Source organism: Choloepus didactylus, chromosome 16 (genome assembly GCF_015220235.1).
Source record: "Choloepus didactylus isolate mChoDid1 chromosome 16, mChoDid1.pri, whole genome shotgun sequence".
Taxonomy (NCBI): Eukaryota; Metazoa; Chordata; class Mammalia; order Pilosa; family Megalonychidae; genus Choloepus; species Choloepus didactylus.
Window position 1 is genome coordinate 10,021,220 of NC_051322.1, and position 60,948 is coordinate 10,082,167.

Below are 60,948 nucleotides of genomic sequence, written 5' to 3' on the forward strand. Positions count from 1 at the left end.
CATGAAGAAAAATGCTGAGGAAGGACTTGAAATTACCTGAAAGTTTCTGGAAGGAAGATCAGGAGTCCACTGTGGACATGACTAGATTTACTTACACATCAGACATCCAAACAGAGATTCAAGTAGGCAGTTGGATAAGCAAGTCTGAAAATTGGGAGATAGGCCTGGATAAAAAATATAAATTTTGGAGTCATTTCCATATAGATGGTATTTAAAGCCATGAGACAGTATAACAGCACTAAGGAGAGTGGAGAAAGGGGGATGAGATCCAAAGGTTGAGGCCAGGGTACTGAAGTACTTTGAGGTCAGAGAGCTGAAGGAAAGTTGTAGGAAAATCATAAAGGGCTTCAAGAAGGAAGGAGTGATCAATGGCATTAAATGATGCTTATAAATCAAGCTGGGTGGGGAGAGTTGTCTGACGGATTCATACACGTGGAAGTCGCTGCCAAGAGCACTATTCAAGTGGGAAAACTGTGATTACTCATTACGTCCATATATCTAGGTATGGAAGTGCATCAAAAAAAATTGCTATTTTAACCCCCTTTTTTTCTTCATTACAACTCAGTAGCATTAATGATATTCATAATGTCCTCTCCCACTCTTTCGCTCACTCTAGGAGAAGTCAGCCACCATATCGTGAGCTGCCCAGCACAGGGGCTCATGTGGCAAGGAACTGATGACCCCGCTAACACCCACACATGTGAGCCTACAGGGGGACCCTCCCTCACTGGCTGAGCCTTCAGATGAGACCACAGTCCAGACTTAGGACCCATCTAAACTCTGCTGGCTGTCTGGCCCACAGAAATCATGAGATAATAAGTATATGTTGTTTTTAGCTGCTAACTTTTGAAGTAATGTGTTACACAGCAATATAACTGATACGGGTGACAAATTGCAGAGTCAGAATTAGAATCAGGCCTTCTGCTGCCAGAGCCTATTTAAAAAGAGAAAAGGTTATGGGGAAGATGGGTGTTGGAACCTATATATGATTACAGAGTTCCACCATTCTCAATTGGTCCTTTTGATGCCTTTACAACGTCCCAAATTCAAGACAAGACAATTGAGAGTGAAATGACTCCAAATTACAAATGCCCATCAATATTCTGATCCCCATAGTGATCAGATTAAGTTGTAGCTCCCCAATAATTCACAAATGCATATGGATAGACAGAGACACTTTTTCTGACACCTTTTTCTTCTAAGTAGTTAAAAATACCTAAATTCATCTTTATCAATCTCTTCCAAAAAACAGAGAAGGAGGGAACACTTCCTGAGGCCAGCATTATCCTGATACCAAAGCCAGACAAAGACACCATAAGAAAAGGAAACTTAAGACAAATGTAACTTATGAATATAGATGCAAAAATCCTCAGCATGACACTAGTGAACCCAAATCAGAAGCACCTTAAAAGGATTGCACACCATGACCAAGTGGGATTTAACCAGTAATGCAAGGGTGGCTCGACATGAAAATCAATCAAAGAAATGCACCACCTCAGTAGAATGAAGGGGGAAAACACCTGAACATCTCAATTGATGCAGAAAAGACATTTGACAAAATCCAACATCCTTTCATAAGTAAAAAAAACAACAAACTAGCAATAAAAGGGAATTTCATCAACTTCATAAATGGTACTTATGCAAAACCCACAGCTGACATCCTACTCAATGGTGAAAGACTGAAAGCTTTCCTCCTAAGATCAGGAACAAGGATGCCCACTTTCACTACTTTTATTCAAAATTGTATGGAAAGTTCAAGTCAGAGCAATTGGTCAAGAAAAAGAAATATATGACATCAAAAGCATAAGCTACAAAAGAAAAACGTTAAGTAAATCAGACCTCATAAAAATTAAAAACATTTATATGTCAAAGGACAATATTAAGAAAGTGTTCCGGTTTGCTAATGCTGCTTTTTTGCAAAACACCAGAAATGGACTGGCTTTTATAAAGGGGGGTTATTTGGTTACAAAGTTATAGTCTTAAGCCCATTAAGTGTCCAAGGTGAGGCATCAACAATAGGGAACCTTCACTGGAGAAAGGCCATTGGCATCCAGAAAACCTCTGTTAGCTGAGAAGGCACATGGCTGGAGTCTGCTTGCTCCCAGGTTGCATTTCAAAATGCGTTCTCCAAAATGTCAATGTCAGCTTTCAATGGCCATCTTCAAAATGTCTGTCTCAGCTGCAGTTTCTCTGAAGTCCTTCTGTTTCTGAGCTTTTATAGTTCTCCAATAATTAAATCAAGACCCAAGCTGAATTGGCAGGGCCACACCTCCATGGAAACAATCCCATCAACAGGTCACACCCTAATCAAAGGTGTTACTAGTCACATCTCCATGGAAACAATCAAAAGGTTCCAACCTAATCAACACTAATACATCTGTCCCCACAAGACTGCATTAAAGAACATGCTGTTTTGGGGGACATAATACATCCAAACTGGCACAGAAAGTGAAAAGACAAATATCCAGAATACATAAAGGACTCTTGACACTCAACAACAAAGTCAGCATAATTTAAAAATGGTCAAAGGACTTGAATAGATAGATGTTCCTTCAAAACAGATATACAAATGTCTGATAAGCACATAAAAAGATGCTCAACATCATTAGTCATTAAGGAAATGCAAATCAAAGCCACAATGAGATACCACTTCTTATCTACTAGGGTGGCTATAATAAAAAAAAAAAAAAAAAAAAAACATAAAATAACAAGTGTTGGTGAAGATATAGAGAAAATGGAAACCCAAGTGCATTGCTGGTGAGAATGTTAAATGGCACAGCCACTGTGGAAAACATTTTGGCAGTTACTCAAAAAGTTAAACATAGAATTTCCATATGACCCAGAATTGCACACCTAGCTAAAGACCCCAAAGGATTGAAAACAGGGACTCAAACAAGTCCTTGTGCACACAAGTTCATAGCTCACTAACCACAAGAAAGGTGGAAGCAACCCAAACGTCCATCAGCAAATAAATAGATAAACAATTGTGCTCTATCCAAACAATGAAATATTATTCCACTGTTAAAAGGGATGAAGGACTGATACATGCTACAGCATGGATGAACCTTTAAAGCGTTATGCTAAGTGAAAGAATCCAGACATAAAAGTCACATATTGTGTGACTCCATTTATATAAACTATCCAGAATACGTAAATCCACGGGGAGATAAAGCAAATGAGCGTTAAACAGGGGCTCAAGGAGAGTGGAATGGAAAATGGCTGCTTAGTACATTGTGAGTGCACTAAAGGACAGTGGATTGTACCCTTTAAACTGGTTAATTTTATGTTACCTGAATATAATACATATTAAAAATACCTATCCTACAGGAAAAAAATTACCTAAATTCATTTCATCAGGCCCCAGGATTTAATAATTCTATATTTTTCCAAACACTTCTTAGAAAGGCCTTTAAATAATTGGATTTAAAGTAAAAAAATGTATGTATCAATGCTCTCTAGCACAATCACATTGAGAATTCATTCCCCATATAGGAAATTGGATTTTAAAACAACAAAACTGGCCTTGAAGGAAAAGATTAAGATTAATTTACTTTGCATGCAGAACAGTTGGGTGCAAGCGGCTGATAATAATGTAAATTAGTTTTTTTAGCACCACCTGACTACCTTTTTTGCACCCAGCAGCTCCTCACTGAGTCACTGCCCTACTCCAGCATCACTGGTCCCCACAGTAATTGAGGTCCGTAAACAATAAGGTTCTCTAAACCAATTGCCCTGGATCTGGTTATATCAACAGCTAAGCATTCATTTAGTCCCCTCCAAATGTTACATGTAATAAGGCCTGGGCAAAATCCTGTTTTAACTGATCTTTGAACGACCTCTTAATCTAAGTTATTCAAACAAGGCAAAAACCTGAGGGACAAGTGAAAAAGTGGTTACAGCAATAGGAAACTAAGAGAACCACAGAGTAAGATGTTGTCAAGAAGCATTTTTAACAGTTTCGTTAGCATACCAAAATATCTGGAGTTAGAGCCAAGAACAAGACCAGATATTCAGTTTAGGTAAATGCATTCATTCTGAGTTTTAATTTTCTGATTTGAAACATGGGTTGTTGCTTTTTTTTTGTTTTTTTGTGGGTTTTGGTTTTTTTTTTTGGGGGGGGGGGTTCTTTTTTGTTTTTTTTAGAAATTTAATGCCTGTAATGACCCTAATTTGCTCTGAGGAGCCTACATCTCTCACATTCAAGATTTTCATTCAAACAACTTAATTTCCAAATAATTTCAAACAGAATTTAGTATGAACTTGTAAGGGGTTGCGCATGGTATACATTTTAGTGCTGTAGTAGTCGGGGTTCTTTGGAGATTTATGATACAATCTGGCTCATGCACTGCAGGGATTGGCAAATCTGAATTTCGTAGGACTGGTTACATGCTGAGAATTCCGATGAAGGTTTCAATGAATTCCCTCAGGAGAAGCTGGCTAGCTGAAATAGAAACAAAAATTCTTCTATCTGACTGCTGAAGTCCTCAGTTCTCCCTTTTATGGCCTTCAACTGACTGGATTTCATGAGCTCTCCCTCACTGCTGAAGGCAGTCTCCTTTGTTGATTGTAGATGCACTCAGCCATAGATGCAATCAACTGACTAATGATTTAAAGCCATGAAATACCCTCATGGTAACAATTAGGCCAGTGCTTGCTTGACCAAACAACTGGACACTAAAACCTTTAAGCGGAGGCATGAACTTATCACAGTGGCTAAAGAGAAAGTCTTGAGACTTTATATCCTGAAATCAAATAAATATAGAAGCAATTCTGTGCCATTAAATAGCAATAATAACAATTAAAATACTTTGCTCTTGAGACAAGTGCGGGATTTGGCAGAGTTTGGGCAATGACTTATTGTTTAGTGATTTTAAAAGAATGTCTTCAGCCTTCAGACAAACGGATCTTAGGCTGGAGACCATTCCAAGCACAGGCTACACCCATACATTTAATCACGGTAGACTACTTCTCCATGCCTTGCGAATGATACAGCAAGAGGGAAGAGTAATTAAATTAACAACTTGTAAAACAAAATTAAGTATCATTTATAAATCAAGTTCAGTCTGTCCTTGAAAATGGGAAGTTTAGAATGATGAAATGCACAGAAGTGCCACAAGGGGGTGCTGCAAGTAAATCAACCACAGCCTCTCACGGCCATGCTGGAAGCACACAGCTAAATAACGCTCCAATTTCTAACCTATTGGAAGGAAAAGATAAACTCGGACAAGGCTCGCAATCACTATATGAGGGAAAAGATTTTAAAATTGTGACGTATTCAAGGGCATATGTCCAGGAATGGATCGTTAAACAGAAAAACAGGCAGCAAAAGGCAGAAGGGAATAGGGCCTTCACTTTTCCTCATTTTCACATGACAGATTTAGTCATTTTATACAGCTGCCTTCGCATCCTTTCAACAGAGCATTTGACTTGATATATATTTACTCCTCATTTCCCTTTGAGGAATAATCCACTTAAAAAGCAACTCAAATGCTGAGTATCCTGAGGCGGTTTTCAGTGTGGACCCCTCACCATTTACAAGCTTCCAATGACACGCCCCATCATTTTAGTTAAAGGTGTCGTCTTTCAATGTCACATTCTCAAGGGCTAAGTAAAAAACAAAAGCGAACAAACAAAAGCCCTAACTGCTGAATGTCTAAAATGCAAATAGTGTCTTGAAATTCTGAGTCAAGCTTTGTTGTGCCCAGAATTAATTCCACTATTTTCAGCTTCCTTCAAGTCACCAAATAAAGAATCATTAAAACATTAGGACTAAAAGTAATTAGCAGTTTTAATATACATCTTAAAAGCATTCCCTTGTAAGTGACAATAAACAAAGCTTCTCTCACAATCCCAGATTTTGGCCTTTTTAATAAAATCATTTATTTGCTAATAAGATGTGTCATGCCTTGAGGTTCATTTATTTTTCAAGAATTATTTTCAAAATTAATTGCAAAAGTTGTTTTCATCAACCTTGTTAGCCTAACCAACTATTCCCAAATCAAGTGCAATTTAGCTATTTCAGGTATTTCATTTTTTCTCTGCTGCTCTGAACTTTAATGGACAAAGCATTAATTAACTAAGAATAAAATGAAATGGGTGGCAGGACCCAGCCTGTAGTAGAAGATAAATAATTCCTAGTTCCCTCCCCATCCTCGCAATTGGCTTCCTTTTTTCAAGTGTAGGAACCTTCCCTTTGCTTACACACAAGGATGGCTTTATCCATAGAAGATGTCAGATAATTTCCTAAAAGCTGTGATGCAGCAGCCGGGGAAGGTTCTCCCGTCCAGGGATATCTCATCCTGTCGACACTGGATGTTCCGTCTGGAGCAGATCCTTTCACTGCTGCCCTGTGCTGGGCATGGGGTGGCTGCAGGTGATGCATAAAGCACAGCCCTTCACTTCCAGGCACTTATATTAAGCCCATGAAGCACCGAACTACAGGTCTATAAAGTATGAAATTAAACCCTATATTGTACGGCACAGGATGACTGACCATGAGGCAGATGGTACAGAAAGAAGGCTAACGTGGGTTCCTCATCCTCAAATCACCTCCGCACAGCTCTGTAACACGGGGCACCAAACTTCAATTTCTTCTCTAAACAGGAGTTCATAATAGACTGCCTGTTACCCAGTCTCCACCTCTTACAACATATGCAACTGTGGGCATGAGGCTTAGCATCTGGAGTCTCAGTTTCCTCATCCATAAAATGGGGATGAAAATAGTAACCATCTTAGGGCCAGTGTGAGAATCACAGGAGTAACACAGAGGGCACAGATGCAGAGAGCAGTGCCTGGCACACACGAGGCCCTCGGCAAAGAGAAGCTGTATTTATCCACAGGAATTGAGTGGAGAGCACGGTCAGTAAGGTTTGGGATAACCAGGAAAATCCAATTAGGAAGTGAAATTTGAAGCACACATTGAAGCAATGATCCCATTTGGAGAGGTCACAGGGAAAGAAAGGGCATCTGGGGTAAATGCAGGAGGTGGGGGGGGGAGGGGTAGCCCAGGGATATAAGCCGAGGAAAAATCTAGTCCAAGGAATCTACAGAGATTCATCGAGAACCCGGTGGGACTGCATCCAGAAGGTCGGATAGATAGGCTGAAGCTAAAAATTCTCTAGAACATCCCAGGAGGGTTTGGAGGCGATACAATGTGAAAAAAGAAGATACTGAATGCATTGAGTAAGGGACTAACTCACACACAAAATGGATGTTTACGGAGAATTGTTCCAACAGGACGGAGGAGAGCAGTGCTCCTGAAACCCCCTATGGCAAAGGGCCAGAATTTTCCAATCCATCCAGCCCAGCCCAATGCTCATCCAAAATACAACAAATATAAATTTCTAGAATAACTATAAAAGTCCAAGCCAACTGTTTTATTATTAGATCCAAACATACATAAAATTACTCTATCAAATTTTCATAAACATTTCATCAACATAAACTCATACTCCCAGTTTCTGTCTTACCTTCTCTCGGGTCCATAATGGACGGCTGACCCGTGGGCCACCCCTGGAGTTCTTCGGGGGCATAGAGATGAGCCCGGGATGGAGAGCAGAGGAGGACTGAAACAGAAGCCCCCGGGAGGCTGCTGGGCTTGCCAAGGAACCAGAAGACAAGGGGAGTGAAGATGCAATTGATGAAGATCACACACAGGTATGTTGAAAAGTAAATTGATAGAACGTGAGAACTGATCAGTTACAGCTCATAAGGGACAGCTGACCCCAAGGCCTTCGCAGGGTAAACAAAATGCAGGTATTGAGGAACGGGAGGATGGAGAAAGGCGTGATGGACGGGGAAAATAATCACATCCTTAGGATGGCCACCTTCTACCCCATCTCCCCTGCTCAGTGAGGCTCCAAGACTGGACAAGGGTCTGCTTTTCTCTTCCCACAATTGACAAAGAACAAGAAGGTCCTTTCTTAAATGTTGCCTTAGTGAGCTAGAATTATAGACTGAATATATTGACATTGTGAATATGACACTTGATCATTATATTTTTGAATACTAAGTTAGAATAAATTTTGTGCTGAAAATAGATATTAATATGAGATACGATAGTGAAATTATTAGAATGAAAACTCGAAGTAAAAAAGGGAAAACATTTTTATAAGGACCCTTCCCTGGCCACTGGAGGTCAGTGTTGCTTCAAAGCAAAGTTATACTAAATCCCTTTGGGGGGGTATAAAGTTCTTAAAGAGATGATTGCGTTTTCTTCTAAAAAAAAAATGTTAGTTTCTGATATAGCGAACTGTTAGATTTACTGAGTGACAGATGGTTATGGCATGTTAAAAAATATCAACTTGTTAAAAATATATGTTTCATGCAAAAATGCACTTGGATTCTCATCATTCAAAAGCAATACTAGAAATAAGGGAGGGGGGAAAATATATATATATATCAGATAGAATGCACTCAAAGCCAGTGCCAAGATAGAATAAAAACCATGTCTTCAATTACTCACTCTTTAACTGAAGGCACACACTCATGACATATCTTGATAAAAAGACAAAAGTAAAAAATGAACGCTCCCCTGTAGGCAACGATGATGGTACAGATGTCTCGGGGGAATTGTTTGCAAGGTCTTTCCTCTTCTGTCAGGAGAATAGAGACACAGAGGTCTTCTGGGGAGGAGGAGAGTTGGGATCTGCATGGACGTGGGGGGAAAAGTCCAATGAACCTGTTGAGAAAATTCCCATTGGGTTGGGACCAGGTTGGGGGTGTGTTGTATAATTTAGAATCCTCCATGTTGTTCAAGTTCCAGTCTTACGTGAGACATTCTGATACTCATTCATTCATTACTTGGTACAAAGTAAATGAACTAAATCATTCAGATCCCACCCTCAGGAGTTGTGCTGAGTGAACAGATGCGTGACTACAGGATTACACATTGCTGCAAAGGCGCAGAAAGGAAAGGGCAGGGTGGGCGAGAAGCCCTCTCCAAGAAAGTGGCACTTCCGCTGAGACCGGAGGACCAAGCAGGCCAAGAGGCTGGGGTCCGCCGATCAGGCCAGGGAACCCCAGGCCGGTGTGGCTGGTAAGCAACAAGGGAAAGGGAAAGAAAATTCTGGGTCTAAAGAAGTTTGGATGTTGTCTTAGTCTCCTAGAGCTGAGTACCACAAAAGTACCACAAACTGGGGGGCTCAAAACAACAGAGACTTATTCTCTCACAGCTCTGGAGGCCAGACATCTGAAATCGAGGTGTGGGCAGGGCCTGTGGGCTCCCCAGGAGAGTCTTGCCTGGCTTCTTCCTGCCCCGGGAGCCCCAGGAGAGTCCTGCCTCGGGACAGGTCACTCACTCCAGGCCTTCATCTTCCCGGGGCAGCCTCCCTCTGTGTCTGCGTCTCTAGATCCAAACCTCCCTCTTTCACAAGGACCCCAGTCACTGGATAGGGGCCCCCAAATCAAGTATGATCTCATTTCACAGTGTAACCAATTCCATCTGCAAAGAGCCCGTTCCCAAACAAGGTCACATTCAGATACCAGGGGTGAGGGCTTGAGCATATCTGGGGGAGCCCAACTCAACCCACGACACATGTGACCCCAAGTGCAGTGGGAAACTGCTGAATGGGGGAATCATGTGATCCAATTCGCATTTTTAAAAAAGGCTCCTGGCTGCCCAGTGAATGAGTGGGAGATGAGGTGCAGCAAGACAAAAATGTATTTAGGAAGTTGGCACAGCCATCCAGAAAGAGAGTGTCGAGGGAGATGGTAAAAAGAAAATAGAGTCAAGGAATCTGGAGGTGGAATCAACCAGCCTTACTGGTGGATTGGACGGGGAGGAGACAGCATGTTTGTTTGTTCAATCTGTGTGTGTGTGTGTGCATGTGTGTGTGTGTGCATGTGTGTGTTTATGCCTCTACTGAAGATGTTGATGCTGAAACTTAATTTTATCATTTCCACAAAGAAATACTAATCTTCCCTCTTAAAGTAGAGTTACAAAATTCCATGTTTATACAAAGAACTATCAAATAGTAATGCCACATTGATGTATTATAAAATAATACAAATTGAATGCCATGACTTTTTAATGATGATGGAATCAAAACTGTATTCAGCCAAATGCTTTTAAAATTAAAGGAAAGAAAAGATTAAAAGATGATTATTCCCTTGATGTTCTGATTTTATATCCATTGTTCAAAGTCTCTGTTGATTTTTTTTTCTTTTAGTAAAAGGCATAGGAAATGAAAAGATTGAAACCACAAATATTCATCTCCAAATCTATAAATTATAGTCGAATCTCATTTCCGTTCTACAGGAGCGTTTTCAACAATAGGCAAGCACGGTGATAAGTATCTACCTCATCCAGGCAACTAACGGGAGAAATCATGAGCCTGTGGATACTTCTAAATCTTATTAAAAGTACAAGAACTAAAATACACTAAGTGGGGCAAAACTGCTGGGCTAAATTAGGTCTGCACTTTCTAGGGAAAATTGAGGTTACCTGGGAAAGCAGGTTTCCATCTGGCAGAACAGGATTATCAATTCTTGTGGATAGAAGTGTTTCCTTTTTAGTATATACTTTGTCCTTAGAGAAGTTGTAGGTTTACAGAAAAACCATGCAGAAAATACAGAGTTCCCATATTCCCCCTTCCCCCATGATTAACACCTTGCATTAGTGTGGTAACTTTGTTACAACTGAGGAAAGAATAGTATTATAAGTGCAATAGCAGCTATAGTCCATGGTTTACATTACGGTTCACTGTTTCTGTTGTACAGTCCTATGGGTTTTGATTTTTTTTAAATTTTTATTCTAATAACACATATACAAATACAACCTAGTATCCAGCTTTTAATCACATTGAGAGATACAATTCAGTGCTGTTGATCACGTTCAGAATACTGTCTACTATTGTATGTAGACTCTTAAATTGTTTTCAAAAGAAGGTGTTCCTCATCCCAAAATAATCTGGGCAGAGAATAAGAATATATTTACAGGCCCCCCTGAGGAGCTGGGGGAAACTGCAGAAGTGTTGGATTTCCTCACCTGGACTGATGCTGATGGCACAAACATTGAGGACTGGTGGTTTGATGTGCTGAGCCCTCTGTCTTGGGACTTGCCCTTATGAAGCTCCCTGCTGCAAACGAGAGGCTAAACTTGCATATAATTGTGCTTAAGAGTCTCCCCCTGAGTGCCTCTTTGTTGCTCAGATGTGGACCTCTCTCTCTTTCTCTAACTGAGCCACCTTGGCAGGTGAACTCACCGCCCTCCCCCCTACATGGGACCTGACCCCCAGGGGTGTAAATCTCCCTGGCAATGCAGGGTATGACTCCCGGGGATGAATCTGGACCTGGCATCGTGGGATTGAGAATAACTTCTTGACCAAAAGGGGGATGCAAAATGAAACGAAATAAAGTTTCAGTGGCTGAGAGATTTCAAATGGAGTCGAGAGGTCACTCTGGTGGACATTCTTATGCACTATATAAATAACACCTCTTAGGTTTTAATGTATTGGAATAGCTAGAAGTTAATACCTGAAACTATCAAACTCCAACCCAGCAGTCTGAACTCCTGAAGATGATTGTATAACAATGTAGATTATAAGGGTGACAGTGTGATTGTGAAAACCTTGTGGCTCACACTCCCTTTATCTAGTGTATGGACGGATGAGTAGAAAAATGGGGACAAAACCTAAATGAAAAACAGGGTGGGATGGGGGGGGATGATTTGGGTGTTCTTTTTTACTTTTATTTTTTATTCTTATTCTGATTCTTTCTGGTGTAAAGAAAATGTTCAAAAATAGATTGTGGTGATGAATGCATAACTATATGATCATACTGTGAACAGTTGATTGTACACCATGGATGACTGTATGGTATGTGAATATATTTCAATAAAACTGAATTTAATTTATAAAAAAAAAAAAACTGATGAGTAAGACACAATAAAGATATGTTAAAATTCAAAAAAAAAAAAAAAAAGAAGGTGTTTCTGAGGTGCCAGGTGGAAACTAAATTACGGAGGCTTTGGAAATGTTTTTAAATTACAGAACATGTGATAAAAACGCAGTTCACCATAAGGGCTATATAATTTTATTGTAAAAGGGTTTAGCCCACACAGACAACTAGCCCAGGGTAATCTCTACTAAAAGTGAAAAACACGTTTGGAACCATGACCTCCTTTAAACTTGGCAAACGTAACACTCACCGTTCCCATAATCCTCTCCCTCTGCCTGTGCCTTTCATGAACTTGGGTCTTGTCCCCGTCACCGACTCTATGCTGAGGAACAGCCCAGGAATTCCACATTCCTCTCATTCACGATTCCTGCAGGAGCACATCAGGATAACAGTTGTAAAGCACTTTGAAAAAATAAAAAGTGCAATACAAATGCAAGACATTGTTATACTTAATTATGATTTTGTTTTATGATCTATCTGTTACGTTTTATTATGACTCTAGACCTTATCTTCAAGTAGGATATAAATTATATAACTTTATATCATATAACATCATTATTTTGTTTACTGTCATTTATATCATACTATATTATAAATTTATATCATATAACATTATTACTTTGTTTACTGTTATTCCTCAACAAAGAAACAAATACTGAAATATCCCCCCAATTTTTTTTTTAAATTACAACTATTTTGATTTCCTCCCCAAACCCTGAAATCTGACTTTCTAAGGATAGGGCCCAGGCACTTGTGTTTTTAAAACTCTGTAGTGCACTCCAGCTTGAGAAACACTGCATTACTCTGATGAATATTAAGTCAGAGTACAATTGTGGTGATCTCCTAAATATAACTTATTTTAAGATATGTTCATAAATGGAGATTCGAAAACTGTAATAATCACAGTCTATTAGCAAACTAAGAAATGCAAAGACTCTTCCAATTAATCCACACCTCTATTTGGATTTAGAAGGAAAAGACAGAAAAGCAGAATCCTACTGACTGGGAAACGGTGACCCCATCGCCCAGGCACCCCCTGGGCCACTCTTCGGTACTGGGTCCCTAGAAGTGATTCCTTGTGCTCCTGACGCCTCTCCCAGGCTTGAGAACCTCGCGTGGAGGGCGAGTGTGGGGAAGACGGGCAGGATCTGAGATGAAGGGGCTGGGCGCTGAGGGGCAGCCGCGACTCCATCCCAAACCTCCCCTGCACAATGCCGGGAGTTTGTCTGGCTCACCTCTCTTTCCCCTTCCTTTCAGGGGCTGCTCACTAGGAAAGGCCGCTCCACTCACCTGGCAGAACCGCTTCAGTTCCTGCTTGGCCACGGCGTAGGCTCAGGCTGTGGCCCTGCCACCATCCCCAGGAGCCTCGAATCCCCGTGGCAGGAAACAGACCAGCTGCATCATCAGGAAAATCGGTGACAGCTAGCTTTATTTACAATTAACCCTAACATCTAGTCTCTCACATGCACAAAGAACTGTTCCAATATTTTTCCTCTATTCTTCCTAACGATGTGGTCACCCTTCCAGGAGATGACCCCACCAGCCCTCTGCTGGTCCGTTAAGAAAGCCCATCACAAAAGCCTTCTTGACAACACTGCTCTTTGTCAAGGTGACCCTGTCGCCTGGCTCTGTTACAAACATCCACAATGGGCAATACCATCTAGCAAAGCCTCTGTACTTACTCCTGATTTGTGGAGAGGAATGAACTCTGGGACAACATCCCATTTCCCCTGGGGTTGGGGGGCGTCCCATCCCAGAGAAGCGTCAGGAAGCCTCTGCCCTGGCCGATCTGTCTCATCAGTTCTGAATCAGACCCGCTCCAGTACAGAATCAGCAGCAGAACCTCCCCGGCTGTGATACTTTCACAGGCATACATTTTAATTAAGGAGAGGACAAAGAGAACTATGTTTTGGTCTGGTAATGCCACAAATAAGATGCAAACATGTCATCTAAAACAGCTTTTAAAATAAAATTCTTTATTTTGAAATAACTTGATTTATAGAAAAGTTGCAAAAAATAGCACAAAGAATACCCATATAGCCTTCAAGTAGATTCCCCAAATATTGACATTTTATCCCATCTGCTCAATCATTCTTCCTCTCTTTCTCTTTACCTTAGTATGTATATTATGTTTTTTCTGAACAGTTGGAAAGTAGGTTGCGGACATAATCCTAAATACTTCAGTCTTACTAACCACAATGCATTTATCAAAATCAGGAAATTAGCAGTGAAATACTACTCTTCTCTATTCTTTACATTTTATACCAATTTTTCCAATTGTCCCACTAATGCCCTTCAAAGCAAAAGCAAAAGAAACAGGTTTTTAAGGTTTTGTGGGGTCACAGTGGTCCTGAGATTCTTCTAGTTACAGGGTAGCACAAGAACTGTTAGGACCCAAATAAACAAAATACCCCTATAGCCTTGGAGACCTGCTGATATCATCAAAATTAAAGAGTGAGAAATAAAGACATAGAATGTTGGTTCAGTGCCTTTTATTTCTTCTGTTTCTCCATCTTAATTCAACTCAACAACTATTTACTGACTGCCTGATATGCTCAAAGCACTGCCTTGGGTACAAATGGGATTCAAAGTAATATACAGTCTCAACATCCTTATGAATCAAAATGTTATTAATCAGTAATACAGGTAAGGAGGAGGGATATAGTATATCACTGAGTATCTACTGTTGGACAGACACCATGTCAGATGCTCTATACACATATTTATTTTTTACAGAAATATGCTGAGATTGGTATTGTTTTCCCTGTTTCACAGATGATGAGACTGAGGCTCCCAAAATCAAGAAATCTGTCCCGGGTCTCCAGCTGGTGAGACACAAAACTGGGACCTGAGCCAGGTTCTGTCTCAAAAGCGCATGCTCTGTTCCAGGAAAATAAGAGGGACCAACAGAGAAAGGGGAGTGGCAGAGGGAAGCAGAGAGAGAGGGAGAGAATGCCCACAATTTGATGGGGTCGGGGTGGGGAGGGGGATCCTCCCAGGCCTCAAGGACAATGTTATATTTGAGTATAAACCAAAGAATGGATGGGATTCTGAGAGTAAAGATGAAAATACAATCCAGACACAGCTTCATATGATGAAGCAGAAAGCAATGTCTCCTTTGAGACCACTGGATTTGTTAGCTTTCATTTCATCATGGAGCTCTTTCTAATTTCTTTTCTTAAAGGAATACCCATCTATTTAAGGTAAAGAGTTATAAGATAGTGCTGGGGTCACATCTTAAATTAAATATCTAGTCTCTTATTCAGAAAGATCTTTTCTGTTAAGTGCAGACAGAAGCAGAGAGTCAGGATTTGCCTGGCACCTGCTCACCGGTCAAGCAACAAATCACACAGTAACCCAGAAAGCAATCTGATCATGCTGACATCTATGTTTCTGACATAAAGAAATCCTGTTTGTTTTCTTGTATATATTCAAAGAAAAATAATGCATAATAAATACTGCATCATGAACACAAATCTTATTGAATATACTATCCTTGACTTCTCATGAGAAATTATAGCTAGACTTAAATGCCATTTGCAGTTAGATGACTATGATATCCTTATTGAATATTGTTTCATTGTAAATATTCAATTGATATTAATGTCCCAGATCAGCATTTTCAGAAGACGTTCATTTTGAAATTTTAAGTTACATGGGCCCTAGCCTTTAAAAATTATATTTAAGATCCAAACTCATGGTTTCAAATATAAAGGAGAAACTGCCTAATGGGTTTGAGATTTCCCTTGGGGGTGCTGAAAATGTTTTGGAACTAGATAGAAGTGGTGGTTCTGCAACATTGTGAATATACTAAATGCTACCAAACTGTGCACTTTAAAATGGTTAATTTTTATATTATGTGAATTTGTCCTCCAGAAAAAAGAAAAAAAAATGAAGGAGAAGATTTTGGCATGGGCTGAACCAGTGCCCTCTGCTCCCCAGGCTAAGGAGACGAGGAAACCGTCGCTGGTGACACTGCCAAGCTCCCTTCACCGTGAGCTCGTCCCTCTCACAGCCAGACTCACTTTTTCCTCCAAGTCCATGAGAACTGCCTAAGATTTTCTTTCTGAGTAAATTGCATACTTACTAATTTGATAAAACCTCACATAAATGAATAGTGAGTATTAAAAAGTCATGTGTGCAAAACCAAAGAAAATTCTAGCAATAAATCGAATTATCCAGCTAAAAAATAAAAGCCATGTGTGGTCCTATAAAGCTGGCCTGAGAATGCCAGCTCTGTAGGAACCAAGAAGCATTTTGCTAGGAGCCCTCCTTGTAGTGTGTTTTCTATTTATGTCTTTAATGTTCTCTTCTTATATGTCAAGAAGAACAAGAAGATCTCTCCCCTTCACTTATCATTGCTAATGATATGAGCTCACAATTGCATGTGAGTCAGAGGCAGGCAAGAATGCTACATATCAATGATAACAAATAACGCTTCTCTTCAGCAATGTAGACAGGTTCCAAACAATACAATTAAAGTGCACAAAACATAAATAAGTGGTATAAAAAGTGGGAAGTTAGAGATAAAATTTCCACAAAATTCCTAATTTGTAAAAAATGTGAGTCACTACTAAAAATGCAAGCAAAACTACTAAAAGAGTTCAGCAATAGCTTTCAAACAAATAATAACAAGTACAAAATGTAATGAAAATAGGAAATAGTAACAAATTACAAGAGGCAAAGGAATAAATCTAACAAAATACAGGCAAAGCTACAAACATCATTGAAGGATGCAAAAAAAGATTTTGAATAATAGAGAGATCATATTTCATGGTCTTAGATGGAAAGACCCAAATATATCACAATTCATCTAGAAAATCAAAGAAACTATATATTTTTTTAAAATAACATTTTTCTTATAACTGGAAACATATATTCAAAAATTCACATAGAAGAGCTAAGAGCCAAGGGTAGGTAAGACATCTTCTGAAGAAACAAACTGGGGGGAGAGTAGGAATTTGCCTATCAGATAATATGAATTTTTTCCAAACCATAGTCAATTAGGAGAGTCGGTTCCATTGCAGGGATAGGCAAGCAAACCAGTGGTCCAGAGACCCCAGACACACACCAGGGCTTTCAATAAATATTTATGAGATGACTGGTCATCCATATGGAAAATATTACATCTCCCCACTCAAATCATATTCAGAAACAATTCAAAGTCTATCAAAAACCTGGGTATGAAAAGCAAAGCCATTAAAACTTTTAAAAGAGAAATACAAGAGAAAGATTTTATGACTTTGGGGTAGAAAATAGTTCTTAAGCAAGATTTATTTAAAATAACAAATCATAAAGAAAAAGATAGATATATGTGAGTACATGAGAATAAAAAAAAAAAACCTTTAATTAAACAAAAGACACCATAAACAAAGTGAAAAGACAAGCCATAAACTGATAGACAATTTATGAAAAGACTGAAACAAAGAAAGGGCAAGCAGCCAGAAGCCAAGGAGTGTGAAAAATAAATAAGGAAAAGATACACTATTCAATAAAAAGAGAGACAAAGAGTATGAACACAAGATTCATGGAAGAGGAAACATTTCTCATTAGAAATCTGAGAAATGGTAATTAAACCAAATAATTTACTTAAACAGCTTCACATTCATCAGTTAAGCAAAAAATGTAAATTCTTAATAAAAACACAAGGTGAAGATATAAACTTGACTCCATGTTTTGCTAGTGGGAAGGAAAATTGTTGTAACCACTCTAGAGAATAAATGGGTAAAATCTGGTAAAGTTAATGGCATATGTCTCAGTTTCCTAGATGCTAAGACAAATATCACACAATGGATAGGCTTAAACAACAGGAATGTATTGGCTCACTGATTCAGAGGCTAGAGAGCTTATCTTCCTGGGGTTGGTAGAGTCTGACTGGCTGGCAATCCTTGGGTTCCTTGGCTTTCCTTCATGTGGTGAGGTCCTCTCCATTCTCCTCTGGGTTCCAGCTGTCTTCTTGCATCTCCCTCTGGCTTTCTCCTTATAAGGTCTCGGGTAATAGGAATACAACCCATCCTGATTCAGTGGCCACACCTTAACTAAATAAGAATAACATCTTCAGCAGGTCCTATCACAGTGGGTTCAACCCACAGGAATGGATTGGGATTAAGAACCTGTTTTTTCTGGGGTACACAGCCAATCTGCCACAAGCTGCCTCCCCAAACCCAGCAATTCCACTCCTAGGCATGGACCATTGAGAAATTCTTGCACATGTGAACTAGGAAACATATACAGGAAGAGCCACAACATCGTCCCTTATAATGACTGGGTGCCACACCCCAAAAGTCCATCGATGATCAAATAAAGGTATTTTTTAACAAATGTGGCAATTACCATGTTTGAGGGGTATTGTATTGTAAGAGTTTCACAAATATTAACTCATTGAACTCTTATGACAACCCTATGAGATAGGAAGTCCTTTCTTTTTTTTAAATAATTCCATTATTTCTAGTGACTATTTTTTCCCATTTTATAGATGAGGATAGTAAGACACAAAGAAATTAACCAACATCATTAGCTGGTAATTAATAAAGTCATACCATGGACCACACAAGAAAGAAAATGAATGAACTAGAATTGCTTGTGGTATCATGAATACATTCCAAACAGCAAGAAAAACATAGCTTGTAGAATGTTTTGTATAGTAAGACACCATTATAGAAGTTTGAAAGATGCACAAACAATGCTGTATTTGTTTCCTAGGGCTGCTATAACAAATTACCACAAATCATGTGGCTTACAACCACAGAAATATATTCTCTCACAGGTCTGGAAGGCCAGAAGTCTGAAACCAAGTTGTCAGCAGGGCAGCGCATCCTCTGAAATCTCTAGAGGAGAATCCATTCCTCCTGGTCCCACTGCTGCTGACTCCAGGTATCCTTGGCTTGTGGCTGCATCGTTCCACTCTCCACCTCCCTCTCCACCAGGCCTGCTCTTCTCCCTCCTGCAAGGACACCCATTGGATTTAAGGCCCACCCAGGGAATCCTGGACAATCTCATCTCAAGATCCTTAACTTATTCACACCTGCCAAAGACTTTTTCCAAATGAGGTCACATTTACAGGTTCCAGGTGTCAGGATGTGGGCAGATCTTTTGGGGGGACCACCATCCATCCATCTACAAATAGTATCAATAACTTACAGATATTATTTAAGTAAGATAATGATTTAAAAAAAAAAACACTCATTGGAATGATGAACACCATGCTTTTGATAGTAGATACCTCTGAGAGAGGGGCAGGGAGGGAAATAGGAGAGAAAAACCTTGCAGAGGGGCTTCAAGTGTATCTGTAAGGCATCTTCATTTTTTAAACCACCTGAAGCAAATGTGGTAGAATGTTAAGCTTTGATGGAACTGGGTGGGAGGTTGCAAGTGTCGGTCATGTTTTTCTCTATAATTTTCTGTTATGAAATATTTTGTAATTTTAAAAAATTAAGCAAGACAAAGAGGTGCTCTCTCTTGGCTCTATCACAGTATTTTGGGGGAGCTGCTTTGTACAAGTCAGTCTGGGCCCCACTTTCGTCCACAAGCCATTATTAAATCTCTCTCCTGTTATTCTTTGCTCTCTTCCATGCCTATGAAGCCCACCTCTCAGACTCTGCAGCCTTCCCGCCCTCCCATTGTGCTCACTTTAGATGTTTTTCTTTTCATTACAAATATACTGCTCCAATAGTGATGATTTGACAACCCCCCAAATCAGAGACTAAGCAAACAGAAATATACAAACAAGCCTGCTCTTGTAGCCAACAACTTTTTCACCTGTCTTTTCAGTCACATCTTCTCTCTCATGAAATAGTCCTTTCACCTTCTTAGAGAACACACCTGCTTCTCTCAAAGAGTCATGGCATCACCCCGTCATCAGGAGGATTGCTTTCTCGTGGGGGGACCTGGTAATAGAATTATTAGCACAGTCCTTTCTAAAGCACTGAATTTTTCCAATATCCTTTCTAAGCAGTTGCCAGACCAAAATGATGAGGTCAGGGTTACTCCTGGTCAACCACCCTAATGTGAACTCACTGCTCTTTCCACACCCAGGCCTGGAGATCAAGACAACTCACCAAAATGTCATTATGAAAATTACTCTTGCTAAGGGAAAGCTCTGGGAATTTTTCTTAATCTATTTTCAATTTCTCTATTTTTCTATTTATACTGATATCCTTGCTTGCTCACTCTTGGAGTAAGGTTTTACTTTAGGTGATGGAGAGACCGGGGAGGTATATAATGATTTCTATGGTTCAATTCTAAAAGCAACATAATCGTTAAAAGTAATAATAATATTTGAGAATAACAGTGATTAAGAGTGTAGGCTCTAGAATCAGGAGACTGATGCCTGCTTCTTGCAGTAATTCAGTGATTAGCTGTGGAACATTGAACAAGTTGCATCCCTAAGCCTCAGTTTGCAACATTGAGATCAACATAAGCATTAAATAATAATAAATAAGCATTCAACAGCATAGCTAATATTACCATTAAACACTCTAAGTTAACCAGCAGTATTTTCTTATGCATGTTTTCGTCTTTAGAGGCCTTGCAGAGAAAACTGGGTCTCTGTGCCATGACCTGCCTTGCATGAAAATTATACAGACAGGTGAAACCAAAATAAAGAGAACCTTCTGATGTTTTCTTTTTTTTAACAAACTAATTAGAAGTATCTGTAATTTTCTGCTTTTCATATAACAAAGCATAATCATTGTTTTCATGATGCTGCTGCCAAGTAGCTATAATCACCTCTGTCCTACATCCATGTGATACATTAACACAGGGATACTGTGTTCAGCATTCTTACAATAAGAATTCAGTAAATGTTTAAGAATGATTGAGCACATTATCAAAATATGGTTCTACGCTTGGAATGGTGAAAAGCATGCCCCGATAACATGCTGACAAATGCAAAGAGCTTACCTGAGAACATTCTTCAATGAAAGATGCGTTGTGGCTCCTCCATGGCCATTGCTGACTAGTTGTCCGTGATTTCGGAAAAAGATTATCCCACAAGAAACGACATCCCAAAGGAACACCTCCTCCTTAAAATGAAGACAAAGAATCCATCTTGCAAATTTCCAACAGAGCTGGAAGCAATATCAACAGAGCAATTATTAGAACATCTTAAAATAACATTTTTATTACAAAGTAATGCACTGTTACTGCAAAAAATGTAGATAATAAAATTTACAAAGAGAGGATACATCAACCATAATATTGCCACCTAAATAGAACCACAATTCATTTAGCCACACCATAACACATTACAGTCTGTTTATTCATGTATATATTTATTATTCTTAACCATCAGTACACAAGTTACAAAACCGTACATTTTTTGCTTAGCAATATTGTATTCATTTCCTATTGCCACTAAAAGAAATTATCCCAAACATGTTGGCTTAAAACAACACAAATTTGTTATCTTAACAGTTCTGAACATGAGAAGTCCCACTTAAATAGGTCTCACTGGGCTAAAATCAAGGTTCGGCAGAGCTGTTTGTTATGGAGGTTCTGGGGAAGAGTCCATTTCCTTGCCTTTTCCAGCTTCTAGAGGCTGCCCACATTCCTTGGCTTGTGGTGCCTTCTATGCTGAAAGCCAACAGTGGCTGGTTGGTCGTTCTCACGTCCCATCACTCTGACACGGGCTCTTCTGCCTCCTCTCTCATGTATAAGGACCCTTGTGATGACATCGGGCCCACGGGGATAACCAGGATACTCTCCCATCTCATGGCCAACTGATTAGCAACCTTAATTGCACCTGTAACCTTAATTCCTTAACATGGTCACAGGGGACAGATGGGAACATATTTGGGGGAGGCTGTTACTCTGCTTATCGCAAATACATTCTGACTATCATTGTAGTCCTTAAATATTCTTCCATCTATGTCATCCTTTTTAATATCTACAGTGCATTTTATTGTATGAACACATACACCATAATTCATTGCACAATTTTCCTACTATTAAGGTATTCAAGATGCTTTCATTTGTAATTCCTGGGCAGTAAAAATGATGAGAGGTATAGTTTTAAATAATACTGCTATATGTATTTATTTATCAGTATCTCTGAGAGGGTGATGAATGACACAAAGCTTGTGTCTGTTTCCACTTCCATGATATGGGTGTGAACCACCATTTCCCCATGTTCTTGCAGATACTGAGCTTTATCTTCCCTTTTTAATCACTGCAAGACTGGCAGGTGGGAAATTACTTTTCATTTTGATTTGCCTGTCTTTGGTTTCTGTTGAGGTGGAACATTTTCTCATTTTGCATTGGCCACCCACGGTTCTCCATTTGTACAATGCATGTCTGTGATGAATGGACTCCTGTGGAAGATGCAGTGATATCAGGAACCTTGGCAACATGGCTCTGTGGGAGGTGCCTTTACTAGTAATGAGACCCCTCCACTGGAGTCTCCTTCCAACACGCCCTCACAATATTATTAAACCCCTACCCTGCTCCCACATGGCAGCATCCTAAGAAAGCTGCACCTGCACCCTGTGGGTGCCATACAGCTTCCGCAGCTGTGCTGCATGGATGTGAAGGTCGCCTGAGCCCGGAAGGGGAGATCTGCTGCGGTGGCTCCTCGGAGCCAATCGAATAGATTTGGAGGGACAAAGCCTCTCCAGGTGACGATTCTCCTTGCAGCCTGTGCACTGTGCATCCTTAAATCCTCTACTGGAGTGTTGTTGAGTGACCCTCCTTGGCTGGATTAATGGTTAGGATTGTGTTTCTAAACTGACATAGAATTCCTATTGCCTAATGTCTGGATTTGTCAGAACTCTCTCCCAGTGTACTATTGTCAACCCTTATTGTAGACGGTGTCCTTGAGATTGTATTAGTCATTATTATTTAAGACCCTTTTCTATTGTTCTTATAAGACTTCCCAAGAAAATCGCAATTCCTATGAGGTGAGCTGCACTATGGAAATAAAACACTGACAGGTGTAACCCACCTACAGAGAGACTCTTCATGATGCTCTTTTGTTAGCTTAGGCATGGTTAATGCATCCACGTCATTTTTCTACATTTTATATTCTCTCATCTCTTCCTCTCCAAATTTATTCATCTGAAGATTGAGGGGAGAAAATCCAGAGCATAAAATAAAGTAAAATAATGGTGAGCCTTCTCAACTGGACATTCCAATGTTAAAATAAAGAATACTGTGCAAATTGCCAGGAAAATGTCAATGATGTCTGGCTGGATTTGGATAAATATCAAAAGACTCCAAAATGTCTACCTCCCAACTAGAAGCAAGCCCTGCAAGGCAAGTCAGGGAAGGAAGAAAATCAGGCTAGCAACAGGGGATGGGGACAGCCTGGGCTCCTCAGACCTCAACATCCTTAAGGCTCATCCATCCCCAAAATAACAGGGGTTGCGATGAATCTTGCTTCTCTGGTATTGGAGGTTTCCTTTCAGAAGCCACCCCACGTATCAACCCTTCTATTGATTCTGTAAGTAGATTTCACAAGCTGAAGTAATCACGCCATGCCTCAATTTTGTGATGTGGATGATATCCTGTCAACATCGGAATGTCACCTGACACTGATTTTCATAGTTTCCCGGAAGCAGCATATTTCTACAGGCCATACCCGAACTCTAACCAGGGACTCTGCAGCAGAGGTAGGATGGGCGTGGACATTGGAGACAGATGGCCTGGGTGACCCCACGCTGCACCTCTATGGGCCGTCTGGGGCACCTCCTGAGCTTCCACTTTCTTATCTTGGAAGAATGATAATGACTTCTTCAGAAGGTGCGGGAGAATTCAATGTCAATACACTGTAATGCCCAGAAGGCTGAGCAGTAACTATTAGCCAAGCTAATGATGTGCACACACCCAGGCATACTTGATAGAACCTATTGGACATTTGATCTGCCCATGAAAACAAACCCAGCCATGGAAATCAGCAGGTTTTTTATATTTAAGGAACTAGCTATCCATAAGACAGAGTTTCAGGTTGACTTTCAGACACCATCAGCATACCTGTGCTCCATTCCAGATAAAGGTCCTGAAGCAGGCAGAGCACTTTATCTACGAACCTACCTCTGGTGATAACAAGTGAAACTTCTGAATTAGAATTCAGGAAATGGTTTAGATCTGTAAACTCAGCCCTGCTGGTGTGAGTACTGATTTGAATCGATTATTGAGATGACTTAACGCTTTCATTGTTCGTGCTAGAATTAAACAGAATGGCTTTGTTTAATTTGGTTTCATGATTACTCAAGGCACCTGCCATGAACTCTTCATCGTCACGCTACTCAATACTGAGTCACATTCTTAGTAATTGCTCCTAGATTGAGGTTGTCACCAACCTAAGTGAGAACCTTTCATTGAAAAGCAAGATGATATATTTTCATGATCTCAAAATAAGAATTGTTCTGTTGTAATGCTACCAAAATCCATTAAATGTCAACTCTCCAAGGGAGAAGTGTCGTCCTCTTATACCTGGGTGTCATTTGTAGGTTCCTGGTCCACATCTGAACCTACTTCCCGCAGAACTCAGAAACACTCTTAGATTGTGAGGCACTTCACCTGTGACAATCTTTTTCTGCGTTCCTGTTCCCAGCAGCTTTGTGTCCTAAGAAATTTCTTAAACTATCTATTCCTTTGGGCCAAATTATAAACACAAACCTTAGTAGATCCACTCATTCATTCATTCAACCAACATTTACTGAGTCCCTAGTATGTCTTCAGCTCTACTCCAGGAACTGTGGTGAATGCAAACAGGAGGAAGATATCGTTTTCAGGTCCCCCCCCCATGGTCTGCTGGGTGAAGGGGACATGTGGGAGGGAGACAAAAGAGCGGATAAAGGAAGGGCCCCATCATCCTGGCTCCATATACACTGTCTATAGCCTGGGAATGGGTGTTCTTTATCAAGTCGTCACAGTGTGAGAAAACGCTTCCTGTGCACAGGACAACATATACGATCTGTGCAGATGGCTGTGGCAGCTTACGGAGGTGGACGTGCAGAGAAAACATCCTCCTCTCCACGCAGCACAGCCTCCCCCCATACCCCACAGAGGAGCTCGGAGCCTGCTTGGGGTTTGCTGGGATCACGGAGCAAGCGGCTGCCTCCTGTTTACACACCAGCAACTGCTACTCTTTCCCAGAAGAAATTTCGCTGCACCCTCCTAAAAGCAAATTAGGAACCAGTCGCTGCAGGCAAATGAACTTTGTTTTCTTGCCACTTCCAGGAACTTCTGGAAAAGGGAACTTGGGAAGAGAATCAGAGCTTTTCTCACCATCTCATGTAGCATTGGGTCTTTAACCTCCTGGAAAGAAGAGAGTTGAGGGCTCGTTAACAGCCAGCACTATCTGGAGTCCAAGCCAAGGTCAAGATATCTGGAACACCTCAATTTTAATTCTAGAACTGAGGCTGGAGAAACCCCTATCTCTGCATCTCAGTATCTCATACCAAGATGATAACATACATCACACTGATCTATGTCCAAAGGGACCCACCTACCCTGGCACAATGTCTAGAAAGTTCTGTGAACATCTTCAGTGTTCATGAGCAGTGTGACCAGGTCAAGTTTGGTCAAAAGTCCCCCCCTGGGGGTGGGGGCCCATTGGCCTGGCAGCAAACTGCAGTGAGTTTTTAAAAGCTAGTCCAGCAGGCTGCCTGGAAGGAGCCTGTATCTCTAGAACCTCAGAAGGATGACAAGGGAAGACAGATCCTTAAAAAAACAAATAGACTAATATTTAAAGCAGTTGTAGATTCACAGAAAAATTATGCAGAAACTACAGAGTCCCCATATCTCCCCTGGCTCCCTCCAAAAAAGTTTCTCCTATTACTAACATTTTTCATTAATGTGGTCAGTCCATTTGTTACAATTGATGACCAAAATTATTATATTATTAAATAAAGCTCATAGTTCACACGAGGGTTCCTTCATTCTGTGTTGTAGTTCTACAGTTTTTTAAAATAATTTTTACTTTTATCATATATATATATACAACATGAAATCCCCATTTAACCACTTTCAGGTATACAATTCAGTGGAAAGCAGATTTTTGAAAACAATATGTTTTCCATTAGAATGGAATTCATAAATATTAATTTTTTTAAAGTGTAATTGCACACTGGTATTCATAGTGGCATTATTCACAATTGCCAAACTCTTTTAAGTGAATAATTAAGTGAATGGATAAAAAAATGTGGTCCATACATACAATGGAATATTATTCAGCTGTGAAAAGGAATGAGGTTTTGGCACATGTGACATCATGGATGAACCTTAAAGATGTCACATTGAGTGAAATAAGCCCGATACAAATGGACAAATATGGTATGATCCCACTTATATAAAATATCTAGAATAGGCCAATCAGTAGAAATAGAAAGTAGATCCGAGGTTACCAGGGGCTGGGGAAAGCGAATGGGGAGTTACTGCTTAATTAGGGTGGAGGATTTGTTTGTGACGCAGAAGTTTGGGTGACAGATGGTGGTGATGGTTACACAGACTGTGAACATAATTAATGCCACTGAATTATTCGCTTTGTAAGATTAAAATGGTAAACTTAATGTTGCATGTAAGTTACCACAATAGAATTTTTTTTTTAATGTAAGGTCAGAGCCTCTGGATTTCTCCTTCGGAGAACCTCAGTGGTTCAAGTGCACGTTCACGGCTGGAAGAAGAAATTTACCAGAGGGAACGTTGCAAACAGTATTGCGCTCACCTGTGCCAGGCATTTATGGAAGGGCCTCCACTACATCAGTTAATCCTCAACCAGCCCCAGAAGGTGGGAACTGTAACCACCCGCCTTGCAGATAAGGTAACTGCTGCTGGGTTAATGTAAACTAGAGATAATTATACCCAAGGCATGAAGGGACAAGGGAAGCAAGCACAGACAGTAAAGGACCAGGAGATGACAGAAAAGCAAGGAAATAGCAATAAATAGTACAACATCACCTCAGGTCAATCCAGGAAAAGCCTATTTAAATGAGTGAAACACTTATTCAATAGAATATTTCTAAACAGGTTATTTTTTTCTTTTCATATACAAATAGAAACTTAAAAGAGACTAATAACATGATGATTCATAAAAGTCCTTGTGATGGCCTTTGGATGTGTCGACGTGGCGAGGCCACAGTCCCCAGTTATTCAATCAAATGCTAATCGAGCTGTTGCTGTGGAGGTAACTGGTAGATGTGACTAAAGCCCGTAATTAGGGAGATTACCCTGGATGAGCTGGGTGAGCCTGACTCAATCAGTTGCAAGTCCCTTAGGGGCAGAGGTTTCCTGGGAGAAGGACATTCCCCTGTGGAAGGAGGCACTTCAGCTCAGCATCCTGTGGATTTTGGACTTGCCTCACCAGGCTGCATAATCCCCTAAGCCACTTCCTTGCAATAAATCCTTTCATATGTGTCTCCTTCTGATTCTGCTTCTCTGGTTGAGCTCTAACTGATAAAGTTCTTAAAAGGCCAATTGTAATCAATGTCTATGACTTAGTAGTAGTAGTACATGGTATATGTATGAAAGCTAGTGCAACAAAGTGTATATTCAAGTGCCTTTAAAAATTTCCCTGCATTCTTTCTTACATGTGAACTGATACTCTCTAAGAAAGTTCCCAGAATGCTTTTTTAAATATTCTTTTTATTGAGATATATTCACATACCCTGCAGTCATACAAAACAAATTGTACATTTGATTGTTCACAGTACCATTACATAGTTGTGCATTCATCACCAAAATCAATCCCTAACACCTTCATTACCACACACACAAAAATAACAAGAATAATAATTAAAGTGCAAAAGAGCAATTAAAGTAAAGAAGAAACTGGGTGCCTTTGTTTGTTTTTTTCCTTCTCCCATTTTTCTACTCATCCATCCATAAACTAGACAAAGGGGAGTGTGGTCCTTATGGCTTTCCCAATCCCATTGTCACCCCTTATAAGCTACATTTTTATACAATTGATTTCAAGATTCATGGGTTCTGGGTTGTAGTTTGGTAGTTGCAGGCATCCACCACCAGCTACCGCAATTCATTAGAACCTAAAAAGGGTTGTCTAAAGTGTGCATAAGAGTGCCCACCAGAGTGACCTCTCGGCTCCTTTTGGAATCTCTCAGCCACTGAAACTTATTTCATTTCCTTTCACTTCCCCCTTTTGGTCAAGTAGATGTTCTCCATCCCACGATGCCGGGTCTACATTCCTCCCTGGGAGTCATATTCCACGTTGCCAGGGAGATTCACTCCCCTGGGTGTCTGATCCCACGTAGGGGGGAGGGCAGTGATTTCACCTTTCAAGTTGGCTTAGCCAGAGAGAGAGGGCCACATCTGAGCAACAAAGAGGCATTCGGGAGGAGGCTCTTAGGCACAACCATAGGGAGGCCTAGCCTCTCCTTTGCAGCAACCGTCTTCCCAAGGGCAAGTCCTGTGGTAGAGGGCTCAACCCATCAAACCACCAGTCCCCTGTGTCTGTGAGCACATTAGCAACCATGGAGGTGGGGCAGCCCAATACCCCTGCATTCTCCAGCAGCTCCTCAAAGGGGCTCTGCATATTTTTTTCCTTTTTTTTTTTTAATTAACTTTTTTTTTTGTAACTCAACAGCATAAAAAATAAAAAAAAATTTTTAAATTAAAAAAAAAAAAATACAATAAAAGAATGTTTCAAAGAGACCGTAACAAGGGAGTAAGAAAAAGATAACTAACCTAAGATAACTACTTTACTTCCAACATGTTCCTACTCTACCCCAAGAAAGTTACCTAATATAGCAACATTTCTGTGAACTTGTTCCTACTATACCCATCAGAAATTAACAGACCATAGTCATTCCTGGGCATTCCCAGAACGTTAAATTTACCCATGATAGCTTATCTGTTCTTATTGAATTATCTTTTTTAACTAAAAAAAAAGGAGACTCCTCGCTGATTTAAAGCTCATATTAACACATACACACCTAGTAGAAGGTAACTACTTAATCCCCTGGACGTTCTCATTCATGCAGAAAGTATTAATTGAATGTCAAAGACACTCTAAGCACCTTATATCTTTGTGATCTTGGACACACCAACATCTCTGGGTTTCAGATGCCCCATCTGTAAGATAGGGATACATATAATGCTTGCCTCATGGGTTTACTGTAATGATTAAGTAGGTTAGCATTTCTAAAGTGATTAGAATAGCCCGCAGAGTAAGCAACATATATTTTGTGGGCTAGGGAAGCTGTCAAGGACTTCACAGAGGAGGTGTGCTCGAGCCAGGCCTCGGAAGGCTCAGGTTAGGTAAGAAGCACAAGGTTCGATCCTGGATAATGGGAAAAACCAGTTTGAGCAAAAGGTTAGAGGCAGGAACGACAACAGCTTATTCCATTGACCCCCAATTTGCCCAGCCTGCCTGGCATGGATGGTTCTTAGCAGAAGCACAAGGAGAGGAAATGAGCCCCAGATCATGGACAAAGAAAAGTCTGGATTCTACCTCCAAGGCAACATTTAAAAAAAAAAAAAATCTTAAAAATGATGTTATGTTTTCCAAAGGTTTCTATGGTTAAAGACGCTTGGAAAGCTGTTATTAAATAAAGATGGGTTTCTTTAAAGCCGGATGGCCCCAGTGATCTCAATCCGCTCAGGTGCTACTGAAGGCGACCCGGTGGGCAGCGGTTCCCAAATGGGCAATGGCAGCCTCGGGCTCCAGGGCATCTCCCAGGAAAACTGCCCCCAGGTCCACACTTCTGCAGATGATGCTGTTGGTGACAAAGGGCTTTTAAGAACTTCCAAGCAGAAAATCAATATACTGATGTTTTGAAATAATTGATCTTGGACATCACCTTCATCCCACATTTCAAATTCCCAGAGCACCTTTAGGGCCCAGGGAAGCACAAAACTAACCTGAAAACCAGAGGCCCGGGGACCTCCGTCCTGACACACCCACCCATCCAGAGGGAAGTCCCGGTGGGCTGAGGCGGCTGCGGGGGCACCGTGCCCCTCGGCATGGCTGCCCCTTCAGCCAGCCCTGGACACCCGGGAACGTGGGCTGCACCCAGCAGTCGGAGGAAGGTGGGAACAGCCGGGCAGCTTCCTCACTACGTTTAGCAATCCTAGAGGCCACCAGCAATCGAGATTTGTGAGTCCCCTAAAACTTCCAAAACGGAGGTACACAAAGTAATTGAGATAGCTAACTCTGAACATATCATGTCCTCATCTTTCTTATCTGCAAAATAAGAGGGTCAAATCAGTTATTTGTAAAGTAACTTCTGGGTCTGAAATTCTGTGATTCTGAATGATGACAGAGCTAGTCTAGCAAATTTTATAATCCTATAAAATTGCTCTAAAACACACAAATCTCAGACTGAGGTAAATTTTTTCCCTCTCTGTGTCCTTTTTTATTCTTTTCTATACTATGCAAGATCTCCAAAGTGCACGTCTCTTTCGTTAGTTGCAATTACACCTCCTATTTATTGTGAGCCAATTCAAATAAATATTTCACTCTGGAAAAGGAAATGTATTGTTGTTTTTTTTTTTCCCCTAGACCAGTGCCAACTTTCATTCCACACTTTGTTCCATCTTTTTATCAACTGGGAGCTTAACGTGCAGCTGGAAAAGACACTGGGGAATTAATGATTCATTGCCCCACCCGAGCTGTTGTAGGTCACGAGGACACAGGCTGCACCTTCCCTCCCTCCAAAAGGACACCTGGCAGAACTCTAAATGGGAGCTCCAGTGACCTTTGTGAGAAAGGAAAGAAATGAATCATAGGGCTCGTCTGAGACTTAGCAGTTCTTTCTCCAAATGAAGGAACAACGCTAAACTGATGGTTGCCTGATAAAGAAATTGGAGTTGGGGGCAGGGGCAGAAAACCCACCAGCCTGACATCTGCTGAAGGGAGAACTTTGGAACTTGATAGAAGGTGTTTTGCTGAACTGCCACGCAAACCACCTGCCTGTCACTTGGCTTCAGCTTGGACTTTGGGGTCCTCACATGTGAAATGTCAGGTTTGGAGCAGATGCTATTTAGAATCAAATGTCTTCTTTAATCATTAGCTATTGAGCTCAATACTGAATCCCTTGGCCTTGTTCTTCTCCCAATAAGGAAAAAAAGAGACCTGTTGTTACTGGATTATAACAAAGCCACCCAAGATTTATGATCCTTGCTCAGAGAAATATTTGTGTGAAGAAAAGAAATATCCTAAAGTCAGGGGTGTAAGGTAGCACAAGTGGAAGACGAAGGAAAAGAGAGACAGAGAAGACGACTGATATTTAGCTTGGCTAATGGACTGTTAGCCAGGAGAAGGAAAGGCAAAATAATAATAATAATGATAATGATAATAATAATAACAGACCAGGTCTGCTCCATTGCCCAGCAGTGTGGCGAAGCAGGCGTAAGTGACAGCAATGAACATTAGGAGGTACAGACCGCGTATTTCATGTTTTCTAGACGTTCCAGTGATGGTGGGAAAAGAGGGCTGTGGAGGAAGCCCACTATCGGCCCCTGAACACACGTGTGTTGCATCTTGAGTCCTTTTATCCAGGACTGTGGATGAGTGAGCATATTGCCTTCTAGGGTAAATGTGACACCATTAGAGGACAACATCACAACCCATTTCTTCAGATCTTCCAAAAAGTAGATGCTGTCAGCAAGCATTTGCTTTATTGGTCTGGGGAAAATGAGCTCTTCAATTTCAAACTTGAGGGAACTGGGCAGAGCTGTGTTCTAGAAAGAGACATTGCACTATGTCAGAGGGGGCTGGATGGACAGGAGCTTCATGGACTCGGCACAGACGAATAACATCCGTCATTGCAGGACTTCAGGAAACACACTCGACCTCACGGAAGCTCCTGCTGATGCAAATCTCGTGCATAAATTCACCAATAACATTTTTCCAGGAAGATAAGATCATTTCTCGTGAACTAATGAAACAAAAGTGTGGAAGATTTTTCAGATTGTTTTCTTAACTGAAATGCCAGTAATTTCATGCCCTCTTCATTTTTAATGTTCTCTTCATTTTTTTTTTTCAAAGACTCCCAAATATCTCTTTAAGTGTCTGAAAAGGTTTGTGAGTTTATGCTGGGATAAATGTGGCTAGATCTAGAGGGAAAGATGGAGAGATTACGGAGTCATTTCACTTTTTTATCTTCTATATTTTATATAATTTGAGTTTCTTTCAGAGTGAACATGTTTTTCAGGGTGTACATATATTCTTTGCAATCGGGAAAAGGAATTTTTGCGGCTTCAAACTTCCTAATCCATTGTTCTATGTAACACAAGGTCTTTGAATATCTCCCAGTGAACCTGAATTACACGTACCGGCTTGTCTACTCCAGGGTGCCTTGCACTAATAAATGCTCAATAAATAGTAGATGAATAAAATAAACAAGAAGAAAGCCACATTTGTTTCTCCCGTCAGGGCTACTGTACAAGGTCAGCTCTTCACCGTCTTGTCATCTTCATGTAGCTGAACTGTGGCCAAAATCAGTGGAAGGGGTGGGGAGGAGACTGTGCCTGGCGATGCCTGCTGGTGGGTTTGGGGTGTTTTTAACCAGGTTTTGGCCCAACCCCCACGCCTTCCTGCCTGCCTCTGCTCCCAGGCAGCCCCAGCTGCTTGTCCAGCTCCTTATCACCTCCTTGGGAACGCCTGGTGCCCCGGTGCCCTGACCCTAACACATTTCCATAACCTTGGCTCACTGCCACCTTGCATGCACCCTGTGCATCGCCACCCACCCTCACCCTGCACCCCGGGAGACACCAGCACATCTGCACCAGACGGAGTCACAGCCAGGGACAGGCTCGCCGCGTGCACCTGGCTGCACAGTGACAGTTTGCTGGGCACTACTGAGCATTCCGTCTCTGGCCATGTGAGATTAAGAACGGCATTAATCAAAATCATCTACTTAAAATTTGAGAGCAATTTGAAAATGAAGGCAATACGGTGTCTTTACCCAATTAAACAAAACTGCTAACACTACTATTTGCTTTGCTTTTAAGTTCCACAACATCACTGGATGGATTGCCTGAAATACTGAGAGAATTGCTTAGAAGAAGGAATGGTGGGAGAAGGAAGCTGGAAATAAACGAGACGGAGAAGCCAATGTGCTCGTGTTCATCCAAACACTACCTAACAGAGAGGGAATCCCGGCCAAGGATCCGTGCTTGCTGATTCCACTCCAGTTACTGCCATCCTGTCCCACCACCAACCCATGCCCACATGAATATTCATTTCTGTGTCAAACCGTATTGTCATATTTGCACATATTTTAAAATAAATAACAACTTTCTAACTCATCTTCATGACTCCTCCACATTGCTGTAAAGTATCTTCCTAAATCACAAATTTGATCCTGCCAGTCTTGTGTCAGATTATTTACTGGTGTCCACCACTTATAAACTCCTTAAGTCCTCACAATCCAGTCCTTGGCTCTCTCTTCACTTCCCCTCCTGGTCTACCCCCAGGTCTTCATTTCACGACTGCTATGGCAATACCCAAAAATGAGTTGGCTTGAACAATGGGAATTATTGGCTCATGGTTTCGAGGCTGGGAGAAGTCCAAAGTTGAGGTGTCAGCAAGGCGATGCTTTCTCTTAGGACACTGTGGCATTTGGGAGCTGGCTGCCTGCGATCCTTGGGTTCTTTGGCTTTTCCATCATATGGTGATGTCCTCTCTTTTCTCTTTCGGGTTCCCTTACCTACAGCTTCCTGCTAACCCATGACTTTTTCTCATAAAGCTTCTAGTAACAGCATTACTAATCTCATTCAGTTGGGCCACCCCTTAACTAAAAGCAATATCTTCAAAAGTTTCTACTTTCAATGGGTTCACACCCACAGGAATGGATTAAGAACATATTTTTTGGGGGGCCCACATAATTCACCCTACCACACCACACCCCACAACCACCCCAGGATTCTGTACACATAGAATCACTGGAAGTTCTCCCAATGCACTGGGCTCTTTCCTGCCTCAGTGGCTTGTTCTTCTTCCTCTCTGCCTGGAAAGCCCTGGCTGCTCTGGTCTGCTTGCCTGTGCATCTTCATCAGCTCATGTTAATCATGCTTCTCTGAGAAGCCCTCTCTCATTGCTTTTCTCCCTCCAGATTGAGCCGTTTGCTCCTGTGATGGTTTGAAGCTGTATGTACCCCAGAAAAGGGTGAGTGTGAAACCATTGTAAGCAGGAGTTTTTGAGGAGTCTACTTCAATTAAGGTGTGACCCATCTCAATCAGGATGGATCTTAACCCTATTACTAGAGCCCTTTATAAGAGAATGAAATTCAGACAGAGAGAAGAAAGCCTCAGAAGCAAGAAGCTGAAATCAATGAAAGCCAGAAGAGAAGGGAGAGACCAGCAGATATGGCCACCTGCCTGGTCGTGTGACAGAGGAGCCAGGGATCACCGGCAGCCAGTCTTTGGGGAAAAGGCATCACCTAAATGATGCCTTGATTGGGACACTTTCCTGGTCTCAAAACTGTGAGTGAATAAATTCCCATTGTTGAACCTAAACCATTTCTTGGTATTTGCTTTGAGTAGCCCAGGAAACTAAAACAGCTCCCCTCTCATAGTCCTTTCCTGGGTTTGTATAGTACGTTTGCATAACTTCTAAATACTGCATACGTTGGTGTGATGGGTAAGTTTATGTGTCAACTTGGCTAGACTACAGTACCCAGTTATTGACTCAAACACTGATCCAGGTGTTACTGTGAAGGTCTTTTAGAGATGTGGTTAACATCTGTAATCACCGGACTTTAAGTAAAGGGGATTGCCCTTCCTAATACTGGTGGCCTCATCCAATCTGATGAAGGTCTTAAGAGCAAAAACAAACTTCTTAGGGAAGAAAAAATTCTGTGTCAGGACTGACACATCAGCTTCTGCCTGAGTCCGGCCTGCGGGCCTGCCCTATGGATTTCAGACTTGCTAGTCCCTGCCATCACAGAACTCCTTGAGGACAAAGACGGAACCTTATTCATCTTTGTATTTCAGTACAAGGAACAATTTGAGGGATGGAGTAAACATTTACAAATAACTACTGAAACAATTAGTCCCTCAAACCTAAGAATTCACAGGCCAACCCATAATACTCCCACTGTACTGAGTTTGAGAAACACTGCATTAGAAGTTAATTGCTATCACTCGAAATAATCATTGAGTGTCAATTTAGTTAAAAACACAAATACAGACACAGAAGCTGAAACTGCATGGTAGTACTGGGACATGAAGAGGCCATCCAGATAATCATGAATAAGTCAACTGGATGTTTCAATTATTATCTGAACAAATCCATGAATTTTAAATATTCTCATATACATTGTACATCCCTTATGAATATGTCTGGGAATCCTATCTGAAAAGCAGAATTATTAATACTTTAGGAGTCACCTTTTGCCCCAGAAAACTGCACATTTTGTAAAATATATATCAAGGTGATATTATAAACTCAAGTCCTTCGTGAACCTCAAATTAAGAATACCCACTTTAATGAACTTCCCTGAAATACTTTCATCGGCAATTTACTCTGGGAGTGGGGGCTAATTTAAATGCTGCAGGACACTTGTCTTTCATCCAAAACAGAAGCACTGCATGGCCAAGGAGCTGATCCTTAGGAAGCACTTCAGTGAGTTTAATAGCCTCTTCAACTTTACTAAACCTTCTACGACCTCCCAAAAAATTCACTTCAAGCCTAAAAACACCATGAAAAATTTTTTGTTCAGACCCAAGTTAACTGGGCCTTTGGCCTGAGTACAGATCAGCTTCTTTACAAAACTCCCCCAAAGACACCCAAAGCTTTAACTTTCCTTGGAGCAGCTGTACAACAAAACTCACCTCTAGGCCCTCTGAAGTTTAACCGAGAAACTCAAAGCCAGAGAAGTCTCTGGGACAGAAACTATAAAGAGCCTGGTCTGAAAAGATCTTTTTTCCCCATGATATTGCATTCCTTTGGAAGACATGGGATCCTTTATGAAACTTTCTACAAGGGCAACATCAGTGGTGCCTCCTGGCCGGTGTTTTTAAGGTCCACACTTTTTAGAATAAATTGCTAAGGACGCACTAATGTAAAAAAAAGAAAAATTATTTCCAAGAAGAGTAGGCAGAAAAGTGCTCAAGACCAGTGCCAGGTCTACTTGAAACAAGCACCTTCAATGATGTGAAGGAATATTTTGGTAATTAATATGTAGTTAATCACAATAGGCCTCAAAATAGGAATGCACATTTTATACTTTCAAATAATTTTCACAAATAAAAGTAGTCCTAAAATTATGGTCATGAGTGGCCATGTTATAAAATATTCTTTCTTCCTTACATCTAACTCTGTAGGAATGGCCAGGCAATGAGCTTTAATTCTGCAATACTGGTCAGTTGCCCTAGTAAAATAAGCCACACAGCTGGAGGCATAGGTGTGGTTAGATGTTAAGATGTTTCAGTATGTATTTGATTGGAGAAAAAATCTGAATTAATTATTCATCCTTTCAATAGCTCTTCTAGCACAAATTGTCCCACGTGTCATCAGCCTGTGCATATAAATAAGGTCGGATTAATCAAACTAAATCTAATGTTATCAAATTGTCCAAATTATATCAATGACACAATTTCACTACCATAATCATTAAAATTTATAGCAAGAGATAGGAGGGACATAAAATAAATGCTAATTCCACTGTTGTCCGCTGAACTGATTAGGATATATAATAGGAATTCTGAACCTATGACAGGAATAAGATAAATTTATGCCAAGAAGAGTGTAAACTTCAAATACTGCTTAAATTATTTTCAATGTACATCATAACTGTATATTGATTACTTAATAGTCTGGAGTTTTAAAAATATGGTCATACATATTCCTGTTGAACCACTGCTTATTGCAATAGACTTGACCCCTGTATCTATCTGGGGATATGCTATTATTCTTTACCTACATGAACAGAATAATAAGCTTCATAGCAGCTTTATTTGTAAGAGCCACAACCCAGAAATCTCTTGCACAAGAATCCCCACCTCAGGCTCAGCACCTAAGGGACACGGTTTCTGAAGAGCTGAGAGGGCAACATAGAAGAATGGATGGATAAACAGTGACTGAGAAAATGAATGCTAAAAACTGTAATTAGAGCAATAGAAAATGAAGCTAAAATTGCAAAGAAGTTATGAATAATGAATAACATAAAATTTGTATTTATGTTACCTCTTGGATATAAATTACCTTTAAGCAGGAAACAAGTAAAGATACTTTAAAGGGATGGAAACATAAGAATATAATTATTTAAAAAATTTTTATTTTAAATTAAAGGCTGTTCTGTAAGCCATTCTGGAAAATAGCTTTCAAAAGCAAAAATGGATTTAGCTCACAACCCAAGAATTGTCATTCTGGACATTTATCCCAAAGAAATGAAGGCTTCTTTATCACACAGAAACTTGCCCATGAATGTTCATAGCAGCTTAATTCATAATAAAATTGCAAACAGTAAAACTGCATAAAGCTACTCACACACAATGAATACATATATCACAGTGAAATCTGAATAAATTCTATGGATCATACTAATGTCAATGTCTTGGTGCATGTGATGGTTAGGCTCATGTGTCAACTTGTCCAGGTGATGATGCCCAGGTGTCCAGTCAAGCAAGCACTGGCCTAACCATTTCTGCAAGGACATTTGTGGCTGGTTAATCAACCAGAAGGCTGGTTTATTAAATAATCAGTCAACTGGCTACAGCTGTGACTGATTATATCAATGAAGGGTATGTTTTCCACAATAAGAGAATGCAATCAGCTGGATTTAATCCAATCAATTGAAGACTTTTAAGCAAGACAGATAGAGGACCTTCACTTCTTCTTCAGCTGACCAGCGAAGCATTTCCTGAGGAGTTCATCAAAGTTGCCAGTTCATTGCCTGAGCTGTTCATCAAACACTTTCATTGGAGTTACCAGTTTGTTGCCTGCCCTATGGAATTTGGACTCGTGCATACCCACAGTTGCATGAGACACTTTTTTTTTATCTTCATTTTATTGAGATATATTCACATACCACGCAGTCATACAAAACAAATCATACTTTCGATTGTTTACAGTAACATTACATAGTTGTACATTCATCACCTAAATCAATCCCTGACACCTTCATTAGCACACACACAAAAATAACAAGAATAATAATTAGAGTGAAAAAGAGCAATTGAACTAAAAAAGAACACTGGGTACCTTTGTCTGTTTGTTTCCTTCCCCTGTTTTTCTACTCATCCATCCATAAACTAGACAAAGTGGAGTGTGGTCCTTATGGCTTTCCCAATCCCATTGTCACCCCTCATAAGCTACATTTTTATACAACTGTCTTCGAGATTCATGGGTTCTGGGTTGTAGTTTGATAATTTCAGGTAAGCAACTAAAAATGTGATTCTAGTCAACTACACAATGAAGTATACCTTTATGCCATGACGCAATTCAAACTAATGTTGAAAGCTTATCAATTAAGTCATCAATAGTGTAAACAAGAAGTTGAATGTCCGCTTTTTCTTTCATTCGGTGATCGCTATGTTTTCGAAAGATGACATCAACATCTGTGCTGATTACTCGGTCAGCAACGTGTATGGATGTATGCCAAGGGACAATGTCATCCTTCATGCCATGGAGCAATCTCACAGGGCAGTTCACAGGAATAGGGCTATGTAACAAGCAGTGATGCTCAGCTTCTTTAATGAAACTGTACTGGATGTGATAAGCTCCTTCTTCAGCATATTTTGACGGCATTAGCCACTCGCCTTTCATCTCTATTTCTTTTTTTACCTCAACAGAAAGCTGATTAAACTGTGTCACCAGATCATCTGCAGCTGTAGCTACACCAACAAGAGCAACAACTTTTTCTGGCCGGGCAATTGCAGCATGAAGCATAAGCCAACCACCTAGGCTAGATCCAACTAGTATCTGTGGTCCTTCAGCTAAGTCATCAATTATAGAAAGAACATCTTTTCTCCATTTCCCTACTGTGCATTCTTTTAAGTTACCATCTGAACTTCCAACTCCTGAGTAATCAAATCTTATAAAGGCGTGACCTAGAGATTTGCAAAATTCCTCAACAGCCAAGGCTTTTGTACCATTCATATGAGACAGATAGCCAGGGATGAAGATAACTCCTGGATTTTTGCCTTTTAGGCGCTTGTAAGCCAGGTTTGGAAGGTCTGGTCGACTAAGGAAAGAAAGCGATGTCTTCTGTCTGCAAGCTGGGAGCCACCGCGGCACACGGAGGCCACAGTAGGGAGCGAGAGAGACGGCCATCCATCCCGAGATCCTCCAAGGGACCCAAGCTGCCAACGCAGTTAAACCCACACCCGCCATATTCCCAGCTCGAGACATTTTTATAAAATCTTATATTTATAGATATCTCTTGTTGATTCTGTTTCCCTAGAGAACCCTAAGTAATACAGTGCAGCTTTATACAATAGCTGTGTATGGTGGGAACATTGGGAGTGACTGGGGGAAGGGGCACTAGGACCTCTCTATACATTTCTTTGCAACCTCTTATGAATCTATAATTATGTCAAAATTAAAAAAATCATAAAAATTTAAAAATTAAATAAAAGGCTTTTTGGAACCTTATCATAAATGAATCGTTTTAAGCACAACTTTAGTATTTACAGTTATGATTTTCTTAGGTAATCCTAATTTTCTATTAATTCATATTCTGTGTACACAAAATTCAAGAAGGTAACACTTTGCTACAAGTAAAAAGACAGTCACATACATTTTAATGAATCTAAAAGACTGACAAATGTCCTCCATAATCTAATGTCACATATTTTACAGGTGGCAGATGATATTCACAACTGCAATTATACTGAGACGGCTCTTACTTGAATTATTTTATTTATATAGAAGAAAATGGTAGTGGGAAACCAATCCATAGCCAGAAAACTAATGGCTAACATTTTCAATGGGAAAAGTGGTTGGAGCCACCTTTCTAAGTCTATCAAGCAGAATCTGTGTTCACTTCTGTTAAACTCACTTATCCCAACTGATAGAATTTTAGTGCTAAAAGAAACTTTGGTCACCTACTTGCCCAATGAGATTTTACATTATATTTTTAAACTGCCATAAGTCAAACTGTGATGGGAGACTAGTTAGACAAATTAGAGGATCAGAATAGAAAGCCCCAAAATAGATTCAACTGCTAGATGAGATAAAGTAGATGACAAAAGCAGCAGTTCATTTCTGCAGAGGTTTGGTATTGGGACAAGTTTACCATTTGGAAACAAAAAGAAGAAATGGGAAACAAACAAATTAACTTAAAAAAAAAAACAAAAAACAAAAAACAGTTGTTCTCCCTACCCATGAGAACTTGTGACCTGGGTAACACCTGCTCCCTGCAGAGAAAGCAGCAAATACAGGCCAAGCCAGGCACCACGTTAACATTAGGGCTCACGTTTCTAGATGCTTTTTAAGAGAAATCTGCATTTTTGTATGAAATCTCCCAATTTTTAGTTGTTGGCAATTTTTAGTTTCCCAGCCACCAAAATCATGCAATGGGTTTGCTTAAACAATGGGAATTTATTAGCTCACAGTTTTGGGGCTACGAGAAATCCAAAACGAGGTGCCAGCAGAGCAATGCTTTCTCCGCCAAAAGACTGTGGTGTTCTGGGCTGGCTGCTGGTGATCCTTGGCCGTTGGCTTTTCTGTCACATGGCAGTGCCCATGGCGGCCGCTCCTGGCTTCTCTCTCCATCTGACTTTCACTTTGCCTTTAAAGGACTCCTGCAATCCCGATTAAAACCCAACCTGCTTCGGGGGACCACACCTTAACTGAACTGATGTCTTGATGAGATCCCATTTACAGTGGGTCCAAGTCCACCAGAAGGCTAACCAAGATGAAGAGCCTGTCCACACTGGGGTGCACAACTCAATCCACCACAACCACCACTTCAAACATTTAAAAAAACAGCATGCGAACCAAGCAAAGCAATCTGCAGGCCAAATCCAGACTAGGCCACCAGTTTGTATCAGCTGTCTGATGGCAAAATAAATTCCAAATTGGTTAAAATCCTTTAAATACAAAAAAAAAAAAAGCATTAGAAAAATAGTAGGTAAAAGTTCACACACTCAAAGGGTGGGGAAAATCTTTAAAGCATAACTCCAAACACAAAATCTATAAAGAAAAAAGATTGACAAATTTGATAGATTTAAACACAAAAATATTAAATTTTTCTCTACATTAAAAATATGAATAAAGTAAAAATACAGGCCAAGAATAACAATGTTATAAAAGGTTAAACATAGTCTATATAAACATGATCAGACTTTCTCTTTATTGACTTATAACTCTCAAAAGAAAATATAGCATAGGACCACAAAACAAAATATACAAAAGAGGACATACAAATGCTCAACAGATACGTGAAAACATGTTGAACATTAATAGTTATCAATGCACTGTTTATCAGTCAGGGGACTAGAAGTTCAAAATCTGTAGGTCAGGCCAGGAGGCTGGAAGTTCAGGCAGGAATTTATGCTACATTGAGGCAGAATGTCTTCTTTTCCAAGAAACCTCCGTTTTTGCTCTTAAGCCTAACAACTCTGTTAACCTAGCATCAGCAGATTGGAGACGTTAACCACATTCACAAAATTCTATCACAACAACACCTAGATGAGTGTTTGATTAAGTGCCTGGGTATCATAGCCCAGCCAAGTTGACACATAAAATTAACATCAGATGCTGCAAATACAAAAGCAATGGCAAACCTTTTGCTTCCCATCAAATTGATCCAAATGGAAGAAGAAAAATTAACTCCCAATGATGACAAAAGAGTAGGGATAGAGGCACCATCCCTCATTGTCAGCAAAACTGTAAATTATACAACATTTCTACAATCAATTTGCCATCAAGTATCAAAAGTCTTATAAATGCTCACCCTCTCTAATCAACAAAATTTGTCTTCTAGAAATTTACCCTAAGTTAATAAGATAAGTGAGGAAGGAAAACGTTTGAATAAGACTGTTCGTCACAGCATTGTTAATAGCTGTAAATACCTGGACACAACCTGGAGCTGAGACCGAGCTTTCACCCAGGTGGGTATCTGGGGATGTGTGCACTATCCCAGGAAGGACGTGTGGACAGCAGGATTGTGCAGAGCAAGAGATACAACGCGGTGCATTTGTCACAGAGATCCCAGTCAACATTCCACAAGGAAGCCTGCAGCTGGGATGGCCCCTCGGAGTGGCGAGGGCAGGGCTGGGACCTGGTGTCCCTGGTGTATTGGTCAGTGGGTGTGAGCTGCCCCCAAGGAGGAGGTGTGAGCTTGGGGAGGGAGCCCTCTGGCCAGGGGCCATTCCCAGAGACTCGGCTGTAAGCTCTCAGCAGGCACTAGGCCCCGTGCTTCCTAATTCTTTATCATCAGGACCTTCTGCGGCTGCCCCAAAGGGAATCTTCTTGGCAACAGGTGCAGTAAGTCACCTTCTTCAATAACCCTCAGGATCACTAGAGCTAGTTCAGTCTCCCACCATCTACATTAATTATCATGAACAGAGTTTATGGCAAAGTGTTCAGTGAGAAAAGCAGTTGGTCAATAACCAGAGCCTACCATATGATAGACAGCTCTCTAGTAATTAGGAAAAAGTGGAGAATTAGGTAAGGAAGACCCCTCCCTGCCCCCAAGTGATCTCATTCTAGTGAGGGGGATACAATATGTACATGATATTACTTTTGTTATTTCTTAAAAAACATATACACATAGAAAATCATACATGTATATGTGTGTAGATACATGTGTGGGGGGGGTATATGTATATATCACATTTATATAAAAATTGGAAAGACCAGTCAAATGTCAACTGTCACCCTTGGGTGGCAAGATTATGGAAAATTTTTATTTGTATAAATCTGTATTTTCATGGATTGTTTTTGAAATAAGAGGGAATACATTAATGCTTTAAAAAGGAGAAATATTTTCTCTAAGTACCCGTTTTTCTTACATTGCAGGAAACCAAATTCCTAATATTTATTCCAACTATATCTCAAAATTGTAGTATCCCTAGAAATGATAAAATTATGGACCCATGGAGCACACACACTTTAAGGACTGATCCTTGGACCGATTATAACTCATACAAAGTCACTGCTTGCAGACTGGTATGACCAGAAGCAGATCCCTAGGAAAGGGCAAATCTCTCCTCTGAAGAATAGAATTCAATTTGCGGCACTGACTCTGCCTATTTGAACTGGGTCCACAGAGGGTTGTGAGCTGAGCTTTAGAGCCAGAGGCCTTGATTTTGAAGCCGAGTCTCTGCCTATTCTTCCTAGGAGAGGGAATGCTACTCCGGCAAGGATTATGGGAATAAAGAACATTGATTATTAGCAGCAGAAAAATCAATGAAAAGAACAATGTAAGAAAAATTAAGAGTAGAAACTAAAGAAAATTATATTAATGAAAATTACCAAAACCATAAGTTTGTGGTAAGTGAACCAATAAGTGCCCCATCTTTTTAGGTTGGCAAAAATTATAAGTTAATGGATGATCTGAGAATGAGTCAAACCAAATTTTTACTTCACTCTTCTGTGCCCAAATGAGAGTACTGAAAAGAGAATAAAAAGACAACAGAATCAGTAGATACTTCCCTGAAACATTGTTTATATATTGTCAAATTCACAGAATAATGCAATAAAATACTAGTTTGACTTCAACCAAAAATTGGATGAATTATTTGTCCTGATGCAGAGTTACATCTAAATACAATAGAAAATCATTCCTGGTGGTTTGAAGCTGTATATACCTCAGAAAAGTATGTTCTTAAATCCATTTCTGTGGATGTGAATCCATTGTCAGTAGGACCTTTGGGTGAGTAGGATCTTAAGTTAAGATGTGACCCACCTCATTCAGGGTGGGTCTGAATCCTCTTACCAGAGTTCTTTGTGTGAATTTCTGAGTTCTTTGTCTGAAAAAGCCATGGAAGCAAGAGGCTGAAAGCAACGAAACCCAGAAGAGAAGCGAGAGCCTAGCAGGTGCCACCATGTGCCCAGCCATGGGACGGAGGAGTCCAGGATCACCGGCAGCAGGTCTCCAGGATGAAAGCATTGCCTGATGCTGCCTTGATTTGAACATTTTTTCTCAGCCTCATAACTGTGAGCTTGTAAGTTAATAAATTACCATTGTTAAAGCCAACACATTTCATGGTATCTGCTTTAAGCAGCTTAGCAAGCTGGAACATCATATAATCAGGAATAGCTGATTCACATTCATGGATCATTCATCGTGCAAATGCTTCCGTGTTAATAGAATCGAAGCTTCTTGAGAAAGTAAAGAAAAACTCCCTTTTGCATTTGCAATAAAACCTTAAATACACACACACACACACACACACACACGACACTACAAAGATATTCATTCCCCTTTAAATAGCCTGAAAATTATTTTTTATTATTACTTTCATTTTTATGTTTATGTGTAACAAAATGAAACAAATCATTTATTTCTCAGTGTACATGAGATAACAAATTGAAGCAACCCAAGTGCCCATGAACCAATGAATGGATAAACAAAATGTGGTAGATACACACAATGGAATATTATTCAGCCGTAAAAAGAATGAAGTTCTGATAACATATGACAACACGGATGAAACTTGAAGCCATCATGTTGAGAGAAATAAGCCAGACACAAAAGGAAAAATATTGTATGAGCACACAGATGTGAAATAACTAGAATAAGCAAACTGTAGAGTCAGAATCGAGCATATGGGTTACCAGGGAACAGGGTGGGGATAGGTAATAAGGAGTTAAGGCTTAAAATGTGCAGAGTTTCTATTTGGAATGACAGAAACGTTTTGGTAACGGATGGTAATGGTGATGGCAATGCAACACTGTGAATGTAATTAACAGCACTGAAATATGTATCTGAATGTGGTTAAAAGGAAGAAATGTTAGGTTGTAAGTATGATAATAGAATAAATTCAAAAAAATCATGGAACTACGCTACACAAATGGTGACCCTTAAGTTAAACCATGGACCATAGTTAATAGCACAATTATAAAAACGTGCTTTCCTCAATTGTAACAAGTGTACCATAGCAATGTTAATAATCGGTTGGTATATAAGAATCCTGTGTTTCATGTATGTTTTGTTCTATAAACCCATAAATTCTCTAATAAGATTTAAAAAAAACTAAATGCCCGCGGAAAAATTGATGTGTAAAAGGAAAGACAGACAAATAAACTTTTTGAAACCCAAAACACGGGTTTAGCAAGGCATTTGTGTTAGAAAAGGGCAATATGAAAAATTGTTACAAAATAAATAATGCTTACTCAGTTCACCCCATAATCATTTATTAAGTATATATTTCACACTAGGCTGTGTTCAGGAAATACAAAGATAAATAAAATATAGCCAGACAGGTAGGATCTGCAGATGTATTAATTCCAGAGAAGCATTTAGCTTGGTGATGCTTTCAGTCGCATGTACAGCTCCATGGACAAAGTCACCCAGAGTAAGGGTTAACCAACCAGAGCAGTGAACCCGGGTTCTCTGCTCAAGCCCATCCTGCTCAATATTTTAGTTAATGACTTACATGAAGGCTCAGAAGATGGTGACATCAAGTTTACAATGGAAACGAAAGTGAGAAATACAGAGGAAACACTAGAACTAACAATGCCTGGACAGAATAAAAAGAGAGGCAAAAAGCAAGCAAGATGAAATGTATTATTATCAGTGTTTAGCAGCAATAGTTATAATAGCAATAGTAATATTAACAAAAATAGGAATAAAAGCAGCGATTTAAGGTAAAAAAAAAAAGAAAACTGGCAGTTTGTATTTTTAATGTGGATTTAAATTAGCTACATATTTAATATGTACCATCGCTGTGTTGTCCTGATTTTTTTGAAGTAACAAATTTAGGATATATTAATACAAGTATAGTATATCTATTAAAAGTGATGGCAGTCTCACTGTATTCTGTGCTGCTCAGACCACATGGTTTCTGTTGGAATTTCCTACTCAGGACCATCACCAAACCGTAGTGCTTCTAGAATGTATAAACAAGATTGTAGAATGTAGAAATTTATAGCCAGCAAGTAAAGTACCTTGAAGATCATAATCCCAACATGAACAAATGGAGGCCCTGGACGATCGAGATGATGCCACCCTTACACAGAAGCCCACCTAGGAGCAAGTCCATGGATGACCACAAAAAGGACACCTAAAAGAATTAGGGCTGTTACACCTAGAAAAGGGAAGACAATAGTGGGGTCAGGATAGGCATCCTTAGAGAATAGAAAAGCTGCTAAGTGACGACGAGGGAAGATTCAAGATCAAGACTAGAAGATACAGCAGGGAAGGAAGGAAGGAAGAACTTTATAAGAGTAAGGACAATTAACAATGAAATATGTAATTTCTCAATAAGGAGAGCCCAAAGTCACAGGAGTGATCAGAAAACACCCACAACACTGAACAGAAAAGCGGATGCTGTCAAAATGCCACATTCTGAATTTCACAAGCCAATAATGCTTGACGTAAAACCTTGGGGTCTGACCTTAAGTCATCAGCTTTTTATTTTGCACAGCATGTACATTTACAATACAAATTACCATATATAATAATAGCCATTTCATAAAATATAGGACATTTTAACACCAAAACTAAGCTCAGAATAAAGAACTGTCCTCAAAATTGAATAAATTTGGCTTTTTTCATATTCCTCCATGAATTGAAATTTTGCTCATTTGGGCAGATATTTCCCAAAGAAGGCTACCATGCTATATCCTATTCTATATGCTGTCTAAAATGTGACATTAACTCCCCCCCCATCAAGTGGTGGAGTCTATGTTCCTCTCCTTGAGCCTGGGTGGACCTTATGATGGCCTTTACTAGTCAAGTATGGCAACGTGGGCCTCTATGACTTCCAAGGCTAGGCATAAAAAATGCCACACTCTCTTACCTTGTTCTCTTGGGGCACTTGCCCTTGGAGCCCAGCTGCCACGCCATGAGGACGCTCGGAACTCATGGAAACACCAGGTCTGAGTTTCCCAGCCAAGGCCCAGCTGACATCCCGCGCAACTGTCAGCATCAACCATCAGACGCAGGAGGGAGGATGCCTCCGCATCACGTCAGCTCCAGCCATCTGAGCACTCGAGAGGGCCCAGGAGGAAACCATCCAGCTGGGCCGAGTTAACCTCCAGCATCGTGAAAACAACAAGTGTGTCAGAGTTCCAGCAGGGAGACAGAATTTTGTGTATGTATATATAGAAAAGAGATTTATAGACAAACAACAAAAAAACAAAAACTGACTTTGGTGATCTGGGGGAGCTGGCTAGGCAAGTCCAAAGTCCATAGCACAAGATGTCAGGAGGGGCAGGCCTGAGCCATGCTGTCCGCAGGCAGAATTGCTTCTTCCTCAGGAACCCTTGGCTCTGCTCCTAAAGCCTGCAGCTGGTGGGATGAGGCTCACCCAGATTAGGGAGGGTAATCTCCTTTATTCAAAGTCAACTGATTGCAGATGTTACTCTCAGCTACAAAATACCCTCACGGCAACACTGGATTAATTTTGATTGAATAACTGAGTACTAGTCAGCCAAGTTGACACATAAAACTGACCATCGCAATAATGAAATGGTTTCTGCTTTTTAAGCTATTATGTTTTGGGGTGAATTGTTACACAGAAACAGTCAGGGTGTAGATTTGGGAAACTATAGGCATGATGCCCTTTAAGATTCCTTCCAAACCCAAATGCCAGCATTCACTAAGTGGACCAAAACTCTTCACCACAGGTCTAAAACAAAGGCCCTGATGTTTAAAAATCCCTCAGATTAAATTGCATTAATCAACCATCTTGATTAATTCATGTGGCGATAAGACTGTTTTGAGTTCTGTAAATAACAGAAGTCCCTGTTTAAAATAACTTCAAAATTAGTAAATTTTATCATCTCAAATAACAGTTAGTCCCCACATGTGACACAACAACAGGTAGGAGGAGGCAGGCTGGTTAAACAGCTCAACATCGTCAGAGATGCAGGTTCTCTCCACTGTTCTGTTCAGCCATTCACAGCTGCACTTCTGTTTTAGAGTTGGGAAACTTTTCCAGAAGTTTCCCTCCTCTCCCCTGACCCCACCCCACTCCCCAGGAGGTTGCTGTCAGTGTTCACCCAGAAGGAATGTGAAAGGAAAACAGAGTGAATGGCTCGGGGGAGCAGGAACGCCTTCCCTGAGAACCTGGCCCTGGCTAGGGAGGACGGCCCATTCAACATGGAGCTCCATGAGAAAGGAGGAAGGGGGCAGGGAGAATGTGTGTTGATTCCAGGGCAAGGGATAAGAAGAGGGCAGGGGTTCACCACAGGACAAAAGGAAGTTCCTTAAGTTGAGGGACTTCCTCTAGTTCAGTAAGACCTCTTTGGGGTCCAACAGAACTGGGTTCAAAACCCAAGGCAGCCACTTCATGGAGTTTAATCTTAATTATTTAAGCTGACTAAAGGCTCATTATCCTCACTTGTAAAGGAGGGATAGTAATACCCATTTCACAAGTGGATGTCAGGACTCAGTAAGGAACACACAGTCACTGGCATTTATGCCAACCGACTGGAGGCCCACCCACATGTGGTACGTAATCTCCTTTACTTACGGTCAACTGATTGCAATCCCACCTACAAAATACCTCCACAGCAACTTCTAGGCCAGTGTTTGACAGAACAATTGGACACCATTTCCTAGCCAAGCTGACGCATGAAATTAACCAGCAAAGTGCCACCCCCACCCCCACCCCGCCTGCCTGGCACAGGCTGTACTTCTGGTCCCTCCCTTACAATGTCACTGTCACCTGAAGAGTAGATACTTCCTGCCTCTTGTATCCTGCTAACCCCAGTTGCTGCTAAACTCTGTTTTCTTCAATGTCCTTGCATTTTGGGAACTACTTCCTGCCATGGGTCTGTTTTCTTTGCTTATCTCCACATTTTTGTAAAGCACTATTAAACAGGCAAATTTTGATATTTTCTTTCCTCCCCTTCTGTAAGTAGCAGAACCTGTAATAAGTTTACTAATTTCAGATTACATGCTCTTTCTACATTATAAGAGTTGTTACGTGGATTTTGTTAAGAAATACCATTCAATTAATATTTACCCAGTCTCTACTAGGAGGTAGGGAAACTGCATAGAGTTAGCTCAAGGATCTTCTGGTTTAGTGGGCAAAGCAAAGAAGCAGGCAGGCAATCACAATAGCATATGCAAAATGATACGCTGGGAAAAACACACAATACTATAGCAACACCCAAAGGTGCGTCCCTAATCAGTCTTGAGAATGAGGAAGAGTCAGCCCAGAACAGGGAAGGAGAGTGGTTTTGGGGAGATGCATCCAAGCAGAGAGAATGTTACGGGTAAAGGAAGAGACGAGAGAGCACCCAACACCCCCAGGAGAGCTGTAACTTTTTCCAGTCTGACTGGGGCACGGAGGCACTTAGCGGGAGTCGAGTTTGGAGTTTATGCAAATGGCAGTGGAAATCACCGAAAGGAGTTCAGGCAGATTTGAAAAGAGAGTCAAAGATTCATTCAACAAAAGGAGATGCGTGTATGAAAACGACGAGGACGCAGTCCCCGGTTCCAAGGAGCTTGTCACCTATTGGGAGAGACAGATATGCAAACAAATCATTATAGAACAATTTGTTTAGTTCTAAAATCAGCAGCTCACAGAGTGCTGGGGACCCAGAGGAGGAAGCCGTTGGCACTGCCTGGAGAGAACAAAGAAGGGCTTTGTGTGGATGACAGTTGAGCAGGATGAAGGATGAGTGGGTGACACCCAGTCAGGGCCCAGGGTGGGGCAGGATCCGTGTTTCCAGTTCATCGCCGCAGGCCTTTCCTTGGGCTGCTTTAGCAAAGTGCCACAAACTGGGGGCTTGAAACAACAGTTTTCTCTCGCAGTTCGGGGGGCTGGAGGTCTGAAATCAAGGGGTTGGTAGAGCCATGCTGCCTCTGAAAGCTCTAGGGGAGAGCCCTTCCCTACTCTTCCAGCTTCTGCTGGTTGTCAGCAAACCTGACATTCCTTGGCTTGTGGACACAGCACTCCAACCTCCACCTCCATCGTCACATGGGATTCTCCAGTGAGTCTGTCCTGGGGTCCCTTCTCCTCTTCTTCTAAGGACACCAGTCATATTGGATGTGGCCTCATCTTAACTAATTACATCTGCAAAGACCCTATGTCCAAAAAGTTCATTTTCTGAGGAATTGGCCATTTTTAAATCCATCAAACATCTGCCATGCTTCTGAAATTTCAAGAGTTTTCATCGAGACTCCTTTGTCTCAGGGATTTGTCTCCTGGCATTAGAGATGGTGAACATTAAATTGTAACATACAGATCTCTCCCTGAGGATTTTGAACATCTATTTGTTTACAGAGAACACAGCATCTGACACATTCCAGAAACAAAAGGAGCTTTTCCAAGGGTATTTTCAGTACAGAGAAGCTGTGCAGATTTCTAGAGGTGCTGTTTCTCAGCTTTGTGCCATAACCACAACATCACAGGCAAGGGAGCTGAGCAGGCTCAGCACTGCGGGGACCTGTTGATTTCCATACGCTTCCCCTCAGGAACTGGCTCAGAAAGTCAGAACACACGAGTCACTGGGTTCAAAAGAATCTTCTTTCTCTTTAGCAGCACTGAACTTTGAAAGGAACTCGGCTGAAAAGGATGCTGCAGTTACTGTGTTTTTCTTAAAGTCCAACAAGCACATTGCTTAAGCATAGAAAATCGTGGGATACAGAATTCTCGGTTTTTCTGTAACGTGGCTCAGTGTCTGTAAGATGAGTTTAGAGAGACCCTCTCTACTGACAGCATAACACCCCCTCTGCTTTGGAAAAAACATATGGTCAAGGTAGATTCAGGTTTTACTTGATGTGCAAATTTCCAGAACTCATGTGTGGTAGTGGTTGTAGAAATGTTGAAATAGGAACTATATAAATGGGTTGAAAATAAAGGGATGGGCAATAATTCATCAGGAAAATATAAACAAAAGAAGTAAGCCTAGCAATTTAATAAAAGACAATATGAATTTAATCCAGACATCCAGGGGGAAATTTGGTAATAATAAAAGGAAAAAGCCATGGAAAAGATGTTGTAGTCATGAACCTTTAGGCCCTAAATAGCAAAGTCATAAATATACTGGTAAATACTCAGCAGGGAGAGAGAGAAGACACATGTGCCAGTTTGAATGTATTGTGTCCCCCAAATGCCATTATCTTTGTGGTCTTGTGGGACAGACGTTTTGGTGCTGGTTAGATTTGTTGGAATGTGCCCCACCCAGCTGTGGGTGATGACTCTGATGGGATGTTCCCATGGAGGCGTGGCCCCGCCCATTCAGGGTGGGCCTTGATCAGTGGAGCCATATAAAACATGCTGACTCAAAGAGACTGAACGGAGTGCAGCTGTGAGTGACGTTTTGAAGAGGAGCAAGCTTGCTAGAGAGGAACGTCCTGGGAGAAAGCCATTTTGAAACCAGAACTTTGGAGCAGATGCCAGCCACGTGCCTTCCCAGCTAACAGAGGTTTTCCGGACGCCATTGGCCATCCTCCAGTGAAGGTACCTGGTTACTGATGTATTACCTTGGACACTTTATGGCCTTAAGACTGTAACTGTGTAGCCAAATAAACCCCCTTTTTATAAAAGCCAATCCATCTCTGGTGTTTTGCATTCTGCAGCAGTAGCAAACTAGGACAACACAGTAGTGCAATACTAAAGCATTCGAGAAGACAAGAGAAAAAAGAAGGAATGAGATTCCTGTTTTCAATGAAATCTAAATGACTCATTCAAGACCTCAGCAGCCAATGTGGGTTTTTCTTTGATTCTCCAAATCCATGGATGGGTCCTACAATGGCAGGATAGAGAAAGCTGTCAGTGTCTTTTTGCGCCCGCTTGGGACTGCTTTGCCCATGTAGATCGCGATGCTGGGGCTTCAGCAAAGTCTAGGTCTCAGGAAAGCGAGGTTAACTTGGCTAATCATTTTCCAGTTCCCTGTTAAGCAATGTCATTTTCGATAACTTCACAGGCACCCACCTTTACATCTGGACATTCGTGTGGTCCAATGTGCCATTTCATTTGCATTTTCCTAATTACTGAATTCATTTGCCCTTTAGAAAATGAATTCCTATTGTTGAGTCTACTTGGTTGTTGATTTTTTAATTAAAAATAGTCTTGATCAAAATATTTTCATTAAAAATATACTGGCAAAATTCCAAATTCTTTCAAAACATTCCATTCTTGGCTTCTCTGTCCCCACGGTGGCCCCATGTCATGCCATAGGGATTCAATTTTGACTTCAGATTCTTTTTGGACAGACGTAGCGACCAGCCGACCACAGCTGGATCGACACAGGCCCCCACCTCCATAAACTGGTGGCCTCCCCACATGGAAAAGATAAGCAAAGCACAGGGAAAGGAGGGATGTCCGACAGGGTGCCAGCTTGTGGTAAGAGACGAGCAAAGATTAACAAAACAGAAAACAAAATTATTTATTGAAAGTGTATATTACCACAAGGATTAGAAGTTCTTTCCATTTATGTAATTAACAGCCAAGAGGGTTTTAATAAAACTGTGTTAAATTATTCTGGGGGTTTTCCCCTCAGAAATTAGAGACTGTCAGATGCAACCCCTACCTGATTCCTGGATTTACAACCAATTTAGAGTAAAACTAAAAAATTTTTACCTGCCCTTTGTTCAATTCAGAACTTAAAATAGACTGTCCATTTGCTACTTAAGAAATGTTAGAGCAAGTGAATTTCAGATACATGAAAAGGAGAAAAAAATAAGCCTCTTCCAAATTGGAATGTCTTTTGATCTCTAAATACCAAGAGCATGCATTTATGTGCTTGTAGTGCACTTACTACACTAATGGATCATTTCCAGCTACGTTTTAAAACTTAGTGTTAATTTTCATAAGCTGTCAAAGCAGCAAAAATTAAAAACATCTTATCCTCTCATTCCATGTTGACAGCAGTCTTGTTTTTTAAGACTATTTCAAGTTGAGTTTTCTGTGGTTGACCTTTTTCATTCCAAAGCCTTAGACTCTTGTCTATTTGCATCCTGAGACGGAAGACTTTATCTTTTATGAACCACTGTAATGTACCAGGATCAAGCACACTAGGAAGTGACCTGGGCAAATAATAAGAACAAAGTGGTGAACCTGTCAGTCCCTCTGACTTTATGGGTCTCCAGACAATAGGCAGCACAAAGATGAAAAATGATGCATCCCTGCCTCTAAAAACCAAACTGCGTAAGTCTGAGTTCTAATGATACATTAAAATGAGCCTAAGAAAACCATGCAGGGAAACTTTCTGCTGACCCGTTGAATGGTGCAGGGTAATATAAGGAGATACCTTTTTTCAGGATATAAATGAAAATGTTTGTTCTAAGACGTGGCTGAAGTTTTTCTCTTGTGATGTACTTTCTCTTAGAAGTATTCCTTTTTGATGACTCTGTGTTTTAAAACTTCAACTTCCATGTGAGACCAAGAGAAGAGATGTTTATTTGGTGCAGGATCTATATTTTCTAAACAATTTAACATGTATGGTCAGTTAATTCAAACACCATAATTTCATGGAACTTTGAATAGGAAGTGAGATCTGGTAAGTTTGTACAGTTAGTGTAAGACAGTGATACATCGCAAAGTAATTTGGGCAGACAATAAAAATATATATTCGGGGCCCCCCTGAGGAGCTGGGGGAAAATGCAGAGGTGTTGGACTTCCTCACCTGGGTTGTTGCTGATGTTCTCACAGACACTGAGGCCTGGCGGTTTGATGTGCCGAGCCCTCTATCACCAGACTTGCCCTTATGAAGCTCATTACTGCAAAGGAGAGGCTAAACCTGCTTATAATTGTGCCTAAGAGTCTCCCCCTGAGTACCTCGTTGTTGCTCAGATGTGGCCTCTCTCTCTTTCTCTAACTGAGCCACCTTGGCAGGTGATCTCACTGCCCTCCCCACTATGTGGGACCCGACTCCCAGGGGTGTGAATCTCCCTGGCAATGCAGGATATGACTCCCAGGGATGAATCTGGAACTGGCATCGTGGATTGAGAACATCTTCTTGACCAAAAGGGGGATGGAAAATGAAACAAAATAAAGCTTCAGTGGCTGAGAGATTTCAAATGGAGTCGAGAGGTCACTCTGGTGGACATTCTTATGCACTATATAGATAACACTTTTTAGGTTTTAACGCATTGGAATAGCTAGAAGTAAATACCTGAAACTATCAAACTCCAACCCAGTAGCCTTGACTTTAATAAATTAGAGGGCAGGAGGTTAGAGCAAGCAGATCTGTTAAGAGGCAGTTATCTTCTGCTCTGTTTTCTCCATTCAAGTCTAGTTTCTTATCCCTCAGCGACCCCAAGCCATTTGCATCACCCCCGCTCCTCCCACTTAAATATCTAAAAGCAAACTTGTCATGATCCTCATGAAATCATTTGTCCCTCTGGCTCCCTCACCTGTGTCAATGGCCACATACATCATCCTCTTAGTCCCAAAGGTCCAAAACCTCCAAATCCCTTTAGACTGTGGTTTCTCCCTTGCTTCATTCTCCCTTTCACTCTCTCAAGCAAAGCCTATCTCTTCTTTCACAACAAAGTTCTTTATTTCAGTCCCTACTGCTACCAGAACTTCTCTAAGTTTAAAGCAGATACACAGCGTGGCTGGTTCTATACGATGCCCCTGGGAGTCCGTGAGAGGAAATTATTCCAGAGAACTCCAGACAGACCCAAAACTCACAGCTCAGCCCAGCCCTCCCCTGCCCACACCCACCTCCCTTGCTGACTTGGCCCTGTGTTTTCCTTGACATTTATTTTAACTGACTCCATAAGATGACAAGGGAGGGGAAGCAAGAGGAAAGAAATTCCCTGGTAAGTGAATCGACTGGGACATGATTGAGGAACTTCCCACCCAATGCCAGGCTCTTGTGTCAGGGCTTTCCCACAGATACTGGGGGTTTCCCCAGAATCTGACATCATTCTGAGTTCTTTACCTCTATTAGCTTGTTTAACCATCACAGGTCCCCTATAATGTGGGCACTATTATTATACTTATTTTATAGATGAGGAAAACAAGGAACAGAGAAGCTAAAAAGTTGCCTGTGATTGCATAGCCGATAACTAACAAACCCGGAATTTGAGCCCCAAATCTGCAGTCCAATGCCAGAGCCCTGCTCCCCGCTGCATTCATCATACAGCAGTCGTTCCTGAGGCTCTTCTGATGTTCCTCCGGATCTGCCCCAGCCCTGCTGTGCCCTCACTCCTGGGCTCCCTCCCTCACTCCTGCCCCTTCCAAACCTCATCCAGAAGTGGTTTCTCATTCCCTCGTTAACCACCTGAGCTCTCCTTGGGGTGCCCTCGCTGTGGCACCTGCTGCTGTCCACCTCGTACGACCTGCTCCCGTCCTCCAGCCCAGGCACGGGTGCTCCGAGCCCACAGCTGGGTCCCTGCTCAGGCTCTGCTCCCCACGGTGCCCGCTCACACATCCCATAGCCTGCGGGGTGCCACAGCCACCGTGCATCACAATGGGGAGCACCCCCCTTTCATCCTCTGGCCTTGGATACTGTATGATCACAACATAGGACAGAGAGCAGAGTCGGACGGGCAGACAGGAACATAATAACGAGTAAATGACGTCGTGTTAGAAGGAGAAAGTGCTGTGCAGAAGAGTAAGGCAGGGCAGGGGATGGAAACAGCAGGGGCTGTGGGCATTTTTGAGTAAGCGGTCAGGTGGGTCTCTCCTGAGAAGGTGATGCTGGCACAAGGCTGGAAGGATGCGAGGGAGCCTGCCAGGTGGCCAGGCAGCCTGCTGGGTCACCCCAGGAAGAGGGGAGGCAGGCCTGGCTGACATGGGGAGCCCTGGGGTGTAGGGAGGCAGGGGCACGGTGGGGAGGCCCGGACAGCCCCGCAGTCTCCTGTCAGAACTTCACTTTTACTCAGAGTTCAACGAGCAGTCATTGAAGGGGGTTGAATAGAGGAGTGACAGGATCTGCCTTATTAAAAGGATGACTCTGGCTGCTCTGCTGGGACAGGGGATGAGAGGACAAAGACCCCTTGGCACAGGAAGCTCTTCAAAGTCCGCAAGAGAGGACAATGGGACTTCAGGCAGTGGGGAGTGGTCGGATTCTGGGGAAATAGACATATACAAGTTTCTGTTTTGGAATAATTTTAGATTCGTGTAAAAGTTTCTGAGATTGTTGAGAGCGTGTCCATATATCCCTCGCCCAGTTTGCCCGAGTGTTAGCATCCTGTATTACATGGATATTTGTCAAAACTAAGAAACCAACACTGGCACATTACAAGGAACTAAATTCCACATCACAGATAACTTCCAGCAGATCCCCTAAACTCAGGTGGACACTGACTTCTGTAAAATTCTGTAAAATAAAGCTTCTTAGAATTCCAATTTCAAATTCTGTCTCAAAAACTTTCTGTATCTCTCATTTATCTGCAACAGTGGCTCCCAGACTTTGGTCCATGGACTGGACCATCTAAGGAGCTTTAAAGATTGCCAATTCCAGGGCTTCAGGTCTCACCGAGTTTCTGGCATGGTTGATGAGGAGCCTAGGAATCTGTATTTTATAATGCTCCCCTGACAGCCCAAATTTACCACCAGGGCTGACAACTACTGATCTACATGATGAAACCCAAGCTCCTCCGCCAGTGAGTCTAATTTCTCCACAGTAGGCTACTATCTAGCTTGTTATTCTCCTTTTATTTCTCTTTAATTCCAACCTAAATTATGTGTTGTCTAAAGAAACTGTTAGTTCCTGGGAGACAGGGGCTGTGTCTACACTCCTTTGCCTTCCTAACTACACCCAGTGCCATGAAAGAGCAAATGCAGTCCGGAGGACATATAAAATTTTCCCTAGCACTTCCCTCAAGCCGTTTTCTAATTCTCACAATTTAATTATAATATGATGATTTCAAAATATCTTTTAGGAAAGGCAGGTCTGTCATAAAATGGAAGCAGTGAAGATAAAGAATTTTTGGGTTTTGTTGAGTGTTGAGTTTTTAATGTCTCATTTGCTGCTATTACTATCTATAAAGCACCACAGATAAGCTTCTATTGCAATAAAATAATTTTTAAAAACAATTGCGCTTTGTACTCTATGCTTTCTGTGCCTCTTTTGTTTTATATTCTCCTTGCGTAGTCATAGTCATCTCACAGATTTTGTTCCCACTTATGGCTGATTACCCTTTCTGGTTCCTATCATTCAAATAATGTTCCTAATGTTTTTTGTTTCCAATTCTCTAAAAAGTTTAAAAGAAATTTCAAGATTTTTACCAGACTTACAGCTCTTTAGTGTTCTACCGGAAAAAGCAGTCCTCCCTTGGGGCACAGCAGGGTTTCTAAATGGCTGACTTAATGGTGACTGAAGAGAAGCAACCATTTGAAGCGCTTCTGGTGTCACCTCAGGAGGAACACGCCGCAGGGGCCACCACCCCGGGGAGAGCAGGGCCCGGGCTCTCTTCTATAAGGACTCAGGAGGAAACGTGATTGTGTCAGAGGCTGCCACACCGAGACGCTTTCTCTCGTAGTCTGTTTCAAGGTTGATATCTGCAGTCGATTGCACGTGAGCAACCACGGACGCCATGAGAACGGAGCCCCGGCTCTGCTGTCCACTGTCTTATCGTGTTGGGGTGTGCAGGAGGCTGTGCTGGGGGTGTTGATTCCCTGCTCGCTGGAGCCCAGACGAGGCTGGGGGGCGTGATTAGCTGCAGGGTGTAGCTGCTCGCAATTTAAAGCCAACCGATTCTGCGCTGGGCGTGGCAGTCAACTTCGAGAATGTACTTGCACATCTGTGTGAACCTTGAGGGCAGAATGTTATGTGTGAATCAAGAAATCTGGAGTCTATGGATTTATCAATTAACTCTAGTCAAGAAAAATATATGCCTGTGTCTGTGTGTGTGTGTGTGTGTGTGTGTGTGTGTGTATGTCTCTTGGCATGTGTATGTATCTGTGTATGTCTCTGTGTCTGAGTGTCTGTGTCTCAGTGTATGTGTGACTGTGTGTGTGTGTATGTCTCTGTGGTGTGTGTGTATATGTGAGTATGTGTGTCTCTGTGTTTGTGTGTCTGTGTTAATATCTGTGAGTCTGTGTGTCTTTGTGTTTCTGTGTGTCTGTGTGTGTGTGTGTGTGCCTTTGTGGTGTGTGTGTGTGTCCATCCCTGTGTGTGTCTGTGTCCCTGTGTGTGCACGCTTGCCTGTGTTACAAGCTAACCACAGGGTGCTATCTCTGTTCAGTGAAAACAAAAGTTAGGCCCAGAGGATAGGATTAGTTAAGGACAAGAAAGAAACCAATGGGAAGCTAACTTGTTCTGCATAATAAAGGAAAAGAGTGAGGCCAGAGAAAGGAAAAGAGGAGAGAGGGATCCCTGGATCTGTGTGCAGAAGGCTGGAACCTATGGAGAAAAATTACCTGAGAGAAACACCAAACAGCAGGAAGCCATTGTAGAATAATGCTATTTAAACTGAATTTCAAGCTCATGCTTTGCTGCGATAGAAGACTCCACACATCACCCCCAAATCTTCAGCGGGCTGCTACAAAGAAACTGTCCTCACTTGGGTCTGGTATCCACACAGAAATGAAGGACTGACTCCAGGAAGGCAGTGTCAACAAAATAAATCAAAGAATAAACAGGCTAAGTTCCTATGTGGGGTGACAAGGAAAGAGAAACCTCTAGCCACCTATCCGTGTATCTATTTGAATAGTTTCACCTGAATTCAGGTTATTTCATTCCTTCACGGGACAAGCAGTTTCTTTAGGGCCTACATTTCACACAGTATGATATAATACATCAAAGGCTGTAAAGCAATTAGAAAGCCTGTCCCTGCCCCTGAAAAATTTAGAATCTACTTGAATAATGAGTGAATGACCTGAAGCCAACCACAACTGGACAGTGCTGTGTCCCTACAAACAATTTTACAGAGTAACATAAAGGTGTCTAGTATAGGCAAATCCAACTAACACTGATTTATTTTCCAGGTATTTTCTTGCACCCCTGTTGCTTCCAACTTCAAATGCATTCTACCACAGAAACATCCACACACATGGTAGTGACGTCCTACTTCATCTGGCCAAAGCCTATGAACTTTGATTTAAGTTGAGCAGGATGTCTTTTCTGCTCTAGAACCATTTCATCAGATGTAAATGGAAAGCATGGAGCCTGGACACCTCTGAGGTACATTCTGGCTCCAAAATCCTTCGTGAGAGTGGTCCTTCTGAGTCAATGATCTTTGCATTTGAGTAACCCAGAAATTAAGCTCCGGGAGGAGTCAAGAGCAAATGGACCACATACGTAAGGCTGGGGGGAGATGTTTTTAGACAACCAAACTCTTTCACTGGAACCAAATTGCACCCTGCTTGTGATCTTCTACCTCGAATCAAAGTCAAGAACCCCTGAGAAGTAACGGAAATGCTTCATAACCATCAATCATTTTCCACCAGCATCTTTTCTCTCCACTCTTCTTCCCATTTTCCATCCTCCTACTTTACTTCTTCCTTTCTTCTAACTCCATCTTCTCTTTAGACCTCAACGTGGCCCCTCAGGCTTTGACTGACTCCTGTTTTCATGATGTATCATGAGAGTTAGCAAATGTGTTCCTCCTTCAAAACTCCTCCTCCTCCTCCACCTCCTCTTTTTCTTACTAATAACAGCCACCGCAATGGGGAACGTGCTATGTACCAAAGCACTGGGCAATGTGTTTTATTCTTATCATGTCATTTAATCTCAGAACAGCCTCATCAGCTCAGATTATGAAACCCATTTTATAGAGAGGAAACCAAGCTGGAATTGACCTACTGCCACATAAGAAGGGTGGATGTAGATTCCAGTCTGTCTTTCCCCAAAGACTCTTCTTGAGCACTGCACAGACTGCCTCCATCACCCTCAAGTAGGAATGCCCAGATGATTTTACTAAGGAATAATTTAAAAAAAAAAAAAAAAGCAAAAAAAAAAAAAGCTTGGTTTTAATCTTATTCTGCAATAACTTCAACTGTTACTGTAGGGAAATTATCTCATGTTTCTGGATTTCACTTTGCTCATTTGCAGCATGAGGGGTCGGGATAGAGAGGATTATTGAGGTTCCTTCTACCTCAAAAACAGAACTCTATTCTACATATATATATACACACACACATATACATACATACATACTTATATATATATATTAATTTTCCTCCTAAGAATATTCCTTTTACCTCATTTTACTTGATTACAACCGGCATTTACTGATCATCATTATAAGCCAGACATTTAATATGCATTATCTTGTTTAATTCTTATGGAAACCTTGGGAGGCAAGTACCATTGTTTCTCCTCTAGTTTTACGAGGCAGAAAGTGAGGCTCAAAGCAGCTGAGTGACTTGCCCCAGGTAGGAGCAGGGGAGCAGGGACCCAACCCCCAGGCAGCCAGCTCCTTCTCCCCAAAGCCACAGTGACGCCTGTCTGTGTCCAGGACCCCCTCGAGGTGGGAAGCTACAGGCTGAGCCTTGTATAGTAGACACATATCTAGCACTAGAGAGTAACAATGCAGAAATATATTAACACTCAAGGAAAAAAACAGATTGGGGAAATTGAGGCAAAAATCTTTTGATAAATAACCTCCTAAAAGTATTTGATTCAGTGGCATATTTAACTTTTACCTGCTTCATCTGACCTACAGGATTGACTTTTGTTTGTGAACTAAACTGACTTTCATTGAATCTTTAAAAATTCATATTACAAATAGTGATTATAGTTGCTATGTTAAGCTTAAAATCCCTAAAATAGCTTTTTAAATTGGTATTTCTCCCTTCAATGTTAATAATAATAGGAAAAAAAAGGGTTGGGGTAAACCCTGGCTCAAAAATAATAACTACAAATGAGCCTTGAGCCTATCCATACCTCAATTACCCAAAGTTCTTGGACACTAACAGCCTCAGATAAGACCTGAGTCCCTCCCATGTTTGGCAAACAATTCTGGTTTATACGAGCAATTGAGACATTTCTGGAATGAACCTTTATTATTCTCTTGGACTAGGTCTCTCCTAAGGTAAGCACTAAGCCTATCATTTTTTTTTTCCTTTATAGCTTAATCAAATGTGTCATATAAAAATTCCTCTTGTAGAATGAATAGACAGAGAGATTTTTTTCTTGAGTGGCTCCAGTACATATTTTATGTTATTTTGGACACTGTG

At 41.1% G+C, this 60,948-nt stretch overlaps 1 protein-coding gene across 1 annotated transcript; it reads right to left on the bottom strand.

Moving 5' to 3' along the window:
- Positions 1-38,174: 38,174 nt before the first annotated feature.
- LOC119511225 (mycophenolic acid acyl-glucuronide esterase, mitochondrial-like) lies at positions 38,175-39,133 on the bottom strand. Its single transcript, XM_037805760.1, has one exon. It carries the CDS (start codon positions 39,131-39,133, stop codon positions 38,243-38,245), a length of 891 nt encoding a protein of 296 aa, XP_037661688.1. The 3' UTR covers positions 38,175-38,242.
- Between the last annotated feature and the right edge of the window lie 21,815 nt (positions 39,134-60,948).

Coding starts and splice junctions, on each gene's coding strand:
- LOC119511225 (XM_037805760.1), bottom strand. CDS start 39,133: ATGGCGGGTGTGGGTTTAACTGCGTTGGCAGCTTGGGTCCCTTGGAGG.